General features: G+C 46.7%; 1 protein-coding gene across 1 annotated transcript; it reads left to right on the top strand.

The window, feature by feature from the left end:
• Positions 1 to 16805: 16805 nt before the first annotated feature.
• Positions 16806 to 54689, top strand: TMEM260 (transmembrane protein 260). The gene is made up of 16 exons (XM_086613720.1): positions 16806 to 16926; positions 22009 to 22040; positions 22794 to 22945; positions 36276 to 36453; positions 40815 to 40928; positions 43927 to 44106; positions 46890 to 46930; positions 47321 to 47404; positions 47777 to 47894; positions 48075 to 48247; positions 49787 to 49958; positions 50927 to 51075; positions 51949 to 52125; positions 52677 to 52730; positions 53166 to 53256; positions 54417 to 54689. Exons 1-16 carry the CDS (start codon positions 16806 to 16808, stop codon positions 54687 to 54689), a joined length of 2109 nt encoding a protein of 702 aa, XP_086469846.1.
• The last annotated feature ends 16316 nt before the right edge of the window (positions 54690 to 71005 follow it).

The raw sequence follows: 71005 nt of genomic DNA, 5'->3' as shown, positions 1-71005 counted from the left end.
CCTGTAGGAAACGGCACGTCTGGTGACAACTATAGAGCCTTACTCAAAATTGGGTCTGCCACAGTGTGCTGGCTGAAAAAGAAATGAGTGTTAAATATCTGAAGCCCTTTACTAGGGAAGCACCTGTATTACATGATGGGTTTTTTTCTCCCATATAGGTATATTCAGGAATAACTAAAAGTCTGTGTAAAACTGCCTTGAGCTGTTCTTTAAGTTAATTATCCCTTCTTTTGGTACTATGAATGGCTGTTCAATGACACTGTCAGGGAGTGGAATGAACCAAATTACTTTAATTATGGAGTAATTGCGCAGAGTGACGGTAATTAAATCTTGATCAGTTTAAGTGAGTGAATTAATTGCTCCAACTTGGAATGCACACCGCAGCAAGAGGAGTTGTTTTGTAGTTTAATTAACATCAACCACTAAATTCTTATCATATCTAAGAGGCAGACAATTAATGAGTTTGGTTCTGCTCTCACCTTAATAGGAACTAGGACAGAACACACGCTGGGCAAGGTAGCCGTGGTAGCAAAATGCCAGAAAACTTAATATTCCTGTCAGTTGTGGAGATACGTTAGTTATACTCTCCGCTTTGCCTTCCAGTGAAATGTGCAAACAGAAATATTTCCATATAATTAGCTTCTGGCCCCATTTTGTTTCAATACTGGCTGATCCACTAAGCAGGAGAGGTTGCCAAACTTGTTCACGTTTTAAACTTCAGCTGCCTGTGTTTTCAAGTGAGTTTTAGCCTCTTCTCCTCGAAATGTCCAGCCTGCTGCTCCTACGCGTGATAAACCAGCTGCTCTCCTTCCCTATCCCATTGCAAACCAGTTGCTATAGTTCAGTTGTGTAATGGTCACACAGACTGCTCCTCAATGTCATGTCCACCTTCTGTCCCACCTGACAGCCTTCCAAAATTGCCTCCTCTCATGGGTTAGGTCTTTGCTTCTCTTCTTTTCACTCCTACCATGGTAGGCGCAGATGGGGAAGACCTTCCAAGCAGAAAAGAGAAGTTGGAGATTTGGGTCGTGAAAGCTGGTAGGATCTAGGTGTCTGACGGAGGAGGCCATGGTCATGGAAGGAGAGTGATATGATGAGGACACTTCTGAAGGACCACAAGGGATGGGTGAATGGGCTCTGGGGTCAATGCAGTGGTTGAGGCCACTGACATACTCTTGGGTGGTACAGTGCAGCCATGGGGCTCCTTCTTTGGGGTAGGTCCCAGTGGTGCCATCTCAGAGACCTCCAGGACGGTGAATGTACTGTCATAGATTCATAGATTTCTAGGTTGGAAAAGACCTTAGAGATCATCCAGTCCAACCGTCCCTAATCCCCATTAAACCATATCTCTAAGTAGTTCATCCACCCTTTTCTTAACATCCAGGGATGGGGACTCAACCACCTCCCTGGGCAGCCTATTCCAGTGGCTGACAACCCTTTCAGAGAAGAAATACTTTCTAACATCCAACCTGAACCTCCCCTGACTAAGCTTATACCCATTTCCTCTTGTTCTATCACCCATCACTAATGTAAAGAGCCCCTCCCCCACCTCCCCACCATCCCTTCACTCTTCTGTCCAGAGAGCCCAATCCAAATCTTGCCTCCTAAATACCAGCCACAGGCTAGGCGGGATGGCAGTGACGTAGCCAGCCTCCCTGTTTACAGGACCTGGCCCTGACACGCTACTGATCCACGGGACTGCTCCTGCAGGTGTCAACACGTCTGCTCCTGCACAAGACAAGCAGACCCTGGTGGGTCAGTACAAGGCTTACACGGTTTCTGACTCTCCTTTTACATGGCGGTCAAAACAAAGATCATCTACTCCAAGTGAGACCCCACACACAGTACCCTGTTCAGCTCTGGGGCCCTCAACAGAAGAAGGACATGGACCTGTTGGAGCAGATTCAGAGAAGGGCCACAAGGATTATCCAAGTGCTGGAGCATGTCTCCTAAGAGACAGGCTGAGAGAGTTGGGGTTGTTCAGCCTGGAGAAGAGAAGGCTCCAGGGAGACCTTCTAGCAGCCTTCCAGTACCTAAAGGGACTACAAGAAAGCTGGAGAGGGACTTTTTGCGAAGGTGTGTAGTGATAGGACAAAGGGCAACAGTTTTAAATTGAAAGAGGATCGATATAGATGAGCTCTGTGGGAAAATAACCCAAATTGGGGAAATGGAAAAATACTGCTTCGCAAAGTTCTGCTCAAAAGCTGCGATATTAATGGTAGCTCTGAGGCAAGGTGCAGCTGCTGCTCCCAGGAACACAATGAGGTTGGCATGGCCAAGGCCTGCCCTAGCTGAACAGAACATGCAATGTCCTTGAAATGGGGAGCAGAGTGGTACGAAGGTACCACAGCTCGTCCCTGTTCTCCGGGATAGAAGAATGGCTGGCAAAGGGAACCGCACAACCATCAAGGAAGATGGATCGTGGCCCTCACCTCGACAATGGTGAACTTAGCCAAGCATTCACCTAGGCCATTTGAGCATGTTAATATTTAACATGCTGCCAGGTGGCTGGCCTTTTGGGTGAACTTTGCTCATTTTAATATCATTATAATACCAAAACACACCTCCATCCCAAAAGCTACCCGCCTCCGGGCTGCGACCACCCCTCACTGAGCAGGCATCCTGAATTTCTTTTTGCCTGTAACTTTCAATCAAAGCGAGGAAAATTTACACCAATCCTAACAAAGGTATGTATGACTAGAGTCACTCAAGCTCCACCTAAAAGTAATGAAATAGTATAAAATGGCAAAAGAGAAGGAGGATGTTAGGGAGAGGCCCCCCATCGAAACGTTTGGGATCAGTCGACGGGCTGGACCTCTCTTCTCGCTCCACTAGGGACACCTATTGGGTAAGAGCTCTGTGTTATGTGCACGCACTTACTAACATCTTGCAGCTATTTAGTATTATCACTGATCAGTTCTAGTTTTACATTATTTTAATGAAAGTTGTTTTGTAGTCAGTCACTGTCACCGGCTATCTACGAATCTATATCCTGTCACGAATAAAATCATATATACAAATTTCCGGAAACTTTTGCACTTATTATTGTAAGGAGGTTGGGCCATAGTACTCCTGCTGTTAACCTATAGGTGGACGAATCACCCTCCGACTAACTGAGGCAGGGGGAGTCGGATCCAAGGGTCTCGTCACATTTGGGGAAACCAATGTACTAGCCAAAGTTATCTCCCAAGGATCTTGCCTAACTTGGGATGCTGATAGACCGGTCGTTTTGACCTCATAACAACACAAGCTCTAAGGAATCCTTCTCTTCTCCAGGCTGAACAACCCCAGCTCTCTCAGCCTGCTTTCACAGGAGAGGTGCTCCGGCCCTCGGATCATCTTTGTGGCAGAATCCCCTCCCTGGACCTGCTGGCCACGCTGCTTTGGATGCTTCTTACGATGCAGCCCAGGCTTTGCCCAAGGCAAGCTCTTGCTCAAATTTTCCACATCTCTGACCTTGGTTGTGTTCCCTCACTCCTTCCACTTCCCCGCTCAGCTGTGTGTCTTGGACATGGGCACAGCTACAAGAGCTAATTCCTTGCTGAGTGATATCGCTCCTGATTTGAATTGCCATCGGCTCATAGCGTGACACCATCTTTTGGAAACAAAAGAAAGAATCTGCTGAATTAGAGGTATTTCTCCATCCATTTGTAAGATTTCATGGACTTAATCCAAATTCATGGCTCCTGTGGCTGCCACGACAAAATCATAGCCTTAGAGATGGCCAAAGAATTCCCATTTGTAGGGATTTTTGATCCCCCAAGGCACGCTCAGCTTCTGCTAAGGACATAAGCCACATAAAGAGTTCAGATAGCAGCTTCCTCCTGCTCTACACCACCATCAGACTCACAAACTGATTTTAATTTGTTTCAAAGTGTTGTCTTACCAGCACGGCCGGGTGATAGCTGGAGCTCACTCTCTAGCATCCTTGCTTTTTATTTTACTTTTATTTGCCTTCCTTCTTCAGTGACTTTGCTCATGAACCAGTGCATGATGTTCGACAGGGTTAAGTGTGTTGGGAAATGGTCACGTCCTGAGGATATCTGAAGGTAAAAGGATATTTCTAGGAACTGAACCCCTTGAGTGGAAGGTCCTGCTCTTTGATTTTGGTGCTACTAGACTACTTGGCCAAAGGACTTGTAGCAGCCCAAGGTTGCATCCGCAACTTCTTTCTGTATCTGCAAGTGATGCCTAAATTGTATGGAATTATCAAATCACTTGTTCCACACTTCCCTGGAACTGGACAAAAGCCAAAATTTTGGCTCTTATCTTTACCTCACTGTCCCAACATTATGTCTTCTCTAGGCTCTACAAAGTGTATTTAAGCCCCGAATGAAGCAGGGTGTGCCAACCTGGGAGGACCTTCACCCCCTTTGCTGCAGCCCCACAGCTTCTGGCCCCATCCCAGTGCACGGAGAGCTGCCTCCCTGTGCTGTTGTGTGCTGCTGTGTAGGGATGGGACAGCGGGATCCTAAAAAAGAGAGAGCCAGGGAGAAACCCTGAATGCCCCGAGTCCCAGCACAGCTTGCAGCCACACGAGCAAACACTTCACCTTCCCTTACAAGGCACCACCTTCATTTTGGCGACGGAGAAGAGGCCACACAGCCACCACACAGCCCTCACACTGCCAGTATCCCCGTGCTGCAGACAGGAACCTGTGCCACACACCAGTTACCTTTGGGGACCTGCCTGAAAGACTAGTGCCACTGGAAAGACAGACAAGAAGGGGAATTGTAGGGAATGATAGAGAGAGTCTGGATCTTCTTGGACCTGAAGTGCCTTCAGGTTCCCATCCTCTCTGGTCCCTGTGGGTGGCCCCAGCCATGCGATGCCCTCCTTATGCCTTCTGCTTGGCTCTTGGAGGGTGTCAGCCCTCTCCGATGCCATAGAGACAAGTACGACCACAAGAGACTTGTAACGATGGTGGAAGGATGTGAACACACGCCCTTGCTGGCGTCCCTCCTCCCAGGCCCTCACTATAAGGAACAGATAGAAATTCTGCTAATCCCATGCAGCCATAGAGAGCTTTTCTTTCATTTGTCGAACGTATGAAATCCATATGTTATCAATCTCTTTCTGGTGGCCGGAGCCTGTTTATGAAACTTAAATCTTTGGCATGTGGCTGGGGGCACGAGTGCCAAGTCCCAGTGCTTGCCAGCACAAGCTTCCACCTCCCGCTTCTCCCGCTGCCCTCTCGTCTCCCTCCCTCGGCAGCTGGCACCCCCCCGCACCGACTCTTATTTCCATTTTAGGGGAACCAAATGGCTCCTGTTGTAAATAGGGTGGTGGTGGAGCAGCTCAGAAGATGTGCTCTTGGAGCACGGAGGAGGCAGAGCTGGGCAGCTGGCTGCGTGCCTTCCCCCAGGGAGAACCATCACTCTGGCTCTGTGCTCCAAAGCCTGTTTTGGAACCACCTGCCAGCCCCTCCAAAACCCCTGGATAAGCAATTAAGTGAGTTGCAGCAGGGTCAGCCTCCTGGCCTCCACCGACATCAGAGAGACAAGGCTGTTTAAAAATGACAGTTTCACCAAATTTGTGGGTCCTGTGAAAAAAAGTCAGCCCTTTGCGGATATTGTCTTTGCTTCAGCGCCCGGTTTGGGCTTTCCAAATTGCTCTCCAGAGGTTGAGCAAAGGAAATGGGAGACAGGCTTTGGAAACCACCCAGCCCATCACAGTGGGAACGTGTGGCTGAGGAGGTCCCACAGTTGGCAAAGGGGAGGCTGGCAGAGGCTGAGAACCATGGAGGGGTGACAGACCCCCTGGTTGGGACCAGGATGCCAAGAACACTGCCCCACCACCACTGCCAAACCGTCCCCAAGCCCCGACGCTGGCCAGGCACGAAGTAGATGTGTGGGGAGCCCAGAGGGAGATGAGGAATGCCACCACAGAGAGGTGCACAAGAAGACGGAACGGGAATGAAGTGCAGGAACAGCGTGTGGTCGGGATGAGGGGAGAATTCACACGGGGTCAGAGACCTTCTCCCTTTATCTTTGGGAGATTTGGGTAGCTTACTTTATTTTAGTCCCTTACAACACATTTACACAAAGCTGCTTTGGGCTGAGTGCTTCTTAGTGCTGGTCTCTGCTCTATTTAAACATAAATGTTTTAAAGTGCACAGATAGGTTTTTTAAACAGGAAAAAATTGCACGCAAATTACATTTATTTCTTGTTTACCCACACAGCTCCAGCCGACACTTATCGACAGATTAACTTTCACTAAACTTTCTGTGTAATGTGTTTTAAAAACCCACTTGAAGTACAGATTCTACTAGTTCCTGACCTTATGTTTTAAGAGGAAGAAAGTGGCTTTACGCTCCACAAAATGTGTTAATGCATGGATAGAAGCCCTCTTATCCTTCTGCTTACACTAGGTCCAATCAGGAGAATGGATTATGTTTTTAATAATCTGACATTAGTATTAAAAGTAATATTTAAAGCATTAGTCTCCGTCACCAGCGCGGCGCATCCAGAGCTTTCCCTTTGTGTGGGTGCGCGCGCGGCAGCGGCGCTAAAACATATGTTTATGAAACAATGCATTAGCCCAAACTGCCCAAATATCTGGAGATAAATCGGGGCAGCAGATTACTGCTGACATCACTTCTTCAATTAGAGGAAGAGGGAAGATTTGATGGCCATTTGGAAACTGATTATGGAGGGCAGGGATTAGAGGCTGTTAGAAACAGGAGGTCTTATTCTCCTCCCAGCCTTGGCCTCCTGGAGCTCCATGGACTTCAGGAGTGGATGTTGCTTTATGGGGTGGAATAAGGCCACTGGTGCTGCTGGCACTGGTCATACGTACAGATCACCTGTTAGCTATAGGGACAGACCACTCTCCCTGTCTTAGTCCCTCAGAAACATTGCATGGGAGAGGGGACGAAATCTGGAGTCTCCATCCATAAAGTAAATGCTTCAGTGGAAAGCCAAGTCTTCCCAGCTGGTCTGGGAATTGGGGTATCCTATTAAGTAAATGCTGAACCCCACTGGCCTGGACCTTCTGTTGGGCTGTTTGTTATTGTCTCTGTGTCCATGCATGGTTTGAGGGACATTGAAGTCATCTCAAGCCCTAATGTCCCCTGCGTGCCCCAGAAAAGACAAAAGGGTGCTAGAAAAGAAACAGGGAACATCAAGAGGAGAAAGTGGTGTGTGCGGCCACCACCACGCAGAGGAGTGAATTAGGATCTGCCACCCCAGGCAAAATGCTCCAGCGCTTAACTCCCTTCACTCAGGACCACTCACCTTACTTCTAGGTGTAGTTTATCTAATTGCGGCTTTCAGCACTTCAGGCTCACTTCACCTTTGTCCGCTCAATTAATCAGCCTTCCAGTGTCAGAAATCTTCTCCTCATGGGGTACTTACAGGCCACGGTCAAGTCACCGCCCACCCTCCTCTCTGCTAAGCTGCAGATTGCTAAATGGAACCGCAAAGCAGGTGTTTTTGCACCCCTACTGATGCTTACCGCAAATTTTAGACCTCTCCTATGTTTAAACAAGTCTCCTTGGGAAGCCTAACCCGAGCCTAACACTCCCGAAACGCTCCCGTCAGTGCTGCACACAGACGTAACTCCGCACCCGCTATCTCCGGGGCAGACACACTCCCTGTTTGCAAGAGGACGAAGCCAAAACGATTCAACTTTTATTTCTCAGCTGCTGAGAGAGCATCCTCCCTTATTTTCACACGCACTTTTCGCTCTCGCACCCGTTTGGCAGCAAGACACCCCGATTCCGCTGGGCCCCTGGTTTTTCCTCTACCGACGGCAAACAACGCTTATCTGCGCAACATATGTGCGGTAACCGCTGTTTCGCGGCAGAAGGGAAATCCACAAGCTATCCAGCCACTGCACCTGCCTGCTTGGACCAAATTCCCCTACTCATGTTTGCTCACTGGACTTAAGTAGGCCCTGGGCTGGGAGACCAGCTGGGAAATCCAGTTATTACAGGCACAAACAAATGAGTGAGGGGTGGAGATGGGCAGCCGTTCCTATTTGGCCACAACCGAGGGAATTTGGCAACGCGTGGTCCTGATTCTTTAATTCTAACCGGCCCAAGACGGGAGAAATTTAAGCGAGCCAAAGGAGGTGGGAGACAAGATATCCCCCACCCTCCAATCTGGGCTTCTGACACATCTTGTCTGGATGTGCAGGACTAACGCAGCGGTTCAAGGTGGCCACCCTGGAGTTCACAGACTGTCCTGCCTTCCTCCTGCTCTGCTGCCACCTTTTTTTAACACCGAGGGGCTGTCCGAACGGCCGCTCCTTGTCTCCAGCCTCCAGGCAGAGTGGGGGGCCTTACTGGCAGCCTCTTGAGGTGTGATTTTGGCCAGGGCAGGGGGAGGAAGTGCCAGATGGGTTACGCAAGGCTTACGGTGGTCAGTGGAGAGCTTCCTTCCCCAGAAGTGCTGCGGAGCTGGGTCTTTACTGGGAAGATGAAAGACGAGACCTCATGGATGCCTCCATCCTGCCCTTGGTGTCTCCTAGAAAATAACAGGAGTGACTCCCTGAACTCAGAAGCTGATGGGTTGTACCCATGTGTACAAAAATTTAATGAATTTTAAAGATTTTTCTTGCAGTTTTCCTGGTGTTCTTTCCAGTCGGTCAGCTGCAATGGACAAAAAAATAGAGTAGATAAGCCAAGAGCCATATTCATGAACAACCAGCGGGTATTACACGGCTTTCTGCAAAAGCTTTGTTTGGGAAGGTCAAGTTGTACGGCATTATCTCATATTTATGAGTGAAAAAATCCACAAGGTTCCTACAAATCAGAAAAAAGGATGTAATTATCTCATATATTGCAGAAGAATTATCTGTGCTGATTAAGCTGTCGCTCGTTAGCTCATCGTGCTTATCAAGTCACCAACCGACAGCGCCTTTGACCCCAGCACTAACGATAGCGCAGAACATTTGGACCACTTTGGGGCACGACGCATCTATTTTACTTTTTTTCTTCCTAATATCATGTGTAAATATATGCACAGCTGACCCTGCTAGAGACTCCCCCGTCCCCCGCAAGAGGCTCCAGTTCCTCTGCATTTCCTTCCGCGGCGTAAGTTCAGACGGATTTGTGGAAAGCAGGAGATTTTGTTTGTGCCTAAATATTTTTGTAGGATTTTCTTTAAAGGCTTTAATGCCACCGGAAAACAGCAAGAGGGAAATTCCACTTTCACTTACACCGAATGGGGAGTAAATCAGATGAAGGCGGTGAGGGATGCTGGATTTATCCCAGCGAAGGCAGAAGCAGAGCTCAGTCCCCAGCACTTAGCTATTTTCTGCACCAGCAGTTCTGACCTTTGAAAAATGAGATGCATTCTTCTCATTTTGGCTTGTGAGGAGCCTGAAAATATTGGGCCACAGAAAATGGAGGAGAAGAAGTCTGAGGCTTCTAAAGTACACGCAGTGGCAACGTTAGGTGCGTTAACATAAAAGCAGCTTTGTAGTGACTATTGACAACGTTAACACTGGAGTCACCTGTCTCGGGCTCTTGGATGCAAGAAAGGAGAGGAGAAGGCTGTAGAAGCTCTTCGGTTAATGCAACATGAAGTTTTCCAAGGTCTCAAGAACTGCCCTATGAACATATTCTTTTCACCACCCTTTGAAATAACAGGTTTAGGAAACATCATCATATTTTCAAAGACCTTTGTCTCTTGCTTTATGTAAAATGTTGTTTTCATGTGACTGTGAACAGCTACTTGGTGTTAAAAAGATGGCCAGGGCAAGATCACTCTACTCAATTAGGCAGTGCCAGATTGGAAGTTTGCTGTCTTAAAGGGATCAATCCAACTGTCCCACTTCCCTTCCTGGAAAGCCTCCATTACAGGACAATTTACTGGGACTCTGCCTTCGATCTCCCTTTCATTTGCACAGCTTTCAGACCCTCATCTCAGTCACCTTAGAGCCTCTCCAGCATCTTCATCAGCTCTTCTCGATTATGAGAACGGTCCCTGATTTATTTCTAGATCACCATCCATCCTAGGCATCAAGTGAAGCATGACCTGTGGAAAAAAAACAAACAACATCCAGCCATAGGCATTTGGGCAAAGGTTGTTGTAACACTCATGTCCTAGAGAGGCACATTACAGTTTTGTGCTGGTGTTTTCTAACTCTGGAGAGACCAACATACAGACATTGGTGTGTGTCTCTGCTTTAGTCTCAGCAGGAAAAGCTCTGACAGCACTTGTGATGTAGGTTATATTTGAACCCGAGCCCACACCCCAGATCACCTCACGGCTATCCTATATGGTTACCAGCTGATGCTCAGGTGCAGGTTTGAAGCAAGCTTTGGGGCATGCCAGGAGAGACCTGGTTTGGGCTGTGCTTTAACATGTGCTCACTTGTGATGCAGACAGCTTGGACACCGGGTACTTCACTCATCTAGCCTTTTGCTGTTGGGCCACAGCTCCTCGTGGTGACATCCCGCAGCTGCGGTCCAGCAGGTAAAATGAATCTGGGTCGCTCCTACAACATTTTCTATAAGGCAGCTAGCTTGAACATGGACTGCTCATGCAATGCTCTGGCCACATGGGCACTGAGCAATTGGCAATGTGAATGGGCAAGTCAGGTCTGGGTATATGCCAAGATTTAATCTGGATTTAATGTAATCCATTTAATCTGTTTCCTAGCCTGGCCTTCTACAGGAAATGGAGATAGAGCCAAAATACCTCGATTCTGTTTTCGTGCTTCCTGACCTCTAAGGAGAAAAACTGAAGGACCTCAGACCTGGAAATAAGTGGACAGAGCGCGTTGAGGAGCTTTGCTTGGAAGAGCACGTATAGAGGGCAGAGGACTGTCTGAGCTGTGGAGTTGCTGCTGCCACTCACAGACGTGTAGCAGCTGAGGACATACTCCTTTCAGCCACCAGCATGCTGAAGGAAACATGGGTGAGGCTTGGCAAAGGCTTGTTTTTTGAAGCTATGGGGAATCTCACTGTCCCAACATGAATTTTATGGGAGACTTATGCTTAAATGGTTCAGCCACTACTCAAAAGGAAAGAGAAAAATTATTGTGCTTTGCTCCTGTGCAATAAAAACATCATCTCTAGGACTGCCACCCACTAGTTCAAGGACTAAGAGGGCTAAGCCAGAGATCTGCCCCTACTCGGTCTAGGAAAAGCAAACCAGTCCACTCAGACTAACATCCTGCCCATGTACTAACCCTCCAGCCCTTTCTCCTCCAAAATTCAGATCTATTACATTAGAGTTCTCCAGAGAACACAAACTATCCCAGAAATGGCACGTCCTGCATGCTGACACACCTCTAACAGACCTCACTTCAGCAGGGCTGCTTGTTTATGGGGAAAATGGGAGTCCGTTGCAATTCCCTTCTCTTGAACGTTTAGCAGTAATGTCTCCTCAGAGTTCGAAGCTGCAGCAGCTCTGACTTGCAATTGTAGGAGCAGGCAGGGCTATATGTCCCCAGAGACCTATATATAGGGCTTCTCACTGCCTTCCTTCTAGGAGGCACATGCCTGGTGATGGGACACGAACCTCTTCTTTGTGAAGCAGTCTATTGATGAAAGAAGAGAGTCCTTGGCTGAAGTGCATCTTAGATCTCCTTTTCTCCTGCTGTTCTACACTACCTGCTGCTGTTCAGCATCTTCACAAGTTAATTTTGGCCATATCTCAAAACATCACAGTCCTGGCCAGTAACCTCATCTCTGCAGAACAGCTTGGAGGAGAAAAGGTTTCTACTATAACCTCACCATAATGAGATTAATACAACGACCTTATGGGAGAACACATATTTTTGAACTGACTCTGGAGCTCCATCAGTTTCCAGCTAGAATAAAAGACGTGTGGTAGCTTAACCACCAGTAGCAGCACTGGAGATGTGTTCAGTGCAAGAATACAATGAAGATATGGCAGGGACAGGTAGGAAGACAGTGGTAAACCTAGTTAAGGAAAGCGATTTTTGAGGGTGCCATTCTTGTCCTGCTTGAAACTCATCCTTTGTGCAAATTCCCTGGGCATGACCCTTAAGTGATACAATCTGATTGCAGCTTAATAAACGGGAATGAAAGAAAAAGGACTGGATGTAATGTGAAAAATTCTTACCTAGGTGAGTTATCTGATGAGTTTTAGTGAAACTGCAAACAGAGGTGAAGAAAGGAGAGTCTGAACCACTGGAGGCCCCTGGAGCACCGTCTGCTGTTGCAGGTCTTCAGTGACATGCTGTGTTCAGGCGTTTCTCCAGCCAGGCTGTGAGTCTGGCCACCAAGGCACAAGATGGCAACTGAAGTTCTACATCTGTAATTAAAAGAAGCATGAAGAGCATTTAAATGTGTTTTGTGGTGGCAAAATGTGTTATCTTCTTGCAAAGACTACTCACAGAGCATTCAGCGGCCCAGGGATGAAAGGAACGGGGCCCTCGTGGTGCATCAGCCACGCTCGTGAGAAGATGGTCTCTAACAAGTTTGTGGAGTCACTGCAGATGAGAAATCAGATCTGAGACGGCCAGTAAGGCATGCAGATAAATAAATAACATTAGTTTATTTAAGGAAATCAGGTGTGAAAACATAGAGCTGATTGTCAGAGTTCAGGGAGAACCAGCCGAGACAAATGGGACCTGTGACTGCTCAGTGTGTCAGAAAATCAGCTGGAAGGCTGCTAAGATCAGTGGAGGAAGGCACTGGAAATCTTCTGCAAGACAATAAAGCCTGTCTTACAAAGTTGCAAAATCATGGGAAACAAGATGTGCACGGGGAAATTAGTTCACTCTATTTATTTATTTGGGGAAGAACATGAAACTGATTTTTGAAATAATGAACAAGCTGTCCTGCAAGTGGTGGAACCAAGTCTGTTCAGATTCCCATGGATCTGAGCCCTCAAGTTCTCTCAGCCTCCAACCACAACCACCCCTGGGTCCTCTTCCCCATGTCAGATGACAGCCAGCATGATGGTAGCGGCCAGGCTGTGGGGACAGACCAGCCAGCAGACCCAGCTCCCGCTGCATTCCTCCTTCCTCCCACTGCACACACCGATGTGGGTTACTCACCTCTGCCCGCCTTTGCAGGAAATGGCCATGACTATAATAACATCTGGGAGACCTTTATCTTTCTTTTGAATTTTGTTGGGTTCACAAAGCACTGGGGAGTGCCACAGCGGACGTACGGTGCAATTGGTTGAAGCTCGGTCCCTTAGATGGCCAGGGCAAGTACAAGGAGCCATTTCCGTGGTGCATCCAGGCACACAGGTCCCCATGTGCTTTGGGTGACCAGCCACATCCAAACCTGTCCTTGGTGGCCCATCCTGGGTCAAGCCTACCACCCAGTTGGGTGCAGGTGGTGGCCACTCACTTCAGCAATACTGAACATGTGCGCTTGCAGGACGGGACAGTGACAACAACAGTGATCAGGGCCAGAGGGATGCTCACTGGACCAAGTGCACTTTTATTCCATGTTATTCCACTTGGAAGTTCCCTCTGCACCATGAATAGCTACTGCAGTCATGTTGCTGTAAACGTGCGATGCGAGCTTGGTCTTTCTCCCTCCTAAAAAAAAAAAAAAAAACAACAACCCAAGAAGTCATAAAACGCAGCTTATTCAAGCCACTTAACAAATAAAAGTAGCGTAATCTTCCCTTTTTGCGCTTTGCAGGCACGTGTATACTGGCAGTGGAAATACTGCCAAACTTCTTGTTTAAATATAGAAGTGGTGCTTATTCATATTGTTAATGGTCCCCATGAGGACCTGCTTTCCTTACACGGGGATGTTGTTTACGATGGAACAACTGGGCTGGCTACTTTGCCATTAAAATTCTACGCCAGCCCAGCACTGACAATTTGAGGCTTTGCTCAACGTGTATACATGTAAGTTCATTAAATGGATGCTGACTGTTGTTACACAAGTACAGCAGTTGAGTGCTTTCTGCATTAACCTTATCACCTGATGGGCAAAAGAAAAGGTTTAACTGAAGCTTAGGACTAATTGAACAGTATTTCAGTATTTTCTTATGTAAAACTGGTTCTGGTCTGTTGTTTTTATTTATTTGCAATAACCGTGCTCATTCAAGTTTGTAATGACACTGCCATGGGTGAACAGAATTTGCTTTAAGTATTATTCTCCCTTTTCCTATCTCCTGCCTCCTCTAAACTGTGTCTCTCAGGAGAAAATCTGCAACAGAGCCTGGTGAAAAGACAACTCTCTGAGTACACAGCCATTTTGGGGAGATACGTTCTCAAGCTGTGTTTTTAAATTACTTTAGAAGTTCCTGTTTATTTTCTCTAGCTGCCTTGGGTATTTCCTGTCTGGCTGAGCGAGGAGCACGAAGAAGGAGGAGACAGGAGAGAATAAGCCTCCCGTTGAAAGGTGGGAGGTGTCTCACCATCAAGACACTCCACAAACCACCAGCACTTTCTTTGCTCAGTTGCCACTAGAGTATGCTCTCGTGCTACAAGTTCCAGGGATTTTTTATTTTTTTTTTTTAATAAATCAATATGTGTAGCACAAGACCATCTTTCAAACACTCTCCACTTGCACTAGTGTGAGGTTTTTTTCTGAGCAATACTTTGGTTTTATTACTGTCGAGCCCATCCTCAAGGCTTGGAGAAAGCACAGAGGGTTGCTGTGCATTGCTCTGTGGTGAAGTGACTCTAACTTGGGTTTGAACAACTCTCAAGTTTCAGAGAATGGAGGAAAATAGTTAAAAAAATACCTGCCTGGCTCTGACAAACCAAAAAAAGAAGGCCCACATGTCTCTCTTGTCTTGGTCGGACCCCTGAGTTATGCCTGGTAAAGAAGGGGAGGTCAAATCTCCCGAAATAATGGATTTCTGCTTACAGAAGAAAAATGTAAATGCCCTCTCCAAAGCGTTTGTGCCGACATAAAGTGCGTCTGTAATCCTGGTCTTTGAAATGGAGGTAGTTATTCAGTAAGAAAAAGGCTGTTGTGAGCCTGCCCTAGCATATCACAGCAAAGTACTTTGTCACTGGCACCCTAAAAGTTCCAGTTTCTGCACAACAAAGATACAAAACAACTTGCAGGACAATTAAAGAACAGTTTGTCCTTACCATATTATTACCAGCCATTCTCCCACATTTCGATATTCGCCTTTAAATTGCTACCTCCCTCATCAATATAATTGTAACCAGTCACGGTTAGCATTTGTCTTTGGGTGCCTTTTCCAAGTGAAATACAAAGAAAGAAAAAAGCCACGCTTGGGATAAAGAGCCTCGCCACCAGCCTGCTTTCACACACAGGCTGCGCACTTTGCTGCTAAAATTACATTTCAGCAGCCCCAACGGGTGCGGGAACAATGACCCCTCTCATTACCACAGTGACAATGGCTGGCGGAGGATTGCAACGTGTCTTTTTCTTCCCCTCGATGAACCTCAGCCAATAACGGCAGAAACCTGCCAACGAGGCGAGTACATTGACGCTCACTCGGTCGCCGCGGAGCCACGCGGTTGCCTTCTGCATGGAGGGCAGCCACGTGGGCCCGGCCGGTCTCCAACCGGTGTTTATACCCTCAAACACCAGCTCCTTCAAGCAACCCCACCAACTTCTGAGCGGGTTGCAACTTTAGCTTCTTTTGCCGTCTCCGTACGCACCGGCTGGACCGTGTAAAAAGACTTTCCCTGAATTCCCTTAATACCTTTCTCCGTTCTGGCTCGTGCCCTTTGGGGGTTTTGCGCCAGCTATTTCAGACGGGTCCTCCGGCACCGGCTTCTCCAGTCCCCACAACGCGATGTGGGATTTTTCCAGTCACGTCAACTCTTAATCCTGCCTTTTTTTTTTTTTAATAAATGCAAACCTAATTTTCTAACGTCTCCACTTAGATCTAATCCGTAAGGCTGTTTATTATCCTAGTTACCCTCTTCTATACCTTTTTCATTTGTATTCAAAAGCCTTTCTTTAATCTCTCTCAATTCTCCAGGTACGGCCTCGCTAGTCTTTTGTGCAATCCCATAATGATTTCCATGGATGCATTTTAGCTCTATCGATAGGTCTCGGGATGCTATTTGCCTCCTTAACTCCTCCCGCAGCGGGAATCGCTGCTTTTAATATTCTACACGCGGACACCTTCAGTCCTTTTCTTCTCCGGTGTCTTGCGCAACCCCATTCGGGGCACAAATCTGTATTTTCTGCGCACTGCCACGCTCCCACGCGGGGCTGTGGAGACTATAGCACAGGCTCCCCGCGCCGGACCTGCCCCTCCGGCAGCTGAGGGGCGGCTGCTCGCCCGGGCCTGCGGCGGAGAGCGGGCTGAAGCCGCGGAGCCAGGCCGGGAGCGGAATATTTAAAATATGTTTATAAGTTGGTGTTTCAGGAGGCCTCGGGCCGAGGGCACCGACGGGCACCGTCACCTCCCGTCACGGCAACCCCCTCCGCGCCCCCTCCTCAGCGCACCCGTCCCGGGACAGCCGCCGAGCTGGAACACACCCGGCAGCGGGACGCCGCGGAGCCGGTCCCGCTGAGGGGAGGACCGCGGGCGACCCACCCCCGCCCCCCCCCCCGCCGCCGCTCCGCCGTGGTCTCGCCCCGCCCCCCCCCCCCGCGCGCGGTGGTCCCGCCCCGCGGCCGCCCTCCCGGAGGGCCGCGCTCCTCCGCCCCGCCCTCTCCGGCTGTACCAACTCCTCCCGGCGCGGGGGGAGGGAAGAAGCGGGAAGCCGCGCTGAATCGCCCCATCGGGCCCTCAGCCGCTCTCTGTTCCCTATCCGACTGCCGCTGATAGCGGGCGCTTCCGGGCGGCGGCCCGAGGGGGGGAGGGGAGGCGGGCGGGGCGGGCTTTCCCCCCCCCCCCCCGTGCGGCGCGGCGGAGTGGCACGGCCCGCCCGCCCCGCCCGGCCGAACCCGGAAGTCGCGGGCGCGGCGGCGCACATGGGCGCGGGGGCCGGGGCTGGGACCGGGGCGGGTGGTGCCGCCGCCGGGGCGTTGGGCGCTGCCGTGGCGGCCCTCTACACGGCCACGCTGCCGCCCGCCCTGCCCGGCGGGGATGCGGGTAACGTACCCAGCGCCGCCAGCCCGGGGAGGGGCGGTGGGGGACCGTGTGGGGCCGGGGCGGGGGTCACCCCACCGGGGAGGTGGCACCGTAGGGACGCTCGCCCCGTAGGGGCTGGTGCATCGCGGTTACCGTGTAGGGATGCTCATGTTATAGAAGCTGACGCACCGCTGTCACGTCATAGGGCTGCTCGATCCGTAGGGGCTGGTGCATTGATGTCACCCCATAGGGTTGCTCGGTCCGTAGGGGCTGGTGCATTGATGTCATCCTGTAGAGTTGATGTCACCCCATAGGGTTGCTCGCTCCATAGGGGCTGGTGCGTTGCTGTCACCCCATAGGGTTGCATCCCCACCCCTCAGGGTTCATCCTATACAGTTGCACCGCCCCATAGGGGCTGGTGCGTTGCAGTCACTCTATAGGGTGTTTTCCCCCCTTGGGTTGGAACCTCCCCATAGGGTCACTTGCCCCACAGGCTGGTGCATCACGGACACCCTATAGCAGAGTACCCACCCCTGGTGGCTGGGGCATTGCCATCCCCATGGGGTGCTTGCCCCCCTGAGCCTGGCGCATTGCAGTCCCGCCTCGGGGGGCTCATCTCCTTGGAGTCAGTGCAGCGTGGTCATCCCTTGGGGCTGGAGCCCTCTGGCTACCCCGTGTTGACCCGATCCTCTCCCTCTTCCTTTTTGCTTTACAGCGAATAGTTTGCCTCTCTCTGAGCCTTTCAGCGAAGGTTTTGGTCAGGAGCCCTGGGGACAGATGGTGATGCCAGAAGGCAGATGTGCCAGATGTGGTATCACTGCTCAGGCCAGTGCTTTCTCTGGCCTGTCCAGACACAGTGAAATCTCTGGATCTGCCTGTCTGCAAGTGCATCTTGCCGTACAGTGTCAAACTGTATGATGTTTTGTGTTTTGTGCTGCTGATCCCACTGGACAGGACAAAATTCTCCTGTTTGGTCCTTCTGCGGCTTTGCTGGTTTAATCCGGTCGTGCTTAAAAACTGCCTTCCTTCTGTAGCATGTGTGCAGCTGTGATTTGGGGATAGGAGGGCTTGGATATTTTTTATAGATGGAGTAGGTACCCAGCATACTTTCCTTCTTTCATATCCCAGAAGAGTGTTGAGTGGGTCTGTTGAACTCTGCCTCTTGGCCATCACTCATTTCACATCCAAGCTGTGCATAAAATTCCTATATGCTTTTAATAAATGAATATATTTTACAGCTTCAATATGTGTGGAGAGAGATGTTTTAACTATGATTCCAAAAATTTGTTGTTAGTTTTTGTTTAGAGTTACGTGAGAGACCGTGCTACTTGGTAAAAGCAGGATGATTTTTTCTAGCCGGGTTTAAGGTGGCGTGTGTGAATGTGAAGTTGAGTGGTGATTCAAGCGAGAGTTATTTGATTTAAAGATGACAAGATGGAGCTGTGTATTCATTACACCGAGCTCATCCTGGTTAGCTGGTTCTCAGAGCAGGGATTTTGGTGTGTATGTGGACACTGGTGCAACCTCGTGTTGTCTGTTTTCCTTCTTCTCATGTTTGCATCAAAGGGACCCTGTTGTTCAGAGCTGCATTAAACCAATTTCTTTTTAAATCCCTTCTCCATAGAGCTTGCATCCCATGCTTGGGACGAGGTGTGCAAGCATGCCCTGGCCAGTGTGCACCCTGATGGCTCTTGCTTCTGCTCCCAAGTTTGTAAAAGGGCTGGCTTTGCTCCTGGTTGTATCAGTTAATATGTCATGATCGATATATTTACGGTTATTATTACTTTGTCTTTTATAAAGTACTCCCTGACGGGAAACACGTGTCTATGAATGAGCAGGGTGCCTGTGCTACGGGCTGTTTGTACTGCCTGAAGCCTGGGGAGCCAGTGTTTTAATTGTACTTGAGCTTGAGTTTTGCCTCCGGGATGCAGATAACCATTAGCACCCTTTACAAAGTGCGACACGGGTTCTTCTGGTTCGGTGAGGAATCGATGCTGGGATTTTTACTTTGCTTGGTGTGAATTATCCCGGTACACACAGTGAGCGGCCAGGCAGCACAGGAGTGGGTTCGCTCCACTTTCCCTGGCTTATCGTCCTTATTTTATCCCATTTTGGAGGCAGGAGGGGGGATTGTTCTTTCCCTAATTTCCAAAGGCATCCTGGTTCTTCCTAGCACAGCAGCTGCGTGTATAGAAATACACGTATATACGTTCAACGTGTGTCACTCCTCTGCTAATGACTTTTGGCAGAGATATGGAGAACACGGAGTAGGTGTGTGCTGCAGTGGCCAGACTGGGAGACTGGATGTTTTAACAGGCTTCCAGCACCCCACGTTAGAAGGAATTATGTTAGAGGAAATCTCTCGGCACAGTGTCCCCCAGCTGGCCTGTGACCTCGCTCCCCATCTCTCCTTATTTTTTTTTTTTTTTTGCATTTTCTTCTAAACCTGGTGCCTGAGTTGTGTGCCTTAACTGGAGCTGAACAGAGATGGGCTCATCCCCGCTGTCCTCTTGTGCCTGTCCCAGCCAGCAGCCACCCCATCACATTGTGTTAAGATTTTTTGGGGTTATTCCCCTGGGTTCCCATGGTCTGAGCAGCCCATGGGATGCTTCAGCGCTGCTGCCTGGCCGGAGTCCCCTGGAAGGTCTCTGCACGGCCCCGCTCGAGGCGATTAACGTGCACAGGGCTCAAATTTATACCATCAAAAGCTCTGAAGCTACTTGTATGAGTAAAAAGGTGCTTAAGGATTTGCTGTATCTACTTTCAGACAGGGAGCCTATTATTAGTGTGGTTTTTTTTTTAAGCTATCCATGTATTTTTAATTGTTCCTGAAGTTTGTGGTAATCCAAAAATGTAAAAGGCAGTAGGTATTTTCATTGGCAGCTTTCTTGTGATATTATAACTTAGTGTTATAATAAAGAAATGAGAGAATGAATTTTAGAGCTAATTCACAAACATCCACAGATGTTAGAACAGCTTAAAAAGGGATCAAATAAACTCAGGTTTTAAAAAAAAAAAAAACAACAGACCTTCTCTCTGATGTTTCAGACATCAGCTCCCAACCTTGCTGGGGATAAATCAGTTTTCAGGCAGTATTGGGCCCATTCCTTGACCACCATTAATGGGGAATCGAGCTGGGCGATCAGAAACGTATTTACATCGAGATTATGTAGGAATAAACTCCGGAATTTGAGCTGGCGTCTGAAGATGCTGCAGGTAGTTTTCTCTCAGGAGAAATATATTGAAGTCAAGTTTGTGGATGCTGTAGTCTTCTTCTGTGTGTGTTTTGTCATTTAATGATAGTGCTCTGCGCTTACATAGCCCCTGTCTTCACGTATATAGCCCATAGAGGTGGTAAGTGATGCCCAGGTATGTGGGTGGGAGATGGAGAATTAATCTTACCTGAAGTGGTGGGTGTTATGGTTTTTTGGTTTTCCCAGTGGAATACAACAGGCTTGCAGCCTGGGAGCTTGTTTTTGCAGGTTTTCTTCCTTTTTCCCCCTTAATTCTTGCAAGGCAAAGTTGTGCTGTTGGGCTTTCAAAGCTTGGCAATGACAACTGCCAGTATTTTATTTAATTACCTTTTTTTTGCAGCTTTCTGGTTGGTTTGGGTCTGTATTGTTTTGGGGTTATCCTTGCCCATGATACGAACCAATATCACAGCAACGTGCGTGAACTGGAATCTTTAGCCGTTTCAGATGCACGTGTCGCTGTATCCCAGAAGGACTTTAATGAAGGCAAAGCCATGCCCGGCTGGGGAGCAGCGTCCCTGCCATGCCATGGGCGATGGGCACCCACCGTTAGCCGCTGCGCCCAGCCGTGATGCCGAATTTAGGGTTTCCTTTATTTTAGCATCATCTTTTAGCGCATGCAGGGGGATCGATTGCTTCCCAGCCTTGCCGTGCCCTGGAAGCATCGGAGCTGCCGAACACTAAAGGGCTCCCCTTGGGATGGATGCTTTTCCTGTTGCATCTGCTTTTTTGGGGCCGTCTTGCAATAGGTTGAAACTTTCCTAGAATAAGAGTAGCAATAAAAATAGCTGGTGTTTGCAAGCGTGGTAGAATCCGCAGCCGAGAGCCGTGGATCCAATGCTCCTTTGCATTGGATGGTAAGGGCGTAATAATGTGCAGATATTTAAAATAATATTAATTTAGTGTTTAAAGCCGACAGCGCCCTGCGTTTTGCATCTTTACCATCTCATGATGGGACAAAGCTACCGCCAGCTTGGCACCTGCAAAATTAGCAGGATCGGTAAGACCAGGCTCTGCAAAACTGGATCATGAAATACGAGGCAAAGAAGAAAAACCAGCCGTAACTTTTAATTTTGTCACCCCTTGGTTGTGCCCGTCGTCCCTGAATAATAAATTTAATATAAAATTTAATATACACCGTTCAGGAGCGTTGCAAAATGCTTCAGTGTCAAGTGCTCTGAAAATGCCAAGTGTTATTAACTGTTATGCTAACGTGGATCTTTTCGGGGCAGTTATTTTTCCTGGCATAAAATACAAATGAAATGCAAAATCTAAATGGTGTTTCTAACTGGTGCGGCTGCTGGATGCGGCATCTGCTGACAGGTAGAAGAGTTACTTGCGGAGCAGATGCTGCAAGAATTGCTTTAGCATCGAGGGAGAGCAGCGTTCCCAAATAACGTGGATGCAGATTTGCCCGATCGATGATTATATTTTCCCTCCTTTAAAGCTATAAAGCTGTGGGTTTTTTTTTTAATGGGAAACAACCGGGTTGTTCAAGAGACAATGCTGCTTAAGCGTTGCAGACTGTAGCACTTGAAAGTTATCGAGTCGATTGGTTTGAAATTAAAACCCAAGAAATTAATATCTGGGGCCGTTGTTTGCCCGAGCCTACCTATGCTTTCACTTATCTGTTCATAAAAGTCTCGCGAAAACATACAAAAGATATTTTGTGCAATGACATCAGAGGGAGAAAATATTCTTAGAAAATTTCATGCTGTTAAATCTCTACAGATTTACAGTTTTATCCAGTCAAATTAATGCAAAACCCCAATGCAAGCATTTGGATTTTGAAAACTTTGGAGGAGTGTCATTTCCTAATAGTAATTATTGGTTTTACATTATTTTTTCACAGGGGAGCTGATCACAGCCGCATATGAGCTTGGAGTAAGTATTAGTTTTATTGTTTAATCAATGCTCTCATTAACAGTTTTAGGAATTAAGGAAGTTTAATTAAGCATGGAGTAAAGTAGATTAATTTATTTTCAAACCACAGTTTTTACTAACTTATAAGTACAGCACGCGACAATTTACTTCAAGTTTTAAATCCAATTAAACTAAATTATAAAGCAAAGGCTTTACTGTATATACAGTAGCTGGCTTATTATCAACCCAAATTTTGTATAAGCTGGGGAGAATAAAATAAATCGGGTTAACAATTTTAATAAGTTTTATTATTTAATAAACTTTATTATGGTGCATGATCCCTTTAGGCAAGACCTTAGGACTGTCAGCGCGGTGGTAATCCGATAGCAGTGTGGTCTTTCAACTTGCAAACCAATAAAATAGTTGAGAAGCTGCTTTTTTTTTTTTAAAAAAAAAAAAAAAAAAAGCCACAACAAAAAAAAAAAGCCCAGCCTTTTGAATGACCCTAATATACTGTGAACCCAAACAAGGAGCCCTTTAAGGCACGCTAATGAAACGTGGCACCTCCTTTTCTCGCCGCCTCGTTGTTACGGGCGAGGCGTGGAGCCAAATCCACTAAGGAAAAATATCGACGGAGTTAAAATCGGTACGAAAAGACGGGTCGGGAAGAGGCGCTGCTTGGAGACCCCCTGGCTCCTGCCGCCGGCGTGCCGCTCCTCCTTTTGATTTCCTAGAATTTCACCCCTTCTCAACCCCGTATCGATCTGTCCGTAGGTCGCCCACCCTCCCGGCTACCCCCTGTTCACGCTGCTGGCCAGACTGGCGACGGGGCTGCTGCCCCTGGGCTCCCCCGCCTACCGAGTCAACCTCCTCTGTGGCTTCTTGGGAGCAGCTGCCGCCTCTTTGCTTTTTTATACGGTTTTCAGGTAAAGTCACGGCGGGTGTTTTGTCCTTGGCGTGATGCCGGCAGGGTTTTTCCCCGTTGGCTCGGGACGTTTCCAAAGGCTCTGTTCCCCTCTGGCCTTGGGACTAATGTTTCCCCCCCTCCCCTCCCCTTTCCAGCTGTAATTAGTTCCTCTGATTAACCTAACAGCAGTTTAATCTGAATTTGACCTTCTTTCTTGCACAAAAGGTCCTTCTTTTTCTTTTTCTACCCCCCCGCCACCTTCTTTCTGTTAAATAATAATAATAGTAATAATAAAAAGTGCGCCCTTTCCCTTACCCATCCGTGACAGGTTGTTCAGGCTCATTATCCCAAATCACCGCTCGGTTTAACTAACCAGAACTAATGAAGTTTGTCGTTCTCGAAAGATGCAGATGGTCTGTTTAAATTAACAGGATGAGCTTCACCTATCGGGAAAGCGTGAACTGGGTTTAATTGCGGCTCCCGGCGGAGGCGGATGGGCAGTTGCCTGCCCGCGGTACCCGAGGAGCGGGGCGAGCGGCGGTGCCGGCCGCCTTCCCCCGGCGTAGGTGCTGCCGTCTGCCAGGGGGGACCGGCCGCAGCCCATCCGTTTTCTCCCAGACCTCTAAGCTCGGGAGAAAAGGGAATGATCGGGATACACACGTGGTTGGGGGTTTTCTTAACCCCGCTCGTCTTTGATCTGCAAGTTCTGGCTGCTCTTAACCTCAGCCTGACCCATATTTGAAAGGATTATCGCAACCCGTACAAACAATTTCTGATGTTCTTTTTGTAGGGAAAATAGGGCACGTTTCTGGGCTGCAAACAGTGAAATCTGAAATGATATTGGGATGAGACGGGGTGAGATTACTTTGACAAAAATCCTTTTTCTTCCACCCGTTTCCAGAGCTGCGTCCCCCCTTCGGAGAAACCTTCCCAGAGAATGAGTGCAACCTAGAAATAAAAGCAGGAATAAATGGGGAGGGGGAGGCAGATCCTGCGCAGCCCGAGAGTCCTGAGGTCACTTAAACTGCAGTCCACCAGGTCCGTCTGTCCGGGTGCATCTTCCTCTGCTGAAGAGGAGTTGCTTTTTGCACATCACTTTTCACATAATGATGCATCAGCCCCAAAGCACACCCGCTGGAATTGCTGAAGTAATTCCTAAATATTTCTACAGGCATTTAAAGCGATTGCTTTTACTGTTGGGTAATACGTGTAATTAAGTTTGGTGTATTTTAATTTGATATCCTGTATTTTACAGCGTGTTTGTGGAGCTGGAAGTGGCACTGGCCTCCCGTGCACGGTGCCAGGCACAGCATCAGAGCACGACTCGCTTTGATTCTATTAAAAACTCCTGCGAGGAGTTGCTAAAGGTTTTCAGTATTGAGTTCTGATTATTATTTTTTTTTTAATTATGATTGTTCCTGTTATTACAGTTACTGTGAAGATCTGCCCTGCATTTTAGTTTTAACACCAACGTGCCAGTTCCTTACGTGCCCGTTTTGTGCGTACTAAATGATGCGGTCGTCGCTTTAGAGAAGGAGGGACGCAGGAGAGAGGTGCCAGGCTAAATTTGGGAATTATTTTTACGCTTTTGGAAGTTTAATTTTTTTTTATTGTTGTTGCTGAATTGGATTCAGAAGATGTCGCATCTGTCAAATTTAAAACTTGCACGAAAGGACAAAAAACTTGGAAGGGAGAGATGATAGAGACTATGAGGACTTATAGAAAATTATTTCATAGATACGAGGTGCTGACAGGATCAATTATTCAGCCTAGCAGCGATTGATTTTTTGGAAATGATGTGTAAGCTATTGTGGGTCAGTTTTATTTCCAAATTACAACGTTATGTTTTTCCTTTTAAGCACCTTAAAATGGATTTATTTTTTTACGATAATTCCTTTAGCACAAAAAGTTTTTTCTTTCTATTGCCGGCTACTTTGAAAAACAAATAACCTTTCAGAAAGTGTTTACCGGCCCCGTCCGGGTGAGAAGCCGTGACTCTCTGAAGGTGATGTGTTTTGGTTTTAACCCAGCTTGTCCATCCTCACAAAGGAATCTAACCCCATCAACCTCCTCCCACATTTTTGTGTTTTAATTAAAATTTAGCTGACAGGGCGACCCCCGCGAGGTACCGGCGGAAAAATCATCGCCCGCGCCTCGTGCCGCCCGAAATGTGGATGTTAATATGAAAATATGTAGATGTTAGGAATACAAATAATTGATGAAGTACACATCCTTTGGGAGCAACACGGTTCAAGTGGCAAATCTCTCTCCTCAAACAATAGCCACCCTTCAGCGGGGAGGAAGCCATCTCTATGGTAATGGGGCTGACGCTGCCCTATTGATCGAGTGGAAGAAGACATTATACAATGTCAGTTGGGTTGTTACAATTTCATTTGTCATCTGACCTGAACTTAACCTCTAAAACCTTCCTTTTCTCCCCACCAGCCGGGCACCGTTGCTGTTTACCCTCGCCGGCTTTTCCTGTGCCTCCCAGCATCCCAGTACAGTAAATCTCTCCCCCTTTTTTTTTTTTTTTTTTTTTTCTTCCCCCCCCCCCCCCCCCCCCCCCACTGACTCGTTTTGGTTAAGAAGCATTTTCCGAATTTATTCCTCGGCAGGTCGGGACGATTTCTTTTGCTGCTTAAGGAAAGAGTCGCCGTTCCCTCCGCGGCTGGCTGCTGGTTGGGATTTTTACGGCGCGTGCGGGATTAGGCTCGAATTTATTCCTTAAACAGATTTCTCCTCTGCCAGGTGACGGCTGGCGGGATGCTCCATGCAGGCACCGCCGGGCTCTGTAGGCGGCAACCTCGGCATCTTGTTTGTTTATTCACTTAATTTTATTATATTATATTACTCATTTTATTACATTTTTTCCCAAGCCTGGATTGTGCTGCTTAAAGTTACGTCGAAGCGCGTTGATGCAAAAAGCCCTTTTGTCAGTAATCCAGAGTATCGCCCAACGAGCGGTTTACCCCTTTCAATTAGTTCTCAAATACGAGCCTTTGGTTCCTTTTTTTTGCCCCCTCCGCACAGTCTTAATAAATCTCTTGTAATTATCGTAAAATGGCATTTACAAAGAGTTTTCTCGGACTGCTTGTAACTGAGGCGAAATAATTCTTCCTCGCTTCGAAAGCGGGGGGAGCTGCTTTTTCGTTTTAGGATGCAGCAAGTGCGGCTATAGGATTGTTTCCTTAAACAACTATGTATTTGTTTTACTGTGGGAGGCAAAGCATAGCAAGTTTACAAAGTAAACCAATTATCTTCTTATAATATGATTGCCAAAGTGTTATTTTTCTGCAGAGAGGCTGCATTCTTTCCGTTCTCTGTTGCAAGGAGAAATAACCTGCTTTCCCCTGCTTTAAGTGCATTTTTTTTGCAGTATATACCTTTCATGGCTCAGCTGCTTTGCTGTATCTAAATACACAAAGTTGATTTGTTGCAGGGCCAGTAACAGAGTAAGTGTCACTGCCCGAGTACTTCTGGTAAGTTTTTGCCGGCTTTATTGTGGCTGATGTGCACACGGGTGTTCAAAAAGGGGGAAAATATTGCACTAAATTAAGCAGTTTGCATCTCTTTGGTTTGTTGTTCTGGGTATCATGTTAAGTTTCAGACTTTTTTATTTTTATATATATATTTTTATATATTTTATGTTCTCTGCCCCTCAAACCTTCCAAGCAACACACTGTGGCTGTGTATGAAAACTGGAGCCAACCCTTCTCCCACCACCAACATGAAGGAGCGTCAGGCATGTTGTATAATGAAATCATCAAAATGATTTGATCATTTTGAAATCATCAGGATGTTTTGGAAATGGCACTTGACCATCCTGATGGCCCTGACGTTTCTTGCTCCAGTGCCATGTGTCCTGGAGCTCTCCTGGGAAGGTCCCTGAGAAGGACCAGGTGTGTCGGAGCACCAGGAGGATGGGTCACTTTTGTGGTCCTCCCCAGAGTGACCTCATGGCTGATGCTCCCCTAGAACTAACTGGTGCTGGGAAAAGTTGTCCACTGTCTGTGGCGTGTGGGGAAATACTCCATGTCCTTGGGGTACACACCTTTGCTGGAGCAGGAGTTGTCCCCAGATAGTTTGACTCTTTTTTTTGAGGCATGATTTGGGGAAGACGGAGGGATGAGAGAGGATCACTCCCATCTGGTGTTCTGGTGCCCCTTCCACCATCACGGGAAATGAAAATATTGGGCTTTCGGAAAGGAGGAATCTCCTCACACGGTGTATTTGGATTTTTCCAGATTATCGTAGATTATCACTGTTGTAGCACAGCGCGAAGATCTTGGCCGTTTCCAGCAGCAGCTCTGCGTAGGAATAAATAGTTACGGAGTTTTAGGAGGGAGAGGAGAAAGGCAGGTACTCTTCTAAAAGCAAATGAATGCTTGAGTATCTGCTGTGACCTCTGGCTAATTACTCATATATGTATTTTTTAATTTTTTCCCCCATTTTGTCCTTGGAATAAACCAACACTGAGTTCAGTCTGTTTGAAGACATTACCAAATCTGTTCATTTGCATTTTGTTCTAAAGTAGGCACATTAGGCTGCAATAACTCTGCTTCGTTTTGAAGTGGGGAGGGGGGGGGTGGAAAAAAAAAAAGCAGGGCAAAAAACTCTCTTTTTTTTAAAAAGAAAAAAAAAAAGACTGAAGAGTCTTTTCTGACAGCTAGTCAGAGTTAGAATTAGTTCAAGGAAATGTTAATAATGCACTGCCTGGCTTAATCCCTTTGATATCACCAGGTATCCTCCTGTTCATGGGTTAATTGCTTTAAAAGCAGAGGCAATATTCTGAGCGGTGGGCCGCTTCACCTTTTCACAGCTGTTACCATTGAGTGACAACTAAATCCCATGTGTAAGATGAGGAAGAGCTCAATCTCCAATTGGGAGAAAATTTATGTAAACCGCAATCCCTTCAGAATGTGCGGAAGTCACAGACTTTCTTGATTTACTCTGCTTTTCCCAGAAAGCTCCATTGTTCCCTTCCCTAAGTCCCATCAACCCTTTGTAGGAGAATATCACAGCGGCAGCAGATAGCTTGAAATATATAAATGCTATCATAGCTCTGATTAATAGCGGCGCTTATGAGTCAAGTCTGATAACGGAGCAGCTCTCCACTCAATTTCAGATACCGCTAATGGAATCTGTCTCCTGCAATTGTAATGTGAGAAGGGCTAATTTGCCATGGAGCTTGGAGCTGTCACCAGCCGGGGATTGGGGGGTCAGATGGGAGCTGCCAGGTTTTTGCCCTGCAGCTTGTATCTCTCGCTTTGAATAGCGCAGCCCCCTGCCTGCCAGGGAGCTGATAGGCCGCCGAGGGGTTTATGCCACTCCGTACAATAGCGAAGGGCTGCATGGGCTGACTCGGTAATTGTGAAGCCAGCTCATTTTTATTTTATTTTAGATTTTATTCTATTTTTTTTCTTTTTTTTTTTCTCCCCCCCCTTTTTTTTCTTCCCCCACCCCGCGGCTGCATAATTTCTAATAAGGGGTTTTAACAAATGTCAGATTAGGAAAAGTTTCTGCAATTACCAAAAAAAAAAAAAAAAAAAAAAAATTATAAAACATTTAAATAGCTAAAGTCGGTTCCTACCGAGGGTTTTTTTTGGCTGCTGGAAGTAGGCACCGGTTATTACAGGCGCCCGGGATAAAGGCGTACCTATTTTCTAAGGATTGTGAATCCAATCGTGGGTCTAACTAATATACCCTTTCTGCTTGCAAAGACACCGGGAGAGAAGTTCTTATTTTTAATGGCTGGAAGCACAGTTTTTACGACTCGCTGTTTAGAAAGGTGTAAGTACCGGCGGTACTTATTAAGTGGCACAGCTCTATATGCATTTTATCCATCCATTGTTGAGTTGTGCCACTCGCTGAACTGCTCCGGGATAGCTTGGCACGGAGGCATTGCATTTAATTACCAAACTTTCTTGGGAAGGGGCTGCCGTGGGCAGGCTCTGCTCCAGCGTGGTGCTGGGCACCTGGGAGCATGTGAGGTTTGAGGTTGGGAAGTCTTGTTCCTTGATTCCCCTGCTGAGCCCTCGCAGAGACCCTTCCCATCCCCGGTGTCCGGACCCACCGAGGTCCCTGCTGCCATCCTGGGGCACCTCACTGCAGGGACAGCTTGGTCCTCCTGGAGAGAGGAGCTGAGGTGACACGGCCCTGGGACCCAAGGGGTAGCGTGCAAGATGCCTCTTGCATGTGCTGGCGACCTTCACAGGCCAGTATTTACCAAGTGGACAGGCAACGACTCAATATTACCCTGTAGAGGTAGTGTCCTGCTGGGCACGTCCATGGTAGTGTCCTTACTGGACACATCCAGTCCAGGAGGACATATGCAAGAGGGTCCAAGGAGCAGCTCCCCTTAACCAAAATCCTCATTAGCTCAATACTCCTTATCCCAGCTGGAGCATCGCTTCTTCAGCTTGTGGTGTTTCAATAAAAGCATTTTAAAAAAGAGTACATCATTGGTGGCTGGGTGTGAGGGTGCGTGGAGCAGAAGTGGCACTGAAGGCATGTGGTGGGTTGTGAGGGAACGGAAACACTGAAGTCGTGTGGTGCTAAAGTCCCATTTGACGTGAATGACGGCAGTCAGTTTCAACCAAAGTGCTCTCTTTGGTTTTATGGTAGTTTTTTGGGTTTTTTTGATGGTGGTCCTGCCCATTTGCTTCTTTTCTGAGCCATGAAGACTCAGCACCACGCACTCCTGCCTCCTCCTCCTCCTCCAGCACCGGGATCGGAGGCTGTGGGCAGAGCTTAAGTGGCTATTCAGCTCCGGGTCCTTGAGGAAGAATAAAATCTGGTTTGCTATTCCCTGTGGTACCTGCGCTGGCTCTTCAACGCTGAGAGCAAGATGAACCACCTTTTGTCCATCGAGTGTTTGTGACTAAGAGGCAGGCAAACCCAGAGGGATTGAGGTTTTGGGGGATGATTACTATTACTTAGGTCCTAAACTCGTGTTTGGATTTTTATTTGTGTTTTATTTATAATTAGTTCTTCTATTTCAGCACCAATGCACCTGTGCACGTAAAATGTATCCGTGGAAGGCTTGGTTGTTTGGTCTTCTAAGTCTTATTCTTTTTTAGCCTACATTGAAAAAAAAAAAAAAGTATGCATTTATAAATCAAACAAGTGAAACCTTTTAAGTTAAACTTGAAGTGTTGAATCTTTAATGCACTAGTCTGTTATGCCATGATATAAAAATACATTGAAGGGATATATCTTTGCTACCACAAAGCAAAGTTGCAGCAGCGCAGAGGCTGTCGTTGCTGGTGGGGTGACCAGAGCCTGTGCAGGTGTACAGGGAACCCTTGACATCAGGGTTGTCACCTTCAGATGTAGGGAGAGACTGAAATTTAAAAAAAAAAAAAAATCCATTAACTAGTTTATTAGTGGAGATTTAAAAAGCAGGAGAGTTTTTTCTTATTCTACTGATTAAAAAAAAAAAAGGCTGAGAGCTGCTACCTGTGAAGTTTTGGAGAGAACAGAAGGCAGAAATAATCAGCTTATTTCCCTAGGTACAGATAGGTGTTTCCAGTGTTTAATACATCAGCTTCGAATAGAAAACGTTCCGATTATCTTACTTTTCTCCTTTATGAATCCAGTGCGCCAAAGCTTGCATTTAACGAAAATATTTTCACAAAATTTCAATTCCCATCCGTATATAGCTTAATACCAATCATTTAATAAGTTTTTGCAAATTGGAAAATATCTGCCATTATTTTCTAAATAAAAAGTAAAAAAGCTGATCGAGTTCTTTGTTATATGCACATAGATGTAACCTGTGCTCTTGACTAACAAAAAGTTTTACCAAACTTACAGGAGAGGCTAAAATCTAAATGGCAAACTGACGTGTTTTAGTGATTGCCACCAAATGAGAAGCTAAAAACTATAATGGCAAAAACTGATTAAAATATCTAATTTCAATTTTCCCAATTGTTCCTTCAAACTCTTAATAAAAACCCTGCAGCTAAAATATTCCTGATTAAAGCATGTTTCTAACTGCCCGCGTCCTTGGAGCTGAGGCCCAGCCGCACGTTCTTTCATTCGTGTGCCTGAAAAGGAAAATGAAATAATAATTATGGTGGGTTTTTTTAGTCTTTTATGTTTAGGGATGCCATGGGATAATATTTCTCACAAAGGGCTGCGTGATGTCTCCTTTGCTGACTGTTTCTGTCCCTCCTGATTGTGTTTTCAGATGATCAGAAAATAGTAGTTATTGGACTGGTAGGAATGGACTTTCTTCCTCCTTGTTTTGCTTTGAAAAAGTGCTCCGTGTGCTTTGAGCAGGTCTTGCCCCAAACCAGTTACTTTGCAAAATCAAAACCACAAGCTGTTCCCTCGGCTTTTCCTCCATGTAAGATAAACAAGCCTAGAAGGCAACTTTTATTCAAGCTCCATGCTTCAGTCCTTCTCGAAGTGGGCCTGATGGTGGTGGAACTGTAAAACCCCTGGGAGAAGTTATGGGAGACTTTCCCACTGTTGTGTTGGCTGTAAATCTTTTCTTCTTTCATGAGCTGATTGCTGTGTGCTGAGGCTGTTCCAACGGTGGGGTGTTACTGCTCTGAGTGCTTTCTTCTGCGTGACTCAGCCGCCTTCTCCAAGAGACAGTCCCTACCTAGCCCAAGCCCAAGACCCCCCCTCTGCTGTACAGAGCTCTAGAGCGGGGTTTTGCTCACCTTTTCTCTTTGTAAAGCCCATCTTCTTGAGGGGAGTCACTGCATGGTAGCTTTACACCTACACCGTGTTGACAGATGAACACTGGATGGTTACCACCATTGCCATGGCTTTGTTGTTGGCAACTCATTAATCCTCTTGTCCCAGTCATCTGTTCTTTCTGATACTGGTTCCAAAGACTGGAGGAAACATGCTGGCTTTAGGGTCCACCCTCCCTCCTCCCCAGAAGCAACAAGATAAAGCCCTCCTAGATGTTGCTTTTCCATGAGGCCAATCAAGGATCCAGCTGTCCTGGGTCTTTGCTGTGTTTTTTGTGGCACCTCAACTGTATTTGAAAAATGTGTTTGAAGACAGAAGCATGAGTAGAAGTCAAGTGAGGATAAATCTCTGCCACTCTCTGGTCTGGTGCCCTGCTGTACTGTCAAAAGGAGAGACAGTGTTAACTAAAAGGTGTTTTCAGTAAAATAGCCAACTGTTTCCATCTCCTGACCGCAGTGCACCTGCAAGCCTTCAGCCAATGGAGATGGCAGAGTGTGGGTCTCTAGGCTGGATGGCAGAGACCAGAGGCTGTGTGCTAGCTTCTTGTCCAGCAAGGCTTCACTGCAGGAATTATTTGCGATGTCTGTGTCAGACCTGGTGTTTGATTTTAGTGGGACATGTGTCTACATACCTTGAGAAAACCCCTTCTTACCTTCTGCACAGCAAATGGCTCCTTGACCTTGTTCTCTGTCCATCTTGACATTGATATTTGGGTTGTTGAGCTTCTGCTGTAGTTACAAGAAGTCTCCTTAACCTCTTGTGTTAACCTTCTTCTACAACAAACTCTGTCTTAACCACAAAAATGCTGTCTATGCCTGTAATTAAGCAGCGGTTGTCTTCTGGCTTCCTAATGTCCTGCTTCCGTATGCAACATGTTGTCACCAACAGCATCTGTAGTTGTAGATTGTGCTGTCCTCCTTTGCAAATCTTTTCATCCTCTTTCTTGGCTTCAAACTTCTTGGCCTTGGGTCTACAGCTTTGTCCCATCTCATTGCTCTTTCAATTCTCCCCGTCTCTATTTTGATGTCACCTTTGTGCCTTTTCCGTTCTTTCATCTCTTTCTGCCTTACCTCACTAAACACCCACCACGGTCTTTCCCACCTTGAAATTGTTCTTTGGTCCAAAGTGTTGTCCATGCCTGAGTTGCTTTGTCACCTCCTTGGACACTGTGTGGGTTTGGGGGCCATCTTGGGGGTAAAGCAAGAGAGATGCAGCACAGTGTCACTCTGAGCTGGAGAAGTCCAAGTAGACTGCCAGATGGCAGAGTGCAGTGGGGCATGGAGATCCTCATGGCCGTCAAAATGAGCAGCATTACCATGTTAGCCCAGCCTTGAGGCAGGGTTGATTTAATTTGGCCCCGCCATCATACTGTCAAAGTTGCATGGGATTCATTTCTGCTTGTCCTGCTGGGGCTGCTTTGCACTGTGAACTTTTGCATTGGGTGAACCTACTGGATGTGGGTTTTTCTCTCATCATCATCTGGAGATACCTGCTCAGATCATTTTCACTTCCAAGAGTGTTTCCTTCTAAATCAGCAAACTCATAAATCCATCATTTCCATTCCCAGTAACAGAATCTGCAGAAAACTCTTGGTCTCCAGCTTGCATTTCCACAAGCTACTGTCTTGATGTTCTTCAAGAACGCAACACATTTCCTATTTGTTTTTTTTAGCATCTAGTATACTTGTAGGAGCTCAGTGCTCCATCCATGCAACACGCTTTCACAAAGCAGGCTTGGCAGCCTGGCTGTCCCATGAGTTTCATGGGAAACTAAAGGCAACTCCAGCTCTGTTGACAAACAGATCCGTGGACTGCTTAGTGCTGGATCTTGACCCTGCCCTGCTTGGTGAGCAGAGGTGTCCTCTGCCCCACATAGCTGGGATAACTCTTTAAGCTTTGGGTTGAGTAGCTTTTGCTTAAGCCTTATTTCCTAAAACTTGAATCGCAGGTTTGAGACTTTTTATCGAGAGGACAGGATTTCTTTCATCTCGTTTGAACTCTAATGATACACTCGAGTCTCTTCTGGGGAAGACAAGGAGAATTGGTAAATGATTGGGACATTCACCTAAAATGCTGCTTTTCATCCCAAGGTTTTTGAGATGGTTGTTTTACCTTTTTTTACCTTATTTCCCTGCAAGAATTCCAAAGGGATTTACAAAGATGCTTCTTAGGGATATTGCGTAGCAGGTTTGTTGTGTATCATGGGATCTCTCAGTTTTTAAATACGTGTGGCCCCGCTGCCCTTTCCGTTTGGTTTTTTTTTTTTTTCATTTAGGAGCAGTAACCACTCCTGACTTGATTCCTGCCAACTCCATTGCATCTTTCCTTTTTCTGTTCAGGTGCCACATCTTTCTAGTGACAGCGAGGAGGAGAGCACAACCAGAGCCCTTGGGGCTGAAAACCTTCCCAGATGGGTGGTGCGTCTCCCACCTCTTCATTGGAGGCGATGGCCTCAGGGCTGGCTTGGTAGCAAAACTGATGGAGCCACGTTCCTGCCTGTGAACGTCTTTTCTATATGCAATTGTGTGATTTTGAAATGATGGTACATTAATGCAGCAAGTGATAGGTCTTGGCTTGGAGAACTTCATGCTAAATACCCAGACCTGTGTTCAACTGCAGTGAAGCTGAGAAGTTGGAAAAGTCCACCGTGGTGGTATGGATTAGTGAGCACTACATTAAATGCTTCAAAGTTTGCTAGATTACCTACAGAAGAGGTTCCACATCACCTTTCTTCAAAAGCTTATAGGGTGCTCTGCAGACACAGATTTGGTCTGAAACAGTCCCACCTGCTGTCACTTGGGAGTTTTCAGATTATTTTTTTTCTCCTTTCCAATGATTTTTCAAGACCCCTTCCTACGATCTTAGTGCTGAACCTTTGTGTCACCCTGAGCTTGTCTCGCTCTGGCCTCACACACCTGAGAGTTGGTTTCTTTTTTTCCCCAGTGTTAAGGGGACTGCCGTACTTCTTGCCCTCCAACCACCTCCTGCAGCTGCAGATCTGAAAATGCTTTACAAAGGAGATCAAAATCCTTGGTCCTATTATGCAGATACCTGGGGCAGTGGAGTGGCTTGTCCCAGACCACCCGGGATGTCTGATGTCAGTGGTAGGAGAAGGAATAGAGACCTGGTCTTCCCAAGCCTTCATCCCAGTCCTCTCCTCCCCGTGAACTCTGCTTCCCATTTTTAATGGATTCAAAATTCCCATTCTGGCTGCCCAAGTCCTTCTTTGACATCTCCAGAAATAGGTTGGCTATACTGAGGTCATTTTGGGAAGGTGGAAAGAAAGCGTAACCAAGGAGAGGAGCCCTTGCTAGAGGGTGCCATGCCAGCAGCTCCCTCATCTCTGCTCATAGGGGCTGTAGCTTTTGGGTAACTGGTCCCCATTTATGTCAGAGCTCTGTGAGGAACCCCATAAGCAAGGCCTACACAGATGTCCACTTGCTAATGGGCAGAACAGCCGCCTGGGGACTTTGGAGGATATGGCCAGTATTTAGGAGCAAATTACACGGGTAGCTCGATGGAGAAGTTGGCTAGCTTGTTGTTTTGCTTTAAACCTGGAAATGTTAGGACTAAATGGAAATGTGTGTACATGGGGTGGGACTAGAAATATACCGAATTAGTGGTAGGGCCTGGCTTTAGTCTCCCAGTGGGATGGTGAATTTCTGGAGAGGAGCTCTGACCATAGCCGCAGCTTTCTGACTTTGTGCTAAGGCATAATTGAGCTGGTTGTGGTGCCCTGCGCAGTGGCATCTCAGGGTGACTTCCCAAAGGAGAGACTTTCCAAACAGGCAGAGTTGGAGCTGCCTCCGATGCGAGCAGGTAGGAAGAGCCACTATTGCACAATGGACGTAATAGGTTTCCTGGGCTAAATCCCACCTCATGGGCTCCCCGTGCTGACTGCAGCATCCAGCTGAGTTGGGCAAGCGGCTCCATGGGGATCGTGTGCCATAATCCCATCCGAGAGTCGCAGAGGTGCCCAGTTTTTGGGCTCGCTGCCATCCCAACAGCCAGTGCTTCATCCACTTCCTCTGCTCCCTCTTGTGGGCTGGAGCTGACCCCCATTTTTCCTGACCCCAATGGGCACCTCTCCCTGCTGGGACTTGGAGTACCGCAATCCTCACCCACCCCCAAGACACTAAATAACCCCCCCCCAGGAAAGCTCTACTAATGCTGTCCATCATGAGTAGCTCTAATCCACTCTTTCTTCAGCTCCTTGATGAATTTAAGGCTGCACCCTCGCTGGCATCTCCTTCAGCGGAAAGTATCCCATTGGAGGTGGGACTCCCTGGCTCGGCGTACCATGACCCACTGGGCCATTGCTCCTCAGGGTTTCTGAACCGAATTCAATACTGGAAGTTTTCCCGGTATTCGCGAGAAGAAGCTGACTCTTTGGTGTTGGGTGGCTTGCAAATAAGACGAGCTGGCTAACAGCTCCTCTTCCTAATAGCAATTCAGTGCCAAGAAATTATTAGGAAGATATTAACCATATAATGTTTTGGCAGGGTGCTGGGTGGCAGTCATCGCTTGTGCTGCTACAGTATGTTTAAAAAAAAGATATTTTAAAAAAATAGAAAAGAAGGACAATGAAGTAGGCTTTTTTTGTTGGAAAAGAAGATTTCATGTTATCTGTGTTTGCAGGCTTTCTGGCTCATATGCTGGAGGAATCCTTGCTGCGGGGGTGTTTTCATTTTCTCGTCTAACATGGCAGTGGTCCATCGCGGCGGAGGTTTTTAGCTTAAACAATCTGTTTGTGGGGCTGCTGATGGCTCTCACCGCGCATTTTGAGGAGGCATCCACTGCAAAAGAGAGATCAAAGGTAAAACATCTCAAGCAAAGTGAATATTTCTTTATTATTTTGTTTTATTCAATTAGTTATCACGTCTGTTTAATATCCTATTCATTCAGTGCTGGTTTAGTTTTGTTTAAATACAGAAGGCCAAGTTTGGGGACTGGGCTCAGCACCTGTGCTGGGTGATGTCCATCCCTGACCTACCTGGATGTTCAAAAGTGCCAAACATTGAAAAACCTGTTTGCTTTGCTCAAAGGTTGAGCTGGGACCTGTTGGGTGGGTTTGGAGTTTGGTGGTTTTATACACACAGGGTAGAGACAGGAGAAGCAACATCATTTTTGTCTAAAATGTTTTAGTGTAAAGTTTGGTTTCCTGCATCAAAGATTCAAACTAGGCTGTGGGTGTTCAAGTTTTTGTTTTCAGAACTGATGTTTTTCTTTGGGGTAAAGAGATAGATTTTACAGAAACCATCATCTAGACAGAAAAACAGGTTTCTACAGAAAAACAGAAACGACGAAATTTTCAATCAGTTCTTCCTTTGAAATGAAATGTGCCCCTAAAATAATGGCATTGTTGAACACAGAGACTTTAAATTTCATGCTATATTTTCTACTTTATCAACAGACTAGGCAGCCAAATGATATTTTCACCCGGCAGTCTTGTTCTTTCTACTTCTATTTGCCTGAACATCTGCTCTCTTCTCCTTTCACAGACCTGCCTGCTGTGACTCCTGTAAATTGTGTGAATAAAAGGATTTTTGTCGGGCTAGGCTAGAATTTCAGGAGTCCGCAGTGGTAGTTTACTCAGCTTCACAACTTCTCAAATAACATGTTTTATCAGCAGTTATAGAGACCTTGTTTCACCATTGGATTTTTTTTCTATTCTCTGATGAATACTGTCCCAAGATCCCTACAACCTCAACTCCACAAAGATGGAGTTGGGCATTTTCCAACCTGCTCCCATGTCTCACATGCCTAATTTCTGATGGGATTTTCAGATGAGATTTTGAGAAGCAGTTAAGGAGCTTGTTCTAATGTTTTTGCGGTGTCTGGCATCCCATACCTTGAAGAAGCCAGGCTGCCAACAGCAAGCTCACAGCGCTTTTCAGAAATCAGATGGTAGTGCAAACATGTTCAGGGGTGTGCTTGATGTTCATCAATATACTTGAAAAATTACTGAGGTTGTTCTGAGTCCCACAGGGCAGCTCTGAAGCCCACAAATGTTTTTCTGAAGTTATGGCAGGTGTTTCCTTGACAAGGCAGCGTCCAACATTGAATGCTGGGCGGTCAATTAAAAACTACCAAGTGATCCCATTACCATGCCAAGACAAGTGTTTGCATCTCACATGCCATCCTCACCGGTGACTGCATCATGATTCTATAATTCCGTGATGCTCTGATGATAGATAGAAGCACTCTCCTCTTTGAGGACACTGGGGAGGAGAGGATGGGTTGTTGGCTCCTGTCCAACAATGTCTGTGGGACTCTGGTGTTTTCTTGCCCATCGAGGAGCTGCCCTGGGGCATAGTGTCAGGTTGTAACACATACCAAGTACCCAGTGATGGAAGAGGAGGTGGTAAATTCAGAGGAGGAGCAGTGGCTAGTGGTGTATGTGGCACTGACCCAAGATTTATATATAGAATCATAGAATGATTTGGGTTAAAAGGGACCTTCAAGATCATCTAGTTCTAACTCCCCTGCCATGGGCAGGGACACCTTCCACTACACCAGGTTGCTCAAAGCCTCATCCAGCCTGGCCTTGAACACTTCAAGGGATGGGGCATCCATAACTTCTCTGGGTAACCCATTCCAGTGCCTCACCACGCTCTGAGAAACGTTCTTTCTTATATCTAATCTAAATCTCGCCTCTTTCAGTTTAAATCTATCACCACGTGTCCTATCACTACATGCCCTTGTCCAAAGCCCCTCGCCAGCTTTCTTGTAGCCCCCTTTAAGTACTGGAAGGCTGCTAGAAGGTGTCCCCGGAACCTTCTCTTCTCCAGGCTGAAAAGCCCCAACACTCTCAGCCTGTCTTCATAGCAGAGGTGCTCCAGCCCTCGGTTCATCTTCGTGGTCTCCTCTGGACCTGCTCCAACAGCTCCATGTCCTCCTTAAGTTGGGGACCCCAGAGCTGATCGCAGCACTGCAGGGTAGGTCTCAGGAGAGCAGAGCAGAGGGGCAGAATCCCCCCCCCTCGACCTGCTGCCCACGCTGCTTTGGATGCAGCCCAGGACATGGTTGGCTTTCTGGGCTGCCAGTGCACGTTGCCAGCTCATGTTGAGCTTCTCATCAGCCAACACCCCCAAGTCTTTCTCCTCCAGGCTGCTGTCAGTCCATTCTCCACCCAGCCTGTACTTGTGCTTGGGATTGCCCCGACCCATGTGCAGGACCTTGCACTTGGCCTTGTTGAACTTCATGAGGTTCTCACAGGCCCACCTCTCAAGCCTGTCAAGGTCCCTCTGGATGGCATCCCTTCCCTCCAGCTTGTTCACCACACCACACAGCTTGGTGTCGTCAGCAAACTTGCTGAGGGTGTGCTCGATCCCACTGTTCATGTCACTGACAAAGATGTTAAACAGCACCAGCCCCAATACCGACCCCATATACCGACTCCATATGGAGTTGCTCTTGTAGCCTAGTCCTCCGCCACTGAACAAAGAGGACTTGATGCTGGTCTGATGGTGTGGGGACAGAGCAGAGCATATGTCAGCACAAGGCAGAGAGAGGCTGTCCTTAGCATCAGCCAGGGATGGCCATTGTACCCAAACCAAACCTGTGAATAGAAATACCCTGCACCGTGTTGCACACTGTGGATATGTTACCAGTTTTATCAGGAAACTCAAAACTGCTTGAAAATGAACTTTGAAACTAACAAGGGATGTCACATTTAACTCCCTTTGCTTGGAGGTTTGTGTAGCCCTAACTTTAGTCCTCTGTGCCTGAAGAAGAGAAAAAAAACAATGTCTTTCCTGTTCTGTAACAGGAGGTCTCTGTACACAATGGCATAATTTTAGGGAATGGCTTCTGAAAACTTTGTGTCTGTCGTGGATTAGGCTGAGTCCGGCAACCAAACCCACGCAGCTCTCCCAGTCCAGTAAAATGGAGAGGAGAGAAAAATGTAATAAAAGAGCTGAGGATCGAGACAGGAACAGAGGAGCACCCACCAACCACGGTCCCGGCCAAAAGAGGCTTTTTCTTAATGCAAAACTATTTATTAACAGCTACCTACAAAAGAGAAAAGCACACAAAAACGGTTACTTGAGAGAATAACAAGAAAACAAGGCCAGGTCTTAAAAACAACACCACTCCCCCCCCTTTGCCTCTTCTTCCCGGCTCTACCTCCTCCTCCCCCCAGCAGCGCAGGGGGGCAGGGAATGGGGGAGTGCAGGTCAGCTCATTCCAAGTTGTTACTGCCGCTTCTCTTAAAGGAAAAGGAGTCCTTACACCATTGTCCCTTGCTCCAGTCCCCTACTCACGGCGAAAGCGTGAATCCTACCCGCTGGGGGGCAAATCCTTACCCCATCGGATTTGCCCCAAGTGTGGGCTTTACCAGCCCTGGGCTTTTAAGGAGCTGTAGCCACTCGCTCTGGCGTGGGTCATCAACAAACTTTAAATGTGCTCCGGCGTGGGTCGTCATACCGACCTTAAATGTGTCTCTGTACAGACTTTAAATGCATAAATGCGTAAATGTGTCTCTACCTGTGCCCATGATTCACAATAGTCTCAGGCTCTGGCATCTCTTCCCAACGTGGGTCATCCACTGGTTGCGAGTGGGTCTCTGCTTGCTCCACCGAGGACTGTTAGAAAGGGGCTGCTGGCAAGGGGGACTCAGCCGCGGCACACGTTGTTCCGTTCCATCTTCACTGACCTCTTATCTGTGTGGCCGTTTCTCTCAGATCTCAGTCCTGTCTGGGTGAACTCAGCCCGGTGGGCGCCCCGGCAGCGGGGCTCTCCCCGAGTTCCCCATGCGGCTCCGCCGCCGCCATCCTCGACGGAGCGGGCCCGGCCCGGCCGGGAGCCGGGAGCGGGGGCCATGCCCCCCTCTCGTCTCCTTGCTCCTGGGCACCAGCACACACCTTTCCTGTTCCTTTGTCCGACGTAAATAGGGCAATTCGCAGAGGCGCCGATTGGCTCAAGCCCCGAGGGGGACGGGAGTCCAGTGTGATGGGCAGCTTCTGCCACCCGGACCTCCCCCCCCACTTCAAACCATAACAGTGTCGTTTGGAGAGAACTACCGGGCAGTCTGCCCTGGGCAGCAGGTGCTCAGGGATCGGGCCCCATCGCTTCGTTACGATGTCATGGTGCTACAGATGATCTGTGTATTCATGGAGACATAGCCGTTGGTGCTGGACGCTTCTTAAATAACACTTTTTTTTTTTCCCTTTTCAGGTCTCTAAACTTGGTGCCTTTTGCTGTGGGCTCAGTTTGTGCAATCAGCACACGATAGTGCTTTATATCGCGTGTATCGTGCCTTGGGTTCTCTCCCGCCTTTTCAGAAGGACGGTACGTATTTTGCTGCCTTGTGCCTCAGTTTTTGTCAGGCAGTAAGTAGTTCTTCTTTCCAAGCGCTTGTGCCACTTTTATGTTCATGTACGAGCAGGGACAGGCAGTGGTTTGTCTAAACTAGTCAGTCATAACCCACCAAAGTTATGGTCCATCGGTCTGGCACCAGAGCCTCTGATGGACCAAGAATCACAGAATGGTTTGGGTTCAAGGGACCTTCAAGACCATCTAGCTACAACTCCCCTGCCATGGGTAGGGACACCTTCCACTAGACCAGGTTGCTCAAAGCCTCATCCAGCCTGGCCTTGAACATCTCCAGGGATGGGGCAGCCGCAGCTTCTCTGGCAACCTGTTCCAGTGCCTCACCACCCTCAGAGGGAAGAAGTTCTTCCTTAGATCTCATCTAAATCTCCCCTCTTTCAGTTTAAAGCCATTGCCTCTTGTTCTGTCACTACATGCCCTTGTCAAAAGTCCCTCTCCAACTTTCTTATAGCCCCTTTAGGTACTGGAAGGCTGCTAGAAGGTCTCCCTGGAGCCTTCTCTTCTGAACCCCAACAACCCCAACTCTCTCAGCCTGTCTTCACAGGAGAGGTGCTCCAGCCCTTGGTTCATCTTCATGGTCTCCTCTGGACTCGCTCCAACAGCTCCATGTCCTTCTTGTGTTGGGGACTCCAGAGCTGAATGCAGTATTGCAGGTGGGGTCTCACAAGAGCAGAGCAGAGGGGCAGAATCCCCTCCCTTGACCTGCTGGCCATGCTGTTTGTGATGCAGCCCAGTATGGGGTTGGCCTTCTGGGCTGCAAGTGCACATGATTTAGAAGCTTTGCTCACACCAGCAATCTGCAACCTGCCTGTGTCTCCTGGCACAGGAGCCCTCTGCCCCAGCTGCTTGCAAATACCCTGTACGCAGCCGAGAGGCCAATACTCAGAGCTAAAAACTGCTCTGTGTGTCGGAAGTAAGAGCATGTTCATTGACCTGCCAAACAGGAAAGCAGATAAATACCTGTTGGTGAGAAGTCACAGGCGTGTGTAGTCTGTGTGCGCTGCTTCTTCTGGCTGATGGCACAGGCCTTCTCATGCCATCGACTCATTCGGAGATGAGTTTCTGTGTGTTGGTTCCCTGGTAGTAGCAAACGAAAGCTGTGTCCACTCGTTGCAGAGCATCTTGCAACTGCTGTTGGGAGTTGAAGGCGCAGCCAGAATGAGCAGCACAGCAATAAGGGTACAGAGGCTTGTCTCTGGGGGGAAGTCCTCTTCAGCATCTCCGTGGGATGTGCCTTCAGCTCTAACGCAACCAGGACTTGTGAGTCCTACAAGAGATCAGCTCTCAGGTGAAAAGCACCTGACTCCTGCCAGCTGGAAGAGACTGAAGGAAGGCTGACCTTTGGTGGAACAGCAAGCATATGTACCCTTTCATATCCTACCAGAGATCCCTTTCTCAAGGTGTTCCTTGTTCTACACCTCTTCATTAGGCTTGCTAGTCATGTAAGAAGGTGGAAGCTCTTTTTTTCATGCCTGGCTTATGAAGGTGACATGTATCCATCTAGATGACGCTGCTGGGTGATGTTCAGGGTCCCTGCAATGGTCTTATCTTTTATAGGTGATCTTCTGAGTCAATGCATCAGGCTGGACATAGACATGTTGTAGAAACTCTACTCTGCCCTGGAAACAGCTGCACATCTCAGTGATGCAGATGCTCTGATCGCTTTGCAAGTGGCCCTGAGAAACCTCCATCTCCTCCCCCCTCCTCTCTCTGTTGCTCTCCTGAAGGTGCCAGTTGGGCAGGTTTCTGCTGGGCCAGTCCTGCCTGTGTTTTTCCACCCTCGACCTGATAAATCTGGTGTGGGTAATGACACAGGATATCACTAAGCCTGGAGTGAAGCACGCAAGTTGCAAGAGATAAGATGCAGCTCAGACAAGCTTGATCCAAACTCTACTCAGCATCTCCAGCAAACCCCTTTCTGACTATCCATCTCATTTAGCACAATGAAGACTCTTCTGCAATATATTTGTGTTCTTTAAACGGAACTTTCTCCTCTTTTTTAAGCTGAGGAGGTCCAGAGAGACCTCTGTGATTTCCAGCAAGGACAATCCTGTGCCAATATAATATTCCTGAGAAATACTTTAGACAGCCCAATGGTGCCTGCTGCAGAAAGCCACCTCATAAGAAGGCTATTTGATGGAAAACGGTGCCTCTTTCAGTAAAAAAAGAGCCAGCGTTCTTCTGAAGGAACTGTGGCCACCACTCTTATCAAGCTACTATTTCTGCTCCGTAGATGATCGCTCTGAATGGAGCCTCTTCCCCGTAACCCCAACTGCTGAAGAAGTGCTTTGATTGACAGGGCAGTGGCTAACGATAAAGCAAGCGTGCAATATTCTAGGGTGGGATTTTCCAAAGCACTTAAAGGAGTTAGGCACAGAAGTCCCTTTGAAAGTCTCGTCTTCCTGACCCCTTAGGCAGTCTTGAAAATCCCGCCCCAAAAGTTGGCCTATCCAATTTAGCCAGTGTAATCGCGAGGAAGTAAATGGCAAAACCGACTCCTGATGATGGTGGTGATGTGCGTTGTACTAGAGCAACCATTTATTTTTTTTATTATTTATTTATTTTATTTTTTTTTTTTGCCAGATGGAATACCAGCCAACTCTTAATCGCTGCAAAGTGGGTTATCTCAGCCTTGCAGTGCTTCAGCCATCTATGCATGTCATGCCATGATTTAAATGTGAAAGATGCAATGAGTATGATACTCATGAGTCCTAGCTAATATTATTTGCTTCACTTAAATTTCACCCTGCCATGCAAAGGAGATCAGTTTGATGCAGTTTCCTAGTAATCCACAAAATCGTAAGGTTTAACATAGCATTTTGTAGGGACTTACTATAAATTGAGAGATCAGCTCTGTGTAAATATATTTGATGTTTTTTCTTTATCTGTTCTTGAAGTTCCAGCGTGATTAAACTAAAATAAACATTGTTATGCAATATGACATATTTTGGTGCAGGAATTGTCCCCAGGCCATTTGCTGAAGTTGGGTTTATGCTTCTTGGCTGGTTTGCTGCCTTATCTCTATCTGCCGGCTTCATCCTACCTCAATCGAGCCCGTTGGACATGGGGAGACCAGACGACATTTCAAGGATTTTTGACCCACTTTCTCAGGGAAGAATATGGGACATTCAATCTGGTAAATAAGGGTCATTTTCTAAATGACTTTCTTTTAACTCATGCAAGAGCAGAACCTTTCTATTTGTGATGGTTAGTGGCTTGCAGGGGAAGAAATTGAACATGTTTTCTTTTTAGAAAAAATTATCACTAATTTTGACCTTGTGATCTGTCAGGTTTTCTGGGAATGGAGCACTTGGCTGGGAAAGCAAAGAAATAATTCTTTTTTGCCTTTACGCAATAGAGCCGTATTATTTACTGGGAGCTGTGCAGGTGTCTTGTATTTATAAGAGCTCAAAGAGCAACTTGTGCTAGAGGGAGATGGTGGCACCAGTTTCGTGTTTTTCTTGTTTTAAGGCAAATAATTATCCCCTTTTTATTTATTTTCGACTCAGCTATTTAAAGAGGTCGCAAGCAGTTTTCATTGCTTAAGCTTTAAAAGAGATTCTTCCAGCTGAACATCTTACTCATATTGAATTGAAATAAATGGTAGGTTTGGGGGGGGTTCAGAATCCTCTGATCTGAGTTATTGACTGGTCTGTGCTCTTGCCGAGGGAGGGACGTATTGCATGGTCGCTTGCAGAGTTTGTGTCTACCTCCTCCAGCCCTGACTCAGATGTTCTGCTCTGGCCACCCAAGGGAAGCAAGCACCCAGCACCCCTTCTCTCCTTCCTGCTTCAGAGATTTCAGCGCAGAGGGCTGGGAAGTCGCGCCACTGGGGGAAGAAAAAGAGAAAAATGTAGGATTTACATGTCGTGTCACTCCTTGAGGTCAAGAAGCCCCACATCCTCAAATGCAGCCGCATCCAGCCAGCATAATGCAGCGAGCACTGTTGCTGTTGCATTGCAGTCTTCTTCTGTAGGATGTGAGGCAAAAGACTTGATAATTCCTGCTGCTGCCACTTAATCTTTCCAAAACTCCAACAGAGATAAGATACACCCTCTGAAGGACTTCTGAGATTTCCCCTGTTGTCCTATTCCCAGCCGCCTCCCGAGAATGAGCGTGGGTTGGGCAGAGCCATACCAAGGCACACAAATCCTTTAACTCCTTCCTCCATCAAATGTGATGAATTCAAGTTGATGTTCAGGAGGCTTAGGGCTGGACTGCGTGTAATCCTGCTCCACAAATCACATTTACGATGGACTCGTCTGAAGCAGGAGCAATAAATGCAGCAAAATGTAAGCGGTTGGTCCCGGCGCCACTTGGGCTAATGCCAGAGCCCTGCCTGGATGGACAGACAGCTCTTCCGTCCCAGGGCTCCGTTTCAAGGGCAGACAGGGTCCAGACTGGAGCACCCCTGCTATGAAGACAGACTGAGAGAGTTGGGGCTGTTCAGCCTGGAGAAGAGAAGGCTCCGGGGTGATCTTATAGCAGCTTTCCAGTACCTAAAGGGGCTACAGGAAAGCTGGAGAGGGACTTTTTCCAAGGGCGTGTAGTGACAGGACAAGGGGCAATGGATTCAAACTGAAAGAGGGCAGATTTCGATTAGATATAAGGAAGAAATTTTTTACATTGAGGGTGGTGAGGCAGTGGAACAGGTTGCTCAGAGAAGTTGTGGATGCCCCATCCCTGGAATTGTTCAAGGCCAGGTTGGATGAGGCTTTGGGCAACCTGGTGTAGTGGAGGATTTCTCTGCCCATGGCAGGGGGGTTGGAACTGGATGATCTTTGAGGACCCTTCCAACCCAAACCATTCTATGATTCTATGATTCTATGAAAAAATAAAAAACAAACCAGAGAAAAGACTCAGGAGAGGGTTCTACCTATAAGCCAAGGATCAGAAATGTCGTCTCCTGCAAGGGATGTGTCTGGAGCCAGAATCATAGAATCATAGAATGGTTTGGGTTGGAAGGGACCTTCAAGATCATCTAGTTTCAGCCTCCCTGCCATGGGCAGGGACACCCTCCACTACACCAGGTTGCTCAACGCCGCATCCAACCTGGCCTTTGAACACTTCCACGGATGGGGCATCTACACCTTCTCTGGGCAACCTGTTCCAGTGCCTCACCACCCTCAGAAGCTGTTGGCTGCCAGCACGGTGGGGCTTTGCAAGAAGCAGAGAGGTAGCAGTGGGGCTTCGGGAGCTGTGGGCTGGCTCTGCATCCTCTAATGCTTTTATTTTTTAATTAAATCTTGGATGCAATTAACTATTCCATTTTTATTGAGATTAAATATTCCTTCCAGACCTTCTGGATCCCTTTACCTTATCTTTTATCTAGTAACCACCATTTTTCCAACCTATGAAGGTAATTCCTCATCTCCACCGAGCTCATCTTGTTTCCCAGACTTATGCCATGGATTGCAAGTCTCTGCAATAAAAAATGTCATATATCCATATAGCTGTGCCTCTGTCAGGACAGAGGGGACAGGAGCAGTTAGCAAGCAGGAATTGAGGCCCATGTGCTTGTCTCAGATGGTGAGGAGACATCCCAGAAAATAATTGCGCGGTGCAGATACAGTAGAATTCGCAGCTAAACCATACAATGTGCTCGAGCCATGGGGCAACGGGTTGGTAGCACCTTGAAAAAATGCTTATCTAGGTGGTAAACCCTGCACAGTGGCATGATGTAAAACAAGAACGTGGGAGAAAATCTTGCAATGAAGGTTCGAGTAGAGTTTGCTGTCTTTTTGTTGTTTAAGCAGTTCCTGTTCCCTGTGGCCACTTTGGGGTACCACCTAAAGGGGTTCTGAGGAGCCCTGTGTGCTCAGGGCTCTGCAGACAGAAAACAAAAAGACTGTTCCTTTTCCCAGTGATACGGCAATCGGCGTGTGGGTTTCTTACAGGTTTTCTTTCTTTTTTTTCTAGGCCAAGTCCGAGACAGGCTGCAGTATGACAGAGATGCTGATGTGAGTAAAATCTTGACTGTGCCTTTTAGTAGAGAGAAACCTGTTGCTGCTGCTGTCGTTTTGGCCAAAGTAGCTCCTGTCCTGCTTTTCCTCAGCTTGGTCTAGAGCTGGGGCTGTGCGTGTCCGGCGCAGGGACAGCATGCGTGTCCGTCTGTCTTCCCCATCGAAGGCAAAATGCTGCATCTCCCTCCCCACTGATTTTTCATTCAAAATCCTGATACATAAACCAAGCTTGTTCCCGTTTCTGGTAGACTTAATCACAGCAGAATGGGAATACGTTACGTTGTGCTTATTCCCTGCTTCTCTTGATGCTTTAATTGAGTGCAAGGGGCGATTGCAAATCATTCTATGATTTGGTGATGACGCATCCACGCGCTGATTTCTCCGCAGTTTTCAGCTGGCGCAGATGAAGTCGGAGCTCTCCCTGCCCGTCCTGGCCCTGGCACTCGTGGCTTGCGTGAGCGCAGCGCTGCCGTAAGTCGGAGAGGAACATTTACTGCGACCATAGGTCAGGTTGGATTTGAAAGCTCATTCAGCTTGCTTTGCCTTCTGCTTGCTGGTGCAAAAATTTCAGCAATCAGCTGTGGTCATCTATTAATTAAGAGTGAAATATCCCCGCTCCTGGTAACCCTGTGGCTTTGTAGATGGCGAGCTTAAAAATCTTGAAATCCCCATCGTTTCGTGCATTGAAAGCAGAAGTTTCATAAATTGCAAAGGTAAAGAAAGGCTCGTTAGCTCCTGGTATTAAATGTATTGAGGTATGCAGAGAGTGGGTTTGAAGCACGTACAACTCTTGTCTCTTTTTTCATCATGCCGCTAGAGCGCTGTGTTGGTGTTTTTTAATAGGACAAAGCAGCAGAAATCACCCGTGATCTGGCTCTTCACTGGAATGCTCTGTCTTTATTCCCTTTTCTTCGCTTGGAGAGCAAATTTGGATATTACGAAACCTCTGTTTCTGGGCGTGGTGAGTTGTGCTCCGAAAATTGCTCTGCCGTGGTAATTTCTAGAAGAAGCCTTAAAACCGCCTAATGAGCAGCAGGTGGTTGTCTTGAAGCTGCATAAGATGCAAAAATACAGCTCCTTATTCTGTTTCCTTGTAGCTGGGGAAACAGAAATAGGGTCTTTGGGATTTTTTTTTCCCTAGGTGGAGCGGTTCTGGCTGCAGAGCAGTGCCGTGGTGGCCGTGTTGGCGGGGCTGGGACTGGCCGCGCTTGTGTCCATTGGAAGCACCGTGCTGGAGGGCAGCTGGATGCTGCCGTGGTTGGAGTGGCTTTCCACTCTTGCTCTCGTCGTTTCTCAAATTTGGACAAATTACAGGTAACAAATCCGCCGGACGTGTGTCTCGGTGCAGCCTCGTGGGGCTGCGGGGTGCAGGTCAGTTGGGGTGCTGCTGTAAACCTCCCACCCTGCTGCTGGGGTTTCTGTCCTTGTCTTGGACAGGAGAGGCAGTTTTCACATCCCACCCAAGCTTGCATGGCCACAACCTGTGGGACTCCCTTGTTTGATCTCCCTAAAAATCACCAAGCACCAACTCCAGGCTATGAATGGGGCTGTCGTGTAGGTTGAAGGAAGAAAACTTGAGATACCTGAACTTCTGTTTAAAGAAACTCGTAAATCTATGCTTCATTTGCTAAGAAGGTTTGCAGAATCGTTTAACCTAAACGGTCACCTCCTTCCCTTGCTTTGCTTCAGGAAACCTTGTGCCCTGGATTTTTTCTTTTTTTTTTTTTTTCCTTTTTGAAGAGTTACACCTGTAGTGTAGGGCTTCCTTAGCCCGTAACCACAGCAAAGACTCTGCGGTGGCTTGGCTAGGAAGCAGTGTAGTAGTAGGGATGCTCAAGTAGAGGTTGACCAACTAGTGAAGTGTAGAACATGCAGAACTTCATACTGGGGAATCCTTCCTTTGCACACATCTATTCCCAAAGGCTGCTCGATAGGTGAGCCAGTTATACCTCATGTCCTCAGCTGCGTCATGGAGTGTCCTCTTCTTGAGGCCATACATAAAGTGTGTGCCACACATGATTGTGTAACAAAAAGGATTCGATCTCAGGTGATGTAAATCTACTTCTGCCTGATGCTACAAAAACTTGGGCTTTAGTGCTTAATTAAAAGCATTAAAAGGATGCGGAGAAGTTCAAATGCTTTTCAGAATTGTTGTTGTACTGGCAATTCCAGCTCCAACTAGTAAGTCTTCAGATTCAGCCTGGAGAAGAGGAGGCTCAGGGGAGATCTTATAGCAGCCTTCCAGTACCTAAAGGGGGCCTACAAGAGAGCTGGAGAGGGACTTTGGATAAGGGCGTGTAGTGATAGTACAAGGGGAGATGGCTTTAAAGTGAAAGAGGGGAGACTTAGATGAGATCTAAGGAAGAAATTTTTCACTCTGAGGGTGGTGAGGCACTGGAACAGGTTGCCCAGAGCAGCTGTGGCTGCCCCATCCCTGGAGGTGTTCAAGGCCAGGTTGGATAAGGCTTTGAGCAACCTGGTGTAGTGGAAGGTGTCCCTACCCGTGGCAGGGGAGTTGGAACTAGATGATCTTTGAGGCCCCTTTCAACCTAAACCGTTCTAGGATTCTATGAAGAAAAAGCCAGAATTAAGGTGAAGGCATGCAATGAGTGTCTATTTTGGCAAAACTGTAGTGGCTCATGTCTCTGATGCTGCTCTCTAGGGGACTGTACTCTAAATGCTTAATTTCTGTAGCTTGGTTTCTCTGTAAATGGAGATGATGCTTTTCAGCAAGATCTGACAAGGGTGAAGGACTTCACCTGTCAATGCCTGTTGCATAAAATTGTTCTGAAGATACTCAAAGCCATGCAAGTACCTGTTTTTAAGATACTGTTTTTTATCTGTTTTCTTAAGCACTTGTGATCAGAGCAACAACTATGTTGTCGATAAGTTTGCAAGGAATCTGCTGTCCTCTATGCCGACGGGTGCCGTGATCTTACTAAGAGGAGACTTACCTGGGAACGCTCTTCGTTATGTTCATTACTGCGAAGGGATGAGGCCAGATATCACCTTAGTGGACCAGGAGGTAGGTTGAGAAAGTAGTATAAAAAGTGGCAACAGGCAGATTTAAAAATGGGAAGCATAAGTTCAGTTTTTCCTTTCTCTTCTGGAGGGGTCTCTTTGTTCAAATAAAACTCATGATGCAGAAGTAACATTGAGGGTTTCTTTAAAGGGTTGTGGGTGGCTCTGGCATGGAGCATAGTGTGCAAGCCCCGTTCAAGCCCAAAAAGCCAACAGGGAGGCAATGGCTGGTAGAGAGAAGGGGAAGCTCAAGTTCCTCATCACGGCAGATACCCAGATGTGGCACAGGGCTGATGTTTGCTGTGCTGAGGAAGCTTTGTCCCTGCTGTTTTCTGCGATTGTCCTGAAATACAGATGCTGGGGCAGCAGAAGGCTTCTGGGAGCAGTGTGAAGGGCAGCAGGGCAGCAGTTGCCCCGTGGGCAATGTGACTTTACCACACTGAGGCTCGTTCCCTGCATCCTCTGTTATCTTGGTCCCCCCAAGGTGGTTTTGCAGATTTCTACCTCTGTTTTTTTTACATTGAAATGGAGGTGCTGTGTGTCCCTGGATGGTGTTTGCCCTCTTCCCTTTTTTCCTGAGAAATGGGAGAAGGAAACCCCCCCTCGCAGAGGGAACACCAACACTTCCACTGCCACATCAGTCCTTGCTCTTGGCTTTGCAGCAAGGGCTTGTGACTTGTTGAGAAACCCAAAATCCAACGCCTCATATTTAACTGAACCAAAACCTTATCATGTCTCTTTCCAGCAGTAGTTGCTTTGTGTTTCCTTTGCCCCCTCGAGAAGGAGGACCTTGATCAGAAAGCAGTGACCTGGTCTGCTGGTGTGGTCCCAGGCATTTGCTGAAATGGGAGGTGACCTTACTGAGCAAATCAAGTCGTTCCTCCTGCAGAAACCGTTTTCTGCAGCTTCTGGATGTAAAATGAATGATAACTGTGTTTCTTGTTTTAATTTGGCTTATATTTTCGGTGATAGATGATGACTTACAAATGGTATTTACCCAAGCTGGCAAAGCATTTACCTGGTGTTTATTTTCCTGGGAACCGGTGGAATCCTGTGGAAGGAGTATTACCCGATGGGACGCTTGCTTTTAATCTCCATCGTTTCCTCAAAGTAAATAAACAGTAAGCATTTCTTTCATATGTAACAGCTTTCCTAAAATCTTCGACCTTTTTTTTTTTTTGTTGAAATTGTTTATGGAACAGCTTGGTACTGCATCCAAAAGACCAATTTTCTCCACTGACTTCCTCCCTGGTGGTGAGATTATTTTTGCAATTAAAGCAAATATCTATGCAGAAGTAACTCCATCCAGATATAATGCTGCTTGTTGTTTTGAGGTTGGTTTGGTTTTTAGGAAGGGAAAATAAGAAGGTGATCGGCAGAGAGCATTTACTGATTTTGTTGTTGCTGTTGATAACTCTTCATCACAAAGCAAGGAGCATTCCCGTGTACTTAAAATGACGATGGTTGAAGAGCAAATTGCTGCTGCTTCTCCTTCGTGAACATTGTGGCCAACTGATTAGCATAGAATGAATGTATTCCAGGAATAATCATCATATAAAAATAGCTTAGTAAGAGTGGAGAAAGGATTAGATACTCACATGAATAAGAATAGCATCTGCATTTAGACTAGCCCGGGTGAGCCCAGCGAGCGAGGGTAGGCGGAAGAGCATTGCCGGGTGCCGTCGGGAAGAAACGAGCTTCTCCGACAGCTTCTGGTACCTTGGTGGGGTCCGACATCAGGGAGAGGATGCGTCTCCTGTGCGATGCCAGGTGGGGTATTTGCTTGCGGCGGTAGAACTGGTTTGCAGACTGACCCAGAGGCGTTCCCTTTCCGATGGGAAATGTGGTCCGGACAGGTATCCGTGCCGCAGAAAATGTGCTGCTGAAGACCTGTCTCCTGGCCTGGGGTGTGTGGTTTGCTCAAGCACACAGGGTGGTCCAGGGTCTCTGGTATGGCTTCACGGTTGCTCTCTCTGTTGTTTTTTTTTTGGCAGTAAGGAGGTGTTTGTCTGCATAGGTCTTCACGAAGGGGACTCGACCTGGAGAAGGGGCTATTCGCTCTGGCCGTGGGGTACGTGTGAAAAGTTGGTTCCTTCCAATGTTGTCTTTGACCCAGGAGAGTGGATTCGTCGTACAAGAAATCTCTATAACTGGACTGAAGACTACGGCAGGTACGAGGCGGAGGCGACTCTGCTCCTTTGTGCTCATCAGTCTTTTGCCGGCAGCATAACCACAGCCATTGCAGTGCTGGAGAAATTAAACATGAGCCATAATCACAAAGTTTTGTGGTTTGGAACGTACAATAAATCCACATGTGCTCTTTTTATTAGTGTTAAAAATACAGAGGACATTTCTAGTCAAATAATAGGTCCAATTTCCGTCTTAATACTTGATCAGAAGCCAAAAAATGTTGAGGACTTGGGACATCCAAAGCTTTAAATGTCATAGACTGAGCTGTGATGGGTGGTTAAAAGCATCTCTTGCTTTGAGGATACCTGGAATGCTGTGAAACATCTGATTTACCAGGGGCTCCTCCTATGCAAGGAGAGAGATAAAGTTGAGGATCAGCTGAATTCCCTGCTATCGGAGCCAAAGGCTTCCTGATGGCTTTTCTTCTGCCTGGGATGTCTGGAGCTGCCTGGATTGAAAGGGTTGGTTGCGCGGTGGGTGAAACACGGTGATGTGGATCTGATGGCTGAATTTGATTCTCATTCCCATTTAGTTTCAAGCCCTCTTCCTGGGAAGCTGTCGCCAACGAGGAGATGTGGCAAGCCAGGTGATGCTCCTTTGTTCCCTTCCAACAGCCGGTGGGCGATGCCAACTCACTGGCGTGGAAGCACACACCAAACTGGGCAGCTTGATGGTGCATGGCCTTATTGGATCTAAATGTGCCAAGCTTTGGAAGGAAAAGGTTGGCAGAAGAGGAGGAAGGGTGCATGGCCTCCAGCAGATCCTTCAGGAAAATGGTGGTTTTGTTCACCAAAAGGTTCTGCTCAAAGTAGCTTGAAGGAGCAGAGGGTAGTTTGGACATAGGGTGAGAAAACACATCGTGGAGACAAATTTGTATCACTGACAACTTAAATGGAGAAGCTGGTGTACTGTCCCATACAGTTAAAGAGCTGTATGGACATGGTGAAGATGTGTATAACCATGTGATGTGAGCTGGTCACATCAAGCAGTTATTATAGGGAAGTTTTTCTTGTTTTTCTAGGATGAAAACAGCTTTCTTTATATTTGACCTCGCAGAAACTGCCAGTGTGACTGCAGAAGTGAAGTCACAACTTTACACCTTTGCGTACAATGTAAGTCATATGTTTTGGTTATGAATGATCCCTGCTGTGTCCATCCCCTTCCCTGCCCTTCCCTGCCCTGCCATCTCCTCTCTCCTCTCTCCTCTCTCCTCTCTCCTCTCCTCTCCAATTTCTCAATTCCATAGAAATAACACCATTTCCATATAGGTTGGTGATGCTGTAATTTGCGTCCTCCCTCATTCATCCAAACTAGGAGCACAGCAGATCCAAAGAGATTTGTTCAGGGATTTTATCCGTTCCTACTTGCCCTCTTGGTCACGGAGGATGCCAAAAGCTAACCAGTCGACACCCTGCTTTTGCTGGAATTATGTTGTCTGTGCTGGGCTCCAAGCCCATGCCAAGAGATTGCTTGTCCTGAAGTCCCCTGTATGCACTTGTCCTCTCTGTCATTACACAGTCGTGCAGCTGAGCCAGCAAGTGTAAAATCCGACAGTCTTCTCGCTGCAAATTAATTCTGCTGCGTTTCACACCGAAGAATAACCCCCGTAAGCGGGCGTAGGTATGTCTGGAAATACCAGACTGCCTGAGATGCCAACAGATACACAGAACGGTCAGTGTGTGTCAGCAGAGAGGGAGAGCGTTTCATACCCCGGCAAAGAGTCAGCAAATAGTTTCCTTTCAACTCTTGCCTGTTTTGCTGTGGTTTTTGCTATTCTGCAAAGTTCTCAGGCGCGTGCCTGCTGTTGAGCTTATGAATATTCCTGCTCAAGTCAACAGACCACTTAAGTCCTGTGGAAGACGTCCTGATCTCCTGAAATACTGAGTAAATGTTTTTCCAGGCGCAGCAGTTAAATCTCTTTTTTTTTTTTTTTCCCCCAGCCTGGTGTAACACCTCTCTCGGGGAAGCCCCTAATGTGCAGTGGGGTTATCGCCATCATCTGTAACGTTTCTAAACAAACAGCTGCTGTAGGAAGGGAAATGTTTCAGCCCCCCTTGGATTTCTAATTCCCGCTATCGCACATCGCATGGCAAACACGGAGCGCGTTACAGAAATGCTCCGACTCTGCACTTGGACGTCTAAATAGCATCTGTTCCTTTATGGGCAGTTTTGAAACACTGTAAAGAGCTGTTGGTCCCCTTCATTCAATTAATTTGTGTCCCCCCCTCCACCTCTCGGTGTTTTTTTTTTTTCCTTTTTGTGCCTTTAACAGTCGTACAAAGAAATTGTCAACTCGCATCCAAATCACCCGGTGAACTGGCACAAAAACTACGCCATCGCCTGCGAGAGGATGTTGCGTCTCCGTCGGATGGATGCAGATCCCGAAGCGTTGCTCTCCGAAACTGTGAAGCATTTCCTCCTGTACACCGAGAAAGCGGAGGACGATCCCCAGGGGCAGGATATTCTGCAGGCTGTGGAGCACCTGAAGAAAGAGCTGCAGGGGCTAAAGAAAATGAAAGAAGATCTGAAGCGGCGAGCTGGGTAGTGCCCCCGCCTGCTGAAGTGCTGAAATTTTGAAGGCAGGACTTAAAAATTGAATTAGTCCTTGACAATGTGAGAACGGTTTTAAAAAGGCGACAGAAACGGCAGCGGAGAGGAAATCGAGCGTGCGTGTCTCCGCAGGAACGTACTGTTGTTTGGTCTTTGATTGCTGTTGCCAAATGAACTGTTGGTGGGTTTTTTGTGTGTGGGGAAAAAAGCTCATCACTAAATAAAGTGCTGGGTTTCAGAAGGGAGAGTTTTCTTTTAAAAGAAACCGGGGAGTCTGTTGTGCTGTGAAGAGCGTTTAGGTTTTTCTATGAATGCAGCATCCTTTCTAGATGCAAAGAATGTATTTAGCCTTTAAATGTTTCTTCTGTTACTGAGCCAAGAGGTTTTCTGCAGCCGTTTTTCTTGAGCTGTGCTGTCTCTGCGTGTTCTTATGGTCAAGGGGCAGGATGGTTGGGTTGGTTTCCATCAGGACAAGCATGTGGGATAGTGCCCTTCATGGGAGCGTGACTGTCTGCTGTTCCATGGCTGTCCCTGTGCCCCGGGGTGCTGCAGACACAATGTCCTCCTGGTGTGGGATGGTGGGTAGAGACCAAGCCAGCTCCTTCTGCCTCCCTTGCTTTGCGGAAACGGTTATTTTGGGATTTGCTTTATATATATATTAGATTGGGATTTTATGCTGGGATAGACTTTATTGCTCCAATTTTCCAATAGTGAGCAAGCAACTTGTGTGTTTTCCCTTGCAGAACACCATGACTGTAGGCAGCAGTGTGGTATCTCCTGCCCTGCCTCTGCCTGGGGCAGAGAGACCACTGAGGCCCTGCTTGGGGACACAAGAGCAGCTCCGTGGGGACACTGCTGTCCCCATGGCATCTGTGCTGTCACCTCTTTCCGTGTGAGCCTGTAACACTCTTCTACTGTGCCACATCCTCGCAGGTACGAGGGATGCCAGAACTGCAATTTTAGAGATGTCAGGAGCTTTAACCAAAACAGTAGAGTGTGAATCCATCCTGCTTTTCAGTCTGCCCCAAAGGTCAAGCAACTCAGTTAGCAAGAGCTCGGCTATGTGTTTTCAAGAAATATGACATAAAATTGTATGTCTTTCAAAAGATTGTCAATTAGCTTGTCCTTCAAATGCTTAAAACAGACCCAGAACTCTGGTATTGTTAGTGGAAAGGTGTGTTTGTCCACATTTTCATACTTTGTTCTGTGGTTCTGTGAGGTCTCTCTACTCTTGTGAGACCCCCCCTGGAGTACTGCGTTCAGCTCTGGAGTCCCCAACATCAGAAGGACATGGAGCTGTTGGAGCGGGTCCAGTGGACACTGCAAAGATGATCCGAGGGCTGGAGCACCTCTGCTATGAAGACAGGCTGAGAGAGTTGAGGTTGTTCAGCCTGGAGAAGAGAAGGCTCCAGGGACACCTTCTAGCAGCCTTCCAGTACCTAAAGGGGCTACAAAAAAGCTGGAGAGGGGCTTTGGTCAAGGGCAGGTAATGATAGGAGAAGGGGTGATGGCTTTAAACTAAAAGACGGGAGATTTAGATGAGATCTAAGAAAGAATTTCTTCACTGTGAGGGTGGTGAGGCACTGGAACAGGTTGCCAGAGAAGTTGTAGCTGCCTCATCCCTGGAAGTGTTCAAGGCCAGGTTGGATGAGGCTTTGAGCAACCTGGTGTAGTGGAAGGTGTCCCTGCCCATGGCAGGGAGGTTGGAACTAGATGATCTTGAAGGTCCCTTCCAACCCAAACCATTCCGTGATATGATTCTATGATCTCAGCCCAGCATTTTTATAGGAGAGAGATTGCTGCCAGTCCAGGATTTCATTTGGACTAGAAAAATACTTAAAGAAGTACCTTCTGTAAAGATGATGTTATCAAGTGGCACCTACGGAAGCTTCCCAGTGGCTTGGAGGAGCAGATTGGGATGTGCGCAGGAGCGAGGGGTGTTGCATGTGGATGCTCTGTCAGTCCGTGGTTTGAGGCTCACCTAGGGACAGGTTTAGGCTCGTGTGGCTGCTAATCCTAATAGATCCCTTGTAAAGTCTAGAATACTTTGTTGTTGTTCTCTCCAAGAGAGAATTCTCCCAGGTTGACTTTCCCTGAATGTTACCTCCCAAAAAAGCAAGCTGCCGTCTAGGAATCTCTTAACTCCCGTTGCAAAATAACATCCTTTATTTTTCTCCCTCTTGTTCTGATTCATTTGTATAGTACATTTCCCATAGCAATTCCCCCTGTTATTTCTATAAACAATTCCCAGACAAACATACAGCGGATGAGAAATTTGGAATAAAAAGAAAAAAGATAAAGCTACGGCTTCGGGATTGCAAAGCCAAAGCAGAGAGGAGAGCAGTGGTTCAGGGGTGTCTTTTTAACTCTTTGTGTTGTAACTGACTACATTTCAGGTCGACCGTCACTTAAATCTCTTCCTTTTTCTCAGTCCCTGCAGAAGTGTTGGTACAGAGCGGGGGAATATCATACATTCCTCCGTGCAGCTTTCTCAGGGCTGGCTTTCTTCTCCCTTCTCAAAATCAGTCCTTCAGCCTAGTAGAAAAGCATCAGGAATCCAATTTTTGAATGCTTTTGTTACCTGCGTTATTGAAAATCCATTCAAGCAAATATACTTAGCTGAGGGTTTTCTTTATCTTGATTAGATGCCCCTCCTTAGCTGTGTAGTCTTGAAATAATTGGAAGCTTTTGTGGATTCCACTATCTACTTGGGAGAAAAGAGGGGCTGGACAAAGGCACCCCAGCCTGCAGCCCGCATGGAGTAACGTATCATCATATATTGTAATAAGCAGCGACACAAACACCAAGGAGAACTTTCCCACCGGCCAAAACCTTCCCAGGTGTGATGAGCAGTGGAAACGTGATGTTTTTTTAGGGAGCAAAGCAGAACTGGTCGCATGGTCCATGTGCGCTGCGCCCGTGTGAATCGTGTGCGCAGGTGATACGAGTGTCCATCTCCGAGATATCACTGATGGCAAAGATGAAAATATGGAACAGAGATGGAATACATGAAATTCCTCCCCCTGAACCTGTTCAAATGAGGTTTGCTGGTGCTCGTAGGCAAAGCAGTTGCGTGGATGAACGGAGGATGATGAATGATGCTCAGCGGTGCTGAGGGATGCTGGCAGAAGTTTCATTTTTATCAGCTCCTCTTAGGTGGCACCCTTAAGTTTATCAAACAAGCAAAGCTGATTTGCTCTTCGTTAGTCTCAGTTGCATGAATCAGTTGCCAAGTAAACAGGATTTTGCATTTTCCTAATTACTTTCCTATTTGTGTTTTACCTCTATTTGTTCTCTTGCAAAACTGGTCCTAATAATTAGTCAGGCTCCTGCTGCCTAGACCTTAAAAAAAAAATAATAATAAAGGGGGGTGGGGGAAAGACTTCTGAGGGTTTTTTTCCCTCTCTTATAAATTCATTTTTGTTACAAGCATCTTTTATACATATTACTAAAGGGAGCGCACTAAGAAATGCAAATAATAGTTCTTTATTTTATTATGACAGTTAATTAATAGCAACCTGTTTTAATGAATAAAGTCACTCAGAGTCCTTCAGCACTTCCTAAGTAGAGGCCAGAATCTGTAGGGATTCTTTTTTTCCCCCCCTGCATTGTATAGCGCCGAGACTCCGCGCACTATATAGGGCCTGTATAGAAATGCTCGCTAATGAAGAGGGAGGGCGAGGAACTTGTCTGCATTCAAAGATCACTGGTGAGTCATTCAGCGAGAAAAGGCCCCTTGCTAGGAATAGTCACAGTTCCGCGGCATTGTGCTAGCAAAAGGGTTTGATCAAAGGTCTCCTGCCGAGCTTGCATGGTTTCCTTTCATACGACGACCATAATTAAAACCACTAATTCTCTTTTAAAATGCTGCAGGATGCCATGTAGGCATCTGTCTGGAGTGTCCTTTGTGCTGTCGGGAGCTGTTAAGGACCAGCGCCGAGGGCTTTTCAGTGACATGCCAGTCAGGAAGGTGATTCGACATAAGGGTGCCTCTGAAGGCTTGACAGGGCCTTGACTACACAATTCCAGCTGAATTTGCCCCTTGTCAGCTGCCAGTAAATAAATCTCAAAGAGAGGAGGAGGAGGAGCGGGTGGGGGGAAAGCGCTGAAGTTTCATTACCTGATCCCTGGGGCTTTGTTGGTTTTGGCATCGCCCAGGGGGAAGCCCTCACCCCTCGGGGCCGGGGAGCTGGAGATGGCCATTGGAGACCCCGGCGCCCGTTTGAAGACCGTCAATACTTGTAACAGTTCAGCTGTTAGGAAGACAAATAAATGGAAGAGCCCATTAATCCCCTTTGGGTACTCGGTGCCTTTTGCCCTTTTATCGCAGCCTTATTAGGTTCCTACTCATCTTGAACCAGGAGGGATGAATTGAAGTTGTTGAGCGCTAATTGGCAAAGACTTTTCATCGCGGGCCAAGAACTTTCACTGACTTGAAAGTAACTTCGCCACGGGGAGGATCAGCAAATTCTTGCCTCGCCATTAAAACAAAACCCCAAAATCCCGTTGGGATTCGATGAGGTTTTCAAAAAATTCAGGAAAAAAAAAAAAAAGAAGCAACTGCTAAGTTGTTGGGCTTGTCCTTCATGAGGATGTTGGCAACTTATATTTGCTCTTTAAAAGGGAGTCATGGAGCCAGATGCGGCACAGGGTGATCCATCCTGAGACGCGGTTGAAATCCATGTGTCTTACATCTGTACACGTGCGTTACCGAAACCTGCTCGCAGGCCAGGCCTCCCAAAAGCAGCCTGGGAGATGATGTGTAAGGTGGCACCATCATTCTTGACCGTTTGCAACCGCTCAAGGGTTGAGCAGAGTGGTGCTGAGGTTTCCGTATGGCAGGGGACAATTCTGGCTACCCTCGAGTCATCCCGGGGTTTGGTGATGGGGTTTGTAGATGGGAAATATTTCAGTGTGGAAGCACTTGGGTGTTCTCATGCGAATTTTTTTTTAATGTCAATTTTGGTAAACACTGAGTTAATTTGAACCTACTTACTGCCCTCTCTCCCATTGCATATTTTAAATAAAGATAAATTTATTTAATGATAAAATTGAAATAAATTTTGCCAGGTTGTGAAAGCGTCTTATACATGATAAGTGACAATGTCATGGATCACCTCAGCCTGGAATACGTCAAGCTGAGGGTTTTAGAGCACAAAATCCTATTGATGTGTTCCCCAGCCCCTGCATTTGAGGGACTCAGGAAACAAGGTGGCCACATTAAGGATGGCTTCTCCCTCTGGGATGCCAATGTGCGTATCCTGGCGAAGCCCATCCGTGACAGAGCCCTCACCCTTTTCCAAGGAAGTTCCAGGACCAGGAGCTTGGCACGATGCTACGTGAGCAAACAGGCAGCTAAAGCTCCCACACCGCTTGCGATAGGGAATGAAGACATCGTTGTCAGTACCCTCCGAAAAGCTGTGGTTCGGATCTGCCCAACAAAGCCGGGGCGAGCACTCGTGGTGTTGCCCCTGCCCAGTGGCCGTGAGATGCTGCCCAACTCCACGGCCTTGAAGGGCCACACCATGAGGATGGAGGGTGCTGGTGGCATCGCATCTACCACATATTGTCCCTTCTAGGGGAGCGTGCGGGTGTTCTTGGATGTTTTAGTGTTGTAGCGCATTGCTGCTGGTCAGATACAGCAGGAGCTTGCTGAACTTTCAGGAAAAAACACATTAAGAGATGCACAGTTTTGGATGGGTTTGAGAGCCTTTTTTGTCGTGTCCTTTGATTTAGCAGTAAAGCCATTTAAAAAAATGCCATCTGAAGAACTCTGCTGCTCATAAAGTCTCCCCAGGGAGGATCTGCTGCCTGTTTCAGGCCAGAAGAAGGACTCATATGCCCAAATTGTTGCCATTTGTTTCCTAAAATTTTTTATTTCTCCCTTGCTGCCTCTTGACACTCCTGTTATATTCAAACTTGACATTTCAATAAAGGCTTTTTCAAAACAGAGTGAAAATAAGGAATGAGAATAAATTGGAATAACTATTCAGATGAGTGGAACTGGGGGAATTAGTGCCAGCAGAGGGCTGGTTGGAGATGGCTGTGATTGTCAGCCTTCATCCATCCAGCGGTCCTGCACAGCCTGCTTCTAACAAATCTGAGTTTTTTGCCTTTTGTTGGGTTGAACAAACCCAACGCAAACATACTGGTTATCAGTGAATTTTCTCAGGAAATCCTTGTTGGTCAAACTACAGCAAAAGTGGGTTTTGCTGGTGAGAGAGGAAGAGGCACAATGGCCTTGAGGAAGATGATGGTCAGTCTGCATACTTGGTGTACACGAACGTTGTCATTGCTGCTTAAAAAACGAGACGGATAAGGTACCTCTCAAGAGGAGTTCTCTGTAAGTGAGTATTTCCTGCCAACGTTTGGGAAGGAAAACTAAGAATTTGCTACTTGATTGCAAGCTGTGGTTTGGCATCGAGAAAACAGGATTTTTTTTTCAAAATCCGCAATCATAATTTTGATCCTTAAACTTAATTGAACTAATTCAATTAGACCATGCCAGTCTTGCATTCAATCGAAGACTGCAGTTTGGTTTTGCTAGAAGGTAAGAGTGAACCATGAATGGTTCCGACTGGATACGAGAGAGGATTTTCTCTCTTGTAGGGACCCAGGAGGGAGGTCGGAGCCACTTTTGGCACGATGTATCACCCTGCCCCAAAGCGCTAAGGTATTTTTTGCACAACTTAACGCTAATATTTGGTCAATACACCCCACTCATCCATCACATCGACTCTCTTCCAAACCTACTGAGTCCTAGTTTCCATCACGTACAAATTGGCGTCAACGTCATGACACGAGGAGGATCCAGCTGCTTCAGTTGCTTTTTTATTTAGGACTGTTTGGGTAATTGTCACCTTCAAATAAACTTCATTACAGAAAACATGAGAAACGTGGGCAATATGGGCCAGACTTTTTGTCCTATATTTCTGAAGGCAGTGTCCTATCAAGGTGCTGCAGCACACGCGTGACCTTGAATATCATTAAAAATATGGGGATTTATTGTGTTTTTAAATTCAGTGACATCATTTATAACATTTTAATTCTTCTTGTTGTCCCTGGTGTTAAAAGCGACTAGTTTTAAGAAACCCCAGTGACCCCTAAATACCCTTTTTTTTTCTCCCAACCGGGCTCTAGCTTTTTACCGTTTCCTTAATGTTTGCAGCTAGAAATACAGCTTAAGTGGCATTATGCTAAGTAATTATTCTTACAGGATGTGAAATGAAACAAATTTCGCACAGCATGAAATTATTCCTGCCACGTATGGCGTTCGGCGGCAGATTTTTTTCGTTTGGACCGTAAACAAGGCTAGGTGGCAACGAAACAACGCGGAGCGGAGGAGGAGAAGGAGGGGGGGGAAGTGGGGAGGAAAAACGCTACCGAAGGTAAGTCCTTGTAGCAAAAATATTTTTGGCTGGATCGAATATTAAACCTGCTACTACAAATTTCACGCTTTGCATTCCTAAAGCGGATGCCAAGTGATGATGCCAAAAATTAATTGGAAAGGATGTGGCTTGCCCTGTGTGCTGTATCCAGCAGAGGGCACAATGGATAAATGATGTGGGCGCTCCTGAATATCGCCGCCGCTGATAAGGCTCTTTGGAATTATTTCTGTAAAAATATGTAGCAACATGCTTGGGTGCTTATTTAACATTTAGGGATGTGGTCTGGAATGAAGGGGTTTGATTTATGGAACTGTTCCTCCTCCCCGCCATCAATGCATAGGAGACTTTCCTGTTCTGCCCGTTTTATGTTTGGTTCAGTTGCTGGGTTTCCTCGTTAAAAGTATGGTGAAGTTTGGATCATATCTCGAATTAAAAATTCAAACTTTGACTGCTGACAGGGAGGCGATGCATCTCGTAGTATCGTCTTCTTCCAGCAATATTTTTACGTGGGTTTCTGTGAGTAAATAAAAACGTCATTACGGAGGGGGAAAAAAAACAATAAGGTTGAACATAATTATAAAGAGGGGAATATTGTCCCTTTTATTTATGGAAAAATGTGAGTTACTTATTTGTATACAGGAAAATAGTAATTGGGAAGTGAAAAGTTTTGCATTAGTTTCACATACTATAGCATAAAGAATCTGTGATTGCGTTAGGCAGGAGAGAGATGGGGAAAAGATGTAAGAGAAGTCTAAACCAAGAAAAATTTTTTTTAAAAATCCACTATTATTTGCATTCAGTGAATTATACAATTAGCAAAACAGACTCGGATGTTGAGGCACGGCGTTGCTTTCCCTAGCACAAAATGGGTAGATATTCTTCTTAATTACAGTCCTTTGTATTCAGCGAACGCATCAACCAGGAACGAGCAAAACCCTTAAATCATCTGTCTGATGAGGGAAGAATTTTTTTTCCTAAGTGATAGAGCTCAGAAAAAAATGTTAACATGTGCTTCCCACCCAAACCTCATTCGGAAAGCCCGATACTTCAAATTATTCCCACCGCATCCAGCCCCCTTTGCACAAGTCCAGCTGAGGTGGGCAGGAAGGGAAGGAGAGGGAAACATGTGCTAGAACAAATGCAATAGCACAGGCTTTCTCAAACGACTGAAAAATGTATTTCACGCTGCTTCCTTCCAGTTTCACAACATAGAAATAGATGCTGCCTTGGAACAAGTCAACGTTTGATGCAACCAACCTCAGAGCTCAATTTGTGCAAGAAAAAAGAGAGGAAAAAAAAAAAAAAAAGTGTTTTCATGTTCTAGCCTCTCCCTATCTTGGTTCAGGGTTATTGTTTAAATCGACACTTTCCGAGGGTGTAGATTTTAGCTGAAGGGGTTTTTCTGCTTGCTTGTTTGTTTTGGAGAGGAGGGGTTTGTAATTTCCCAATGTATGGGAGATAAATGAGATGTTTAAAGTGCCTCAATGGAGTGGCATAAAAGCTGGGACATCGGAGAGATTGTAAATCTCTGTTTGTTTTAGAAATAAAATAAAATATAAATCAAGCAAGAGCAGGTTAGAGCTGCTAATACTGAGCTGATTAAGAGCAGCAGTTACATAAAAAGCAGCTAGAGTCCATATTGTAAGTAAGTATTATTGCAGCCACGAGAAATGCAGCTCCAAAGCTTTTAAGGGCTGGTACGGCTTTTGCTTTTTTTTTTTTTTTTTTTTTTTTTTTTTTTGTGAATTAAGTGCTGATGAAAGGTATGGGATTGACAGCTTTGCAAACTCAGTGCTGCTGTTTAATCACAGAACCCATGGTAGCGCCTATGAGACCCGCAGAAGCAAGATCACCGAGTTCCTCAATCCAGGCTGAGGTCCGAGATCTACCTGGAGATCTCTACAAGGAGGAAGCGGCCAAGAACTCTTGCAATCCCAAGCCATTGTACTATTGTTGTTGGCTTGGCAAGGTTGTCCCTCAGACCCCAAATGCCTCCCATGCCTTCTGCCAAGCTTGAGATTGGCAAGAAGTGGAAGCCCCAGCTCTAATGAGGCGGGAAAGCAATGGGTGATGCTATTCCTTTGTGACCAATCTGAGACCCCCAGAACTGGAGGTACAGGGTCCGAGGAGGATGACCTTGCTCCCATAAAGCACTCCCATTAGCCTGTCTGCATCCTCCATTGGAGACCTTCCCTCTGCAGTTATTCCATCCATCATTAGCCGATGGAAATGTCCTGGTGTGTGGGGCTGTCCATCTCCCACCGAGGTATCCAAGTCAGGTTGATGGTAGTGAGTACTTCTACTGTTCACATGGCAATGACAAGGAGGAATTCCCTCTGGGAATTCTGGAAACTACTTGTTTTGGAGGACAGTCAGTTTAGATTAGACTAGGTTATCTTTTCTGTTGTTGAAACATTTCCTTGTGATGCTCCGTTCAGGCAGCAGTGGAACAGTTTGCTTCAGTGGGAGGATTATTTGAGCCTTTTGGTTTCACAGCTTTCTTCCTTAGAGGTCCGTTTTAAAATGGAAACTGTGTTCAAAATGAGAAGTCACACATTTTGTTAGGAAAAAAACGCCCCTGAGTTTTCAGACTTAAATTCTGAAAATATAAAATCACAATAATTACGTGTTTGCTTGCCTTTTTTTTTTTTTTGCATTTTGCATTTTGCTGCATTTCTTGTGGCTGAAAGGTCCTGAAATCAATGTGAATGTAGCGACGGTTTTAGTGTCTCAGGACTACTTTTGATTTAGCTAGTGGCTATTCAAAATGTCTTCTGTACCTTTACTTTCCACTGCAAACAAGATTTGAGGTCCTTGTGCAGGCAGGTAGATATATTTCCCAGTCCTTTATTACTAGAGCAGAAAACCACAAAAATATCGAAAGAATAAAAATGAGTTTACTTGCTTCATGGTCTCCTCCAGGATCATGAGCATCGTGCTGCGAGATGGTGGAGAAGATGAGGATTTTGCTAACATGGCTTGTATCTGACCTGGGATTCCCCTATGTTGCTGCTCTCCCACTCCTGGCCTGTCCCTGAAGTACAGATGAAAACCCTTCCATGGTGTCCAGTCCTGTCCAGCTCGGGTTGGAAGGTGGCTCTGGAAGGTCAGCACATCCCTGCAGTGGTAACTTTACATCTCTGCAGGTTTCCCTTGAATTTCCTACGGTTGCCTCTGTTTCCTCAGCTTTACTGATGTCCCATGGAAAATGGGACATATCCTGACCTACCTCCTGACTGGGTCTCCAGTGTCAGAGCAGCAGGGAATGAAGGCACCTCTCCCAATTCCCCCTTGCAGGATCCCCTTTGGAGTTCAGCCTTCTTTCTCCCCAGCAGCCCCGGGGAACCTCTCCTGGAAGGGGACCGGGTTGCATCCCAGTTGGCACAGCGTGGGCTGATTCATCCCATCCCAAGGCAGTGATCGCAGGGAGATGGAGGGGATCGCGTGGTCGGGGGTCCCCTTCTCTTGGTCAGCACTGGAGGGAGCCCAAGTTGCCAGCTCTGGCGCGGGCATCTGCAGTGTAGGAAATCCCACACAAGGTGGCAAACCCTTCTGCAGCTGCAATTTGCATTCTCTGACCACGAGCAAATGACACTGTTTAGCTCTCTTGGCGTACAAGGTTGTGAAAATCCAGGCCTTACGCAGCCATGTGTATAAGCTAAATATTGAAACACGACTGAAACAACATTTTAGAGCTCAGGCCTGCTGGTATATTCCACTCCAAGCAAACGTGCAGCATCAATTGGCAGCTGCCTAGAAGAAAAGATATGAATAGAGACAGCAGGAATAAGTTGCAACGGACCAATTGAGCTGTTTTTTAAGAGGAGAAAATGAGCGCAATTGCTGATTTCTTTGGCCTTATTCTCCACTGCTCTGTGCCGTGGCGAAGCCTTGTGCTAACTTGGCATGGGCTTAGCTGCTACGCAAGGCAAGAAAAGAATCCTCCTCTCTGTTATCTTGTTCTAGTGGCACCAAGAAACGACCTTCTCCTGTGCAAGGTGGTGCCCAAGAGTAGATGAAAGAGGAGAGTGCCCACCCTGAGCGCTGCGACACGTGGCCGGAGCGATGGGCGAAATGTCCAAGGAGGGGAAGTCTTGGATAATGCGTAAGAAAAATAAGTGATCTGTGGTCGGCGATGAGGCAAAGGCAATTTTTGTGAGTCCCTTCTGTCCCACACAACTGCCTCCCAGTCCCTCTGAGGAAGACTTGGTGTGCTGAGAGCCGCCCAGGGTTACGGTGAAGGTGTGTGTTGAATAGGCAGCGGCACTACCCAGCTCTGAATACTTGGGATAAGCGAGTGGCATGCATAGGTTCATCCTGGTGGCCAAGAAACAGAGGAGAAATCAGGAGCAGGTGCGTAAATGCTCCTCTGGTCTCCTCTGCAGTTCAGGTTTCACCAGGTGGCAGGAAATATTTTCCAAAAATCGCATGTTGCTTTCCGTTAAGGCATGTTGCCGTAGCATTAGCCTGGAGGAAATTCATCAGCTATCCCTGCAGACGTGAAGAGATGTCCAAGGATGCAGAGGTGGAGAAGAGCTTTGTCCCTGTGAGTGGTACCCATGTGGTGAGTGTCACCTGTGGGTGACGAAAGGTGTGCAAGGATAAGCCACACTAAAAACCATGTCGGGAGGTCTGTCATCACCTTTGTGCAGGTGGACATCCTTGCCTGCGCGTTGCTCGCACAGCTGCCAGCACGCTCCCACAGCTGGTCTCGCTGCAGGTGAGAGTCTGCCTGGCCTCTTTGGTGTTTGTACGTCTCTGAGTTGACGTCCCCACAGATGTCAGAAGTGACACGTGGCCAAAACATAGAGGGGATGGTCTTTAAATGCAAAAGCTTGGCTCAAGGCATCCCTAAAGCACTAATTGCTGGAAGCTGAGGGACATGGCTGTGAAAGGTTGCTCTGTACTTCTTCCCTCACCTCATTTCCGAAGCGTGGCTGGTATTGGAGGTGGGACAACACACTAGGTGGACCCAAGATCTGACCCAGTACAGACCTGACCCTGTTCTTACAGCAGAGGTTACCTTTTTTGCAGTCTAGGCTTCAGGGTCAGCGATTCCCTGCGGTCTACCTGCCCCTTACTGTTTGACCTGTGACGGGAGAAATCCCCGCCTTTCTCCCAAGCAGATGAGGGGACAAGGAAGTTATGTCTCCCATGAGGACCAACCACCACATCCCTTTTTCTTTCGATTTCAAACAGGACCGGACCAGATCGGAAGAGCCGTAAGCACATCCATGTCTCTCAAACCTTTTTGGCCAAGTCCAAGCCAACTTGGTCACATGCACTGCAAACCCTGGAGCGAAGGGATGCCCATTATCCTTCCTTTGACACGACTGACGCTCTGCGGATGAGAAGAAGAGCTGGAAACGGGCAGCAAGCGTGCACCAGCACTGCACGCTGTTCTTCCGCTCCTGCCTTTAAGTCCCTGACATATAATCTTGGTCCTGATTTGGTCTCCACCTCATCTGGCTTGTGTAAGCTGCTTCCCGTGACCTTTCCTCGGCAAAGGGAAGAAGGGGGAGGGATGGGGGGCATGTTAATAGAGCCAGACCCTCCTGCCAGCGGGCAGAGGGTGCTCTTGCCTAGCGTATCCCGCTCCCTCCGGATAGCTGGGGCTGTTCCCCTATAAACCAGCCCTTCCCACACACCCGGGCCCAGGGATGCCCGAGCATCCCCACTGGCCCAGCGTTCCAGCGATGGATCTGCTTCATTAATATTCCTGCTCGGGTGGGTGTGGGTGGAGGGAGCGCCGCATCTAACCTACTTTATTCAAATAGAAAATGCGTGTGGTGGAGTGAGAGGGAGATATAGGCTCTGCCATAATTCCAGATTTAATTGGAAATTTAGTAAATCTGCTAAAATATTTAGTGGTTTCAATTTTTTCTCCTCTTCTATGAGAAACAAAGGATCCGGGTTTATCATGTGTCTTTCAACAACTTTAATTTCATTTGTAGATTAAGGATGGAAGTAGCATTTCCACTCGATTGCATACTGGGCATTAAGAAGACAAAAACGTTCATTGTTTGCCCGAAGTCGGAGAGGGTTTTTTTGCAGACATTAAGCTGTAGGTGGCATTCTTTATACCTGACATCAGGATGCTTTTGTCAGACGTTCAGTTGACAGGATTTTCTGCTGACCTGTCGGAGGTGTGTGAAGCAGTAAAAACAACCAAACCATTTCTGCCAGGTGATGGGCACCTGGGCGAGAGTGGGACAGTCTCATCCCAACCCACTGGGCAGTGACTGCTGGCAAAATCAATAATTCATGGGTTTTTGAGAGAGCATATGAGGGATGAAAGAGCAAATACTTGGTGGCCTATCCCATAGGATAGTCAAAAGCATCCCTCACCCAAGAAGTGGTTGACGGGACAGGGTTTTTCCCAAACCCGTGGGTATCTCATGAGTTTTTGGATGCCAAAAGGTTTCACACTCCTGCCTCCTTTGGTGGTGGTGTCAGGGCCAGAAGTGAGGTTGGAGGGTGGAATCCTGTGCTCAGACCCTGGATAGGGCAGCCCTAGAGAGCCAACAGGTTGTGGTTAAAACCAGCTTTCAGCCCATTTCAGTGGGATGTTTTGTACCCGTGCGGGGCAGGGAATGACTGTGCAGGTAACAGAAGTTGCACTTCCGTGTATGATTATATAAATAAGCTCCTATTTTGACCTTAAATATCCACCATGCATGGAAGTAGTCTCCCACTTGACAGCCCAGAGAAGTTTCTTGGGCTCACTTGCAAGTTTTGCTGGTTTTTTTTCCCCAGCAGTGGCCAAATTGCTCCTGTGAAAGTTAGTGGGAGTTTGGCCCTTGGCTCAGACTGGAACAGGCTGGACACAGTGCCTGTGTGAATCCCATCTCCTCGGTTTTACTATTATTTTTAAAAATAATCCTTTGTTTGTATTTTCTCTCAAAAACTATCCCAGCCTCTTCTGAAGCCACCTTTCTGTAATTGTCTTAACTACTGCAATGCAAACTCACCACAAAAGCTCCTCGAGAAATCAGGGCTTTTGTGAACACCAGGCGAAAGGAAGAAAATTGTCACCTAACCTTTCCGCTATCCTCATTTTCGTGGGGAGCAAAGGACAATCTCTGGAGACACAGGGTTTTTTATCTGTGGCAGTTAAATCAGATTTATTAACATGCCACGTTATGAAGGTGGGAAGTAACATTTGTTTTCCTGGGTCTTTAGGGAGTTTATCCTGCCATCATTAAACTGGATTTTAAACCGCCATTTAATGTTTTGTTATTTTTCTAGGGTTTTTTTTTTTAGCATCCAGTGTTAATCCTGCAATTGGAAACCACAGTGGATAAAAGTACTGTGTAACTTGCTTCCAGAACAAATAAGGTACAGCAGCTAATTTTAGTTTTAGGTTTCAAGGAGGGGGAGAAGAAGGGGGTAAGGCAGCACCTTCCCTTTATACTACGAGACAGCCTTCAAGCGCGAAAGCAAAAATTCCCAAGCTGAGATCTAGTGAATGTAGAAAAGGTTCATTTTCAAAATTGCAACAGCCTGTACTTAGGTGATATTAGAAGACACCATGACAGCAAAGTAGTTTTATGCATAGCGGCTTAGCTAACATTTTGAGAACTAGTTTAGTGAAGCTATCAGGTTTAAAAATACCGAGCCACAAAGTTTTAATGAAACTATGCTTGGATCAAAGTACCATAAAGAGCATCCAAGAACTGCTTAAAAGATCCTTGAGTGGAAATTAGAATGGATCTTCAGGATTTATTCTGTAAAGCCTGTCTATTTTGACCTTTTTTCAGTCTCATATTAAGGCTGCTGAAAGTATGTTTTGTTTGGCTAATGCTTGGGACTTGCTCTAGCTATTAGGTCCGTTAAACTGAGGCTGCCACTAAAGTTTTAGTATGCATTAATTGGCTGATAAGGACTTGGGAATCAAATGGCTGAAGGAAAGGGCTATCACAGATTTTTTTTCTTTGCTTTATTTCTCTTTGCACTTCATTTACATCCCGAGCCCTATTGGTGATCCAGATTTGAATAAAGCCACAGCTTAAGCAGCGATTAGATCTCAATGGCTTGGATTTTCAATGAAATTGTGGCATCGTTTTTTTCTTACCGTGTGTACTTAGTACGAGGTGTGAAAATTGACACCTGGTGCAACTTTATCTTTTAAAACACCGCTTCGTTTTATGCATATACTTACACACATGCACAAAACATTTCCAGACGCACATAGATATATGTATACATAAAATCGTCCTGAAATTAGGGTATTAGTTGATAGGCCTTTGACTCTGTCAATGTCAGGGGTTAGTGGGAAACAAAGACGAGGCTAAGCAAAGCTTTGCAAGAATGGAAAGAGATAAGAAGACCTCCCCCTTCTTCAGGTTAATTTTTTAAGCATGTCATCTAAATGTTCAAAGCAATGATCCTGTAAACGCTATTAGAAGAAGAAAGCCATCGAGAATATATAATGCAGTAAGGGTTTTTTTCATTCTGATGTTATTATCATTACTGTTATTATTATTATTTGGAAGCAATATGTTTAAAGTTCACCTGCTAATCCTTAAGCTGTTGATATGACAATGTCAAAAATGATGGGATTTGGTGATTCTCATTATTGTTATGTATTGTTCTTCACTAGCGTTCCATATTAATATTTATAAATGCCAGGAAAAGTAGTCTTTTTATAGACATGAGAGCTCCCAAACTCCATTTTTATTTTCTTTTTAACAAATAAACATCGTATCCAATATAGATGATTACATTTTGGAACGAAAATGATTTCCCAAGCAATCCATTTCATGCTGATTGTAGTTTTTTTAAACTTATTTTTCTGACAGCAAGATGACAACCTGTAGATGTGATCTTTCCTTACCACCATTCACAACAATCCTTGTTTAAATTCAAATAAATACTGATTGCAACGAGTGTGATCAGACTGACACAAATGCTGAAATGGGTT

Source organism: Tauraco erythrolophus, chromosome 6 (assembly GCF_009769465.1).
Source record: "Tauraco erythrolophus isolate bTauEry1 chromosome 6, bTauEry1.pri, whole genome shotgun sequence".
Lineage (NCBI taxonomy): Eukaryota > Metazoa > Chordata > Aves > Musophagiformes > Musophagidae > Tauraco > Tauraco erythrolophus.
This window is presented reverse-complemented; position numbering and strand designations above follow the sequence as displayed.

Excerpts from the sequence above, each read along its gene's own strand:
- TMEM260 (XM_086613720.1), top strand. The coding sequence starts at position 16,806 with ATGGGCGCGGGGGCCGGGGCTGGGACCGGGGCGGGTGGTGCCGCCGCC. Across the intron at positions 22,041-22,793 it reads CAGCCGCATATGAGCTTGGA|GTCGCCCACCCTCCCGGCTA; the intron begins GTAAGTATTAGT and ends ATCTGTCCGTAG. Across the intron at positions 22,946-36,275 it reads CTTTTTTATACGGTTTTCAG|GCTTTCTGGCTCATATGCTG; the intron begins GTAAAGTCACGG and ends CTGTGTTTGCAG.